Source organism: Brassica rapa, chromosome A10 (genome assembly GCF_000309985.2).
Source record: "Brassica rapa cultivar Chiifu-401-42 chromosome A10, CAAS_Brap_v3.01, whole genome shotgun sequence".
NCBI classification, from domain to species: Eukaryota; Viridiplantae; Streptophyta; class Magnoliopsida; order Brassicales; family Brassicaceae; genus Brassica; species Brassica rapa.
Window position 1 is genome coordinate 5155330 of NC_024804.2, and position 71602 is coordinate 5226931.

General features: G+C 34.8%; 6 protein-coding genes and 1 long non-coding RNA gene across 9 annotated transcripts in view; 4 read left to right on the forward strand and 3 right to left on the reverse strand.

The window, feature by feature from the left end:
* The first annotated feature begins 1713 nt into the window (after positions 1-1713).
* On the forward strand, positions 1714-3147 carry LOC103847743. The gene is made up of 2 exons (XM_009124829.2): positions 1714-1905; positions 2011-3147. Exons 1-2 carry the CDS (start codon positions 1714-1716, stop codon positions 3145-3147), a joined length of 1329 nt encoding a protein of 442 aa, XP_009123077.2.
* A 4395-nt stretch (positions 3148-7542) lies between these two features.
* LOC103847720 (IAA-amino acid hydrolase ILR1-like 6) lies at positions 7543-17710 on the forward strand. Its single transcript, NM_001301924.1, is given in 5 exon segments — positions 7543-8115; positions 15388-15513; positions 15968-16267; positions 16346-16474; positions 17159-17710. Coding segments are annotated over 5 exon segments (1386 nt in total). The 5' UTR covers positions 7543-7653; the 3' UTR covers positions 17528-17710.
* LOC103847719 (probable delta-aminolevulinic acid dehydratase 2, chloroplastic) lies at positions 17555-28383 on the reverse strand. Its single transcript, XM_009124804.3, has 9 exons — positions 20957-28383; positions 20775-20886; positions 20612-20685; positions 20416-20484; positions 20250-20333; positions 20089-20158; positions 19832-20009; positions 19705-19758; positions 17555-19267 (listed from the first exon to the last, which is right to left on the reverse strand). The coding sequence occupies exons 1-9, from the start codon at positions 21191-21193 to the stop codon at positions 18925-18927; spliced, it is 1221 nt and encodes a 406-aa protein (XP_009123052.1). The 5' UTR covers positions 21194-28383; the 3' UTR covers positions 17555-18924.
* Positions 28384-30472: 2089 nt separating this feature from the next.
* Positions 30473-38298, reverse strand: LOC117128962. Its single transcript, XR_004452486.1, has 2 exons — positions 33487-38298; positions 30473-33302 (listed from the first exon to the last, which is right to left on the reverse strand). It is a non-coding gene; the product is annotated as an uncharacterized LOC117128962 (long non-coding RNA).
* A 1311-nt stretch (positions 38299-39609) lies between these two features.
* Positions 39610-49430, forward strand: LOC103847742. 3 transcript variants are annotated; one of them, XR_004452475.1, is made up of 3 exons: positions 39610-45074; positions 45929-48573; positions 49255-49430. XR_004452475.1 is itself a non-coding variant. In XM_033282054.1 (2 exons), exons 1-2 carry the CDS (start codon positions 44300-44302, stop codon positions 46927-46929), a joined length of 1776 nt encoding a protein of 591 aa, XP_033137945.1. In that variant the 5' UTR covers positions 39610-44299; the 3' UTR covers positions 46930-49430. The 3 variants fall into 3 exon arrangements, 1 of the variants encoding a protein (XP_033137945.1); XR_004452476.1 differs by having other exon boundaries at positions 45929-48150; positions 48368-49430; XM_033282054.1 differs by having other exon boundaries at positions 45929-49430.
* A 17877-nt stretch (positions 49431-67307) lies between these two features.
* LOC103847718 (aldehyde dehydrogenase family 3 member H1) lies at positions 67308-68514 on the forward strand. The gene is made up of 4 exons (XM_033282859.1): positions 67308-67433; positions 67505-67609; positions 67681-67853; positions 67928-68514. The coding sequence occupies exons 1-4, from the start codon at positions 67308-67310 to the stop codon at positions 68118-68120; spliced, it is 597 nt and encodes a 198-aa protein (XP_033138750.1). The 3' UTR covers positions 68121-68514.
* Positions 68515-69379: 865 nt separating this feature from the next.
* LOC103847717 (protein psi1) overlaps positions 69380-71602 on the reverse strand; it is a 2302-nt gene continuing 79 nt past the window's right edge. The window contains exons 1-3 of the mRNA XM_009124802.3: positions 70546-71602; positions 70059-70450; positions 69380-69980 (exon numbers count right to left, since the gene is read on the reverse strand). The exon at positions 70546-71602 is cut by the window's right edge and continues 79 nt beyond it. Of these exons, the coding sequence (XP_009123050.1) occupies positions 69530-69980; positions 70059-70450; positions 70546-70752 (1050 nt within the window). The 5' untranslated portion in view covers positions 70753-71602 and the 3' untranslated portion in view covers positions 69380-69529. The remainder of the gene's footprint in view (positions 69981-70058; positions 70451-70545) is intronic.

The window sequence follows — 71602 nt, forward strand, 5'->3', positions numbered from 1 at the left end:
CAAAAGAAGGATATGTGAATGATCTTTTATGCCCGTGTGTTTTCATCAAGAAAAGAACATCCAAATTTGTGATAATCGCGGTGTATGTTGATGATCTTAATATTATTGGAACTCAAAAGTAAATACAAAAGGCATGAGACTATCTCAAAGGAGAATTTGAGATGAAATATCTCGGGCAGACAAAGTACTGTCTTGGCCTACAAATAGAGCATTTTCAAAATGGTATATTTGTGCATCAATCCACATACACTAAAAGAGTATTGAAACAGTTTAACATGAATAAATCTACTCCTTTTAGCACCCCGATGGTCGTTAGATCACTTAATATTGAAAGTGATCCATTTTGACCACCTGAAAAAAATGAAGAGATACTTGGTTCGGAAGTACCTTATCTAAGTGCAATTGGATGACTGATATACCTTTCAACTAGTAAACAACCTAAAATATCATTTGCTTCTAATCTTTTGGCGAGGTTCAGCTCATCTCCCACACTAGAGTGGATTAAAAATATTTTCCGTTATCTTCATGGGACCATTGATTTTGGTTTGTTTTACCCTAAAGATTCAAAAGGTTAAATGGTTGGTTTTGCAGATTTAGGATATCTTTCAGATTCACAAAAAGTCTGATCGCAAACAAGATACGTTTTCACGATCGGAAGCACTGCTATATCTTGGCGTTCTCAGAAACAAACGCTTGTAGCTACTTTTTCAAATCATGCTGAGATTATCGCACTCCATGAAACAAGTAGAGAATGTGTATGGTTAAGATCAATAAATTGACACAACTATTATGTATGAAGATAATGCGGCATGTGTTGCTAAAACAAAGGAAATATATATCAAAGGCTATAGAACGAAGCATATTCATCTGAAATTCTTCTCATATACTCAAGAGCTTGAGAAGAATAAAGAGATTGAAGTAAGATATGTATGATCATGCGACAATGTAGCTGACCTCTTCACAAAAGCACTTTCTACCTCGGTATTCAGAAAACATGTTCATAACATTGGAATGCGTCATCAGAAGGATTTATGACTTCTTATTCAAGGGAAGTTTACGTGGTTGTACTCTTTTTTACCTTACCATGGTTTTTCCATTGGGTTTTTCTGAAAAGATGTTTAACGAAGTAAAATGATAGTGACACTGGTCTCCAAAAGAGAGTATTATATATGTGATGGAAAACAATGTCAAGAATCTACGCACTGAAGTTTAACATTTTCGTGTGAATATTTACTGTGTGGATCCCACTGTCACTATGCACACAAAGTATTTTTTTTCTTTATGAAGATTGTTTCGATCAATTGTATAAACCATTTCTTCTTCCTTCTTCCTCTTATCATATTTTTTTTCGTTCTCGTCTTGTATCACTATTATCACTTTTCTATAGGTATACAATTTCACATTAGTTTAAATTTTTCGTTACTATATATGAAACTATAAGTTATTTTATAGTATACACCGTCCATCATAACAACAAAAAGGATCTGATGAAATAAGATCAATAAGTCCTAAGATCAAAGGATAAACTAACTGACGGAGGGCTTTTCTCTCTCTAGAGATTTTCCTCTCTAGAGCTCTGGACCCTCTTTCTTGATTCCCACAACAAGAAAGAGCTTAATCTTTACGCTCGTTTCCTTTTCTTTAATCATCACTTTCCAAAATCCTTTATTCTCTCAAAACTCTACCTCAGATTCAGTTCATATGTCTTTTGATATGGATAAAGCTCTTATAGCTCTTTCTTTAAAAGATGATGAAGATACACCTTTCAATCTTCCAGACCTTCCTCAGTTTTATGCTTCAGAAAGGAATGCATGCAGCATTATTGGCCGTCTTCTCAACCCTGAATTTCAAAACATGGCCAACCTTATTCTCGATATGCCGAGGAAATGGCAAAAAGTGAATCGGGTGAGAGGAATAGCTCTTACAAAGGAAAGATTCCAGTTCATCTTCTCTCATGACCATGACCTTCAAGACGTTCTGGACAAAGGCATGCAAACCTATAATGATTAGGGTTTGGCTTTAGAAAGATGGGTAGCAAGGCCTCCGAATGGATATCTCCAGTTTGTCTCAATCTGGGTTAGGATCAGCAACATCCCAGTCAATCACTACACGGTTCCTGCAATAACAGAACTCGGAGAGCTGATCGGACATGTGGAGCTTGTAGCTTTCGATCCTGAAAAATCTCAGCGACAGGATTACGTTCGAGTCAAGATACGCATCGATGTCTCCAAATCTCTTAAGAAATCAAGAACTCTGAATCTTCCTGGAGGAGATCAAACGACTATCTTCTACTTTTATGAAAAAGTCCAGAAAAGGTGTACTTATTGTCAGAGACTCACACATGCAAAACCAAGATGTCCTTTTCTCATCAATAATCCAGACATGCAACAGGCTTCAGCAAGTATTCAACATCATCCTCACTCTTCAAAGACTAAGCCTTTCTTATCAGAGGACGATCCTCTGTTTGGAGTTTTAAAGGAGGATCAAGTGGGTTTTAACCCTATCTCTGGGCGTCCTCGCATCGATCCTGAAGTTCTTCAAGAAATGCGTAACTACCTTCTTGCTTCTAGCAAGGAAGATAGACATATCAGAGAGCAAAGGGTTATCTTCTCAGTCAAGGAAGCTGAACAAAATCCTATCTCTCAAAGGACGATGTTACAACTGGTTCCGCCTCCGATCATCACAACAGACATCAACAAAGGCAAAGGAATTGTCTATGATTTTGAAAAAAATCTTTTCAACTCCAAGACCGCAAGCTCTTCTCCTCAGATTCCTAAATTGATGCAATCGGCAATCTCAGCAGGGCAGACTCTGGTTAACTCTACAACTAATGTGTTCTGTCGGCTCTCAATGACAAATACTCTTAGCTCCTCCAATCAGAAACAACTACCCTCGGTTCCTTTTGTTGAATTCTCGAGTTCGACAACAGAAAAGGAAAAAGCCAAGAGGAAGCCGGGAAGGTACAAAAGGATTCCAGCATCGCAAAGGAAAAATTCGAAGTCAGCAACAAAGAATCAACACTCTACGACTGCTGATCATGGTCTTAAGAAGAAACGTAAGGCGGAAGATGATTTGGCCGGTGCATCCAAGATTGCTAAGCGCATTGCATCAGAGACGGTCCCAATGGAGGGACCGTCCAAAGCTTAAATGAGTTTCATCAGTTGGAACTGTCGGGGACTGTGACGGTCTCATGATCTGACAGTTCATAGACTCATGGAATTACGACGTACGTATTTCCCTGAGATCCTTTTTCTGATGGAAACCATGAACTCTAGGAATAAGCTAGTAGATCTTCAATCCTGGCTAGGATATGATAGACTTTACACTGTAGACCCTGTATATATTGGTGGTGGTCTCGCCCTTTTTTGGAAGAACAGTGTTGATGTATCTATCTTGTATGCTGACAAGAATCTTTTGGATGTAAAAGTTATATATGAAGATAAGATGTTTCACTTGTCTTCTGTGTATGGTAATCCTGAAGTTAGCCTTCGTCATATAGTATGGGAACGTCTCTCTTGTTTTGGGGTAAATAGGAAGACCAGTTGGTGTATTTTTGGAGATTTTAACGAGATTTTAAACAATACGGAGAAGATTGGTGGTCCTAGAAGAAGCGACTCCACTTTCAATTCCTTCTCAGACATGCTTGAGGTTTGTGGAATGTCTGAGCTTCCTAGTACTGGAAATAGCTTCACTTGGGGTGGTCGTAGGAACAATCTTTGGATTCAATGTAAATTAGATAGATCGTTCGGCAACACTGATTGGTTTAAACATTTTCCAGCCTCCAATCAAGCTTTTCTAGCAAAGCGTGGCTCTGATCACCGTCCGGTACTAATAAAACTCTTGTCCTCCCAAGACACTTATCGGGGTTCTTTTCGTTTTGACAAGAGGATGTTACACAAACCTTTTGTCAAAGAAGCAATTCTTCATGCTTGGAACCAGCCGGGTCAGCCTGTCAACTCTACTATCTCTTCTCGTATAAGGTTGTGTCGGAAGGCCCTTAGTCGTTGGAAAAAAGAAAATAATTCAAATTCTAATGAAAGAATTCTGTCTCTTCATGAAGATCTGGAACGTGAAGAATCCTCTTCAAACCCCTCCTCCTCCAAGATTTTTTCCCTCAAGAAATCTCTTATCTCTGCTTATAGAGATGAAGAAAATTTTTGGAAACAAAAAAACAAAGATGATTGGATCCTTTACGGAGATGGAAATACCAAAATTTTCCACGCGGCAGTCAAAACTTCCAGAGCAAGAAACGACATTGTCAAACTTATTGACAATCATGGAATCACCAATAGATCGGAAGCTTCAAAGGCTCAGGTAGCTCTTCAATACTTCAAAGACCTTTTCAACTCTTCAAACTCGGAAGATTATTTGTTTTTGCTTAGGGATCTTCCACCTAAAGTCACAGAAAGTATGAACCGTCTCCTAATCAGGGAAGTATCTCCGGAAGACATAAAATAAGCTGTCTTTTCTATTAAACCAAATAGTGCTCCGGGAGCTGATGGTATGTCCGGTCTTTTCTTTCAGTCTTATTGGGATATAGTTGGTGATCAGCTAACCAAAGAAATCCTTAGTTTTTTCGAGACTGGTATAATGCCTTCGGAATGGAACTATACCCAGCTTTGTCTCATCCCCAAAAAGAAAAATGCGACTTTGATGACTGATCTCCGGCCCATCAGCTTATGTTCAGTGATGTATAAAGTCATTTCCAAGATTCTTGCCTCAAGACTTAAATCTATTTTACCAGAAATAGTCTCTCCTTCTCAGTCTGCTTTTGTCTCGGATAGACTAATCTCGGACAATATTATTTTGGCTCATGAGTCAATTCATAGCCTCAGAACCCATGATTTTGTCTCAAGCAATTTTATGGCAGCAAAAACTGATTTGTCAAAAGCTTTTGACAGAGTAGAATGGAATTATCTGAAGGCCATTCTCTTATCTCTCGGCTTTCATCCTAGGTGGGTTGCTTGGATTATGGAATGTGTTTCTACAGTTAAATATTCGGTTCTTCTCAATGGTCAAGCTTATGGCTTCATTTCTCCAAACCGTGGTCTGAGACAAGGCGATCCCATATCTCCTTTCCTCTTTGTTCTCTGTGCGGAAGGACTCTCCCATATGCTCAACCAAGCTTCTGATAATGGTCAGTTAAGTGATATTCAATTCTCTAATGATGGCCCTGCAATTCATCACTTATTTTTCGCAGATGATAGTCTGTTTCTCTTCAAAGCTAACATTGATCAATGTAAAGTTTTTCAAGAGATTTTCAAAAAGTATGAAGAAGCTTCTGGTCAGGTTATCAATTTAGCCAAATCTTCTCTCACCTTTGGCAAGAACGTTGATCCTCACTTAAAAAGCCAAATTCAGACTCAGCTTGGAATTTTTTCAGAAGGTGGAGCTGGTTCCTACCTTGGTCTTCCGGAGTGTTTTAGTGGTTCCAAGGTAGAACTACTTAACTATATTTATGACAAGATGAAAGGAAGAATGTCGAGTTGGTATTCAAAGTTTCTTTCCCAAGCAGGAAAAGAAATAATCATAAAATCTATTGCACTTGCAATGCCTATTCATGCGATGACATGCTTCCGATTACCTAAAACCACTTGTAAAAATCTCACTTCAGCTATGGCCAGTTTCTGGTGGAGATCTTCGGAAGATAAAGCTAAGATACACTGGTTAAGCTGGGACAAGTTATGCATTCCAAAAGATCGTGGTGGAATGGGTTTCAAAGATATTGAAACTTTCAACCAAGCTCTTCTTGCCAAACAAGCTTGGAGGATTTTGTCTTCTCCCTCTTCACTTCTCAGCAGGTTTTTAAAGAGTAGATATTTTCCTAATGGCTCTTTCCTCCCTGCCTCTCTTGGATCTAGACCCTCGTTTGCTTGGAGGAGTATACTTTTTGGCAGAGAACTTCTTTCTAAAGGTCTGAGGCTTATGGTTGGGAACGGTTCATCAATCTCAGTCTGGTCTTCTCCTTGGCTGGTTGATGGTGAGCGTATGCGTATTCCTTTGATGAAGAACATTTTAGTTGATCTTAATCTCAGAGTTAATCATCTCTTGCTGCCTAACTCTCATCATTGGAATCAAAACTTATTGGATGATCTTTTCTTTCCTCAAGACAAGGAAATCATCCAAAAAATCAAACCAGTTTTAACTTCTCCAGATTACTTCATTTGGAATCATACTCGCTCAGGAGAATATTCGGTTAAATCAGGCTACTGGTTTGCAGAAAGAGAAGCCAAGAAAGACGCATTTGTCTCAGGTGGTTTACTTCCTTCCTTAAATGGTATCAAAGATCTTATTTGGTCCACAGACTCTGCTCCAAAAATAAGAATCTTTCTATGGAAAGTCATAAGTGGAGCCATCCCTGTTGCTGATAATCTGATTGAAAGAGGTATGAAGATTGATTCACGTTGTCAGATTTGTGGCCTAGAAGGAGAATCTCTAAATCATGCTCTCTTTGTCTGTACGGTTGCGAAACAAATTTGGGCAGAAAGTAACTTTCCTCACCCTGAACTTGGCTTTCACCCTTCCTCTGTCTACTCCAACATTTTTTATGTTCTAAAGACAAGAAGGAATAATTTAATCCCAGAGAAAATCAGAAGAAGTGGACCTTGGATTATTTGGTATATTTGGAAAAACAGAAACTCCTTCTTGTTTGAAGGAAATCTTTCCTTGGGTCCACCTTTTATCAAAGAAATCTTCGAAGAAGTTGATCATTGGTTTATGATTAAAAACATGGAATTTCAAGAAAAATCCATTGATCTCGCAAGAAAAAAGAAGATCCTCTTTGGCTGGAAACCTCCTCTTATAGGTTGGTTAAAGTGTGACACTGCCTCTTCTTGGGACAAGATCAATAATCAAAGTGGAGCAGCATGGATCCTTCGTAATAGAGAAGGTAAAGTTCTTCTTCATGGAAGGAACTCTTTTGTAGGCATATATAGTAAGACTGATGCCTCTTTTGAAAGCTGGAAATGGGCCATGGATTGCTTGAAAACGCTTCACCTTAACGCCATTGTGTTTGCTAGTGAAGATAATGCTTTGATTGCTGCTATCTCTAAACCTTCAGCATGGCCTTCCTTAAAGTTTTATTCTTCAAAGACCATAGCCTTGCTCCATCAATTTGTGGATTGGAATGTTCAATTTCACACTCCTAAAGACATTAAAGGAGCTAAGCTTATTGCTGATAGTGTGATCAAAGGGAACCGGTTTCACTCATACATTGCTGTTGGATTTCCCTTATGGCTTAGACATTTGTTTAGTTAATGTCTCTAATTTTCACATTTTGTTTTACATTTTGTCAGCCTGTAATCTTTCGGATAATCACATCCTATGTATTATTATGTTTTTCAGTGTGAAAAAAAAAAAAAAAGTCCTAAGATCAAAGAGGCGTGTCAAAACTAAAAAGTCGGTGAAAAAGCCTGAAGAATCCTCCTTGTTGAAGCGTGGGTCCATCCAGCCGTTACGATTCGACGTCTAATAACCCACGTGACTAATTTGCTCTCTTACCTTTCATACTCCCCACATGTCAAAATCTCTCCTCCCTCTTCTCTCAGTTTCTGTTTCCTCTCTCTCTCTTATTCTTTTTTATCCCCACATGCCCAAATCCCAAATCACAAATCTCTGTCTCTTCTTTCTCTCTCTCAAAAAACAGAACAAATTATGGACGGTCTCCAAAAACTCAACCTTCTTTTCATCTCTTTAGCCATAACAATCGTCTCTCTCAACATCGCCACCGATTTACCTTTCATCCAAGTCAAATTTCCAAACAACAATATATTACTACGGACAACGCCGGTTAAAAACCAGTCGTCCAGTATACCAAGTCGGGTCGGATCAGATGAGTGTCGGCTATGGACCCAAGTCTGTTCCGATGAAATTCTCCGGCTAGCTCACGAACCGGAGAACGTGGCGTGGCTCAAACGCGTGAGGAGAACAATTCATGAAAACCCGGAGCTTGCGTTTGAGGAGTATGAGACGAGTAGGCTCGTTCGGACCGAGCTGGATCGTTTGGGTATTCGGTACAAGTATCCGCTAGCTAAAACGGGTATTCGGGCTTGGATCGGATCCGGTGGCCCCCCTTTTGTTGCTGTTCGAGCTGATATGGATGCCCTTCCTATTCAGGTAAACAAAACTTTCCTTTGTAAAGAAAAAACTTTTTTTTTTTTTGATCAACATAAAGAAAAAACTTAAATGTCTTAAATCTGATATTTTAGTCGATTGTGTATAGATATGTGTGTTTATTATACACAGTATTGGTAGATTGTAAATGGGATAATGGCGACAAAAAGGGTAAACAGGGATAATTTGTGGAAAAGACACAGTAATTTCCTTAAATAAATGCGATATTTTTATCGCACGTGAATTTTGACAATAGAAAGTCAAGGATAAATCACCGAAATTTATTCTGTTTTGAATAATTATGCTGGAAATGTCACAAATATTTACGGAAATTTTATCTTGACTCATTTGCAAATAAAAAAACAAAGCATGGTCTAATGGAAATGCTTGTGTGAAACAATATGCCTTAAAAAAAACAACATGCCTTTGATTTGTTGTCACAAGTATCTACAAAATTAGCAAAAAAAATAATTACTCTCATTTTCTAAGACTATATCATTTAAATGAAATTTTCTTTGTTGACAAAAAATGAAATTTTCTTTATTTATTTATTTACTTTAGTTATTCTGTTCAACAATAATTAAAATATATTTTTTTGGTATTTGTGGAGAGAAAGATAATACTGTTTGAACTAGTTAAGTCTCAACACATTCTAAGGGAATTTATATAGAATCTGATTTGACTTTAGTGAGTTTTTAGATGATTTTAGGTGAATACTAGAATTTGGTGTGATTTTTGTCAAAAAAACTATAGAATCTTATCTAAAACCATGAGATTTGAAATTTTATTTTTATAACTAAGAAACCTCTCTCAAACACTTTATAAACATTTAAAACATTCTAAAATCTCCAACTTAATTTTTATCTAATAATAGTAGATTTTAGAGTATTCGTTAAAATGACAAGTTCAATAACACTGGATTTTAAAGTGTTTTTTAAATCCTCGTTTGAGATTTGTCATTCTGATACAAATTATCTGAAACTTTTAGTTAAATATACCTCACTCTTCTGTATGTTTTTCTTGTTAAGACATTAAAATATTTGACTAATATTTTCGTAAAGAAAGTCAAAGGTTGAAAACAAATGCAAAATTTAATTTCGTTTCGATGTTCAATTTCTCAATGTAATCAGAAATGTTTTAAACTATAGTTTTTAGGACATTTCCAACTCCACTCTATTTTTTTTTTAAAAATAGAATTTAAAGTAAAAATACTTCAATGATATTCTATTTTCTACTTTATAATATAATAATGTAAACCTATTTTTTACTCTATATATAGAACAATTTTTTTATTATTTGTTCATCATTCCATTTTTCATTCTAAAATAGAGTATTATTAAAACAACATCCAATTTTATTATAAAGTTATTTGTTTCGCTCTATTATAGAATTACTTTATTATACATATTATTTATTTGTTCCGCTCCACTTGACCATGTGAAACATCTATTTTCGGAAATATTGGCCGTTTTTATATTGTTTCTCGCTGACAAAGAGTCCGCGTCATATGAGAGATTAGGATGGTAGATTGTGCGGTCGATGTGAAATGGTTAATAGATAACGCATATTGCTTAGAAAACATATTAATTGTGGTCATGTAAAATCAAATAAGAAACAGTTGAACTTAAAAAAAGAAGAAGCTAAATTGCATATATATATATATATATATATATTAAAACATAATATATCTTAAAATCACCTAAGTTATTTAATTATGACTTAGGTTCACCAACCAATAGGATTGTTTTATTTTATATTCGATATTTTTTAAAAAAGGAAACAAAATATTGTCAAATTATATTATGTTTTTAAAATTAAAAGGTAAAAAAAATAATAATAATTACAAAAAATATTTTACGTCGTCAGTATAACATTAAACCCTAAACCCTAAATTCTAATCCTTAAACCCTTAATCCTAAACCCTAAACCCTTGGATAAACCCTAAACTCTAGGATAAATCCTAAACTCTAGGATAAATCCTAAACTCTAAATCAAAATCACTATACACTAAAACATTCAAGCGTTTAGGGTTTAGGGTTTTAGTGTTTTTTATTTAGAGTTTAGGATTTATCCAAGGGTTTGGGGTTTACCCAAGGGTTTAGGGTTTACCCAAGGGTTTAGGGTTTATCCAAGGGTTTAGGATTTAGGGTTTAGGAATTAGGATTTATGGTTTAGTGTTTTGTTGAGAACATTAAATATATATATTTTTAATTCTTTTTTCTGTAACTATTTTCTTTTTTTACTTTTTAATTTTAAAAACATAATATAATTTGAGAATATTTTGTTTCCTTTTTTAAAAGATATCGAATTTGAAATAATAAAATCCTATTGGTTGGTGAACCTAGAGGTTCACCCTAGGGGGTGAACCCAAGAATGACTCTTTAATTATATCGAACAAAATTAAGCTGAAAATTAATTACAAGTATTTTAGGATATGTTATCTGGCAAAAAAAAACTAAATCATGACCATTGAAACAACAAGACTTTTCTATATGCGTTCTGGTTAATACTTATAATTTTTTAAGCTAAGGTTTTCGTATGAAATTCAAAGATAAGAGAAATAATGCAACTTACATTACCATGTGCAATATGCCGATTTAGGAAATTTTGTGTTCTTTTTTATGGTTATTCGGTGACAGAGAGACTGTCTCACATGAGATACGATGATGATAGATTGTGTGGTTGATGTGAAATGGTTATAGATAAGAGAAATTGCACCTAAGAAAAACACCAAAATTCACAAACTAACCAAATTCCTATTCTCTCTCCCCCTTTCTCTTCCTATCTCTCTCTACTCTCTTTCTAAAAAATCTAATTTTATTTTCTTGTTTGGTTATTTCACAAATAACCCCTATAGATAACGCACAGTGCTTTGCTACTTTTTTATTTAGGAAAAAAGTTTCCTAGCTACACGAAGTTTACTATAATATGGTGAAAACCATCTTATGTATCCGAATATGTCAATAACTACACGACGTTAATGATAATACATGCCACATATATAACGTTTCATTTAATATGTTAATAACATCACGACGAGGTTTAATTGATTTTAAGAATAGTTAATGGGGTTATTATGTAATTATAAAAATGTAAACCCATAAAACAAAGGAAAACCCGACCCGACCTAACTCTATTAAACCGAGAAGACTATCCCTAAATCGATTTCATTAGAACCCTAAATCGATTTTCAGAAAGAAAGAAAGACAGAGAGATGGAATTGGGTGGACGATGGAGCAATAAGCTAAAGGGAAAGGCAATTGAAGATAATGTGCTTTGCTACTGTGGAATTCCGGCCAAGATATCTCAAGCTTGGACAGAAAAAAATCCAGGTCGAAGGTTCTATGGGTGTGAAAAATACAAGGTATAAGATTATTGTGAACTCTGTATATATTGTCATGGTATGATTATTGGAAAGTTTTAAATTTTGTTTTTGTGTTAGAGTGGAGGTGACTGCAAGTTTTTTAAATGGTTTGATGAGGAAGAAGCTTTTGGATGGCAAAAGAAAGCTTTGATTGAAGCTAGAAACGAAATTCGCGAGAAGCACAAAACTATTATGGAATTGAGGAAGATCATTTCAAAGCTTCAAAGTGAGTTGGTGAAAAAAGAAGAGGCTGAAGAAGACATCATCAACACTTTTCTCAAACTCTGAAGTTGTTATTGTAAGGATTATTATCGGATCCTCAAAATCAAAAACCCTTGTAATGTTATTCCTATATGTTGTTATCGGATCCTCAAAAACCCTTGTAATGGTTTGAACATCATGTGTTTAGTGTAATATATTATCTGTTATGAGCTTCATATTTGACATCTAAAATAACCAAATTTTCATTCAAATAAAACACATTCAAATCTGAGAACCAAATTTGTCATAGACATTACAAAAACACATATCCGAGAGCCAAAAGGCCATATCCGAGGAACCAAGAAGACACATTAAAATGACCAAAACAATACATCTTCCGAGAACCAACCAAGACACTTCAAAGAACAAAAGACATGTCTGAGACACTTCTTAGACACTTCCGAAAACCAACCAAGACACTTCCAAATGACATGTCTGAGACACATCAAGTTTGTGTTGCACGTGGTGCAGTTGAGGAGACATCCTCCGCCTCTTGTTCTTGAGCTTGTTGTTCCGTGTTTGCACGTCTACGCTTAGCTCTGCTTTCTTCAGGCTGCAACAAAAGACAATAAATTAATGACAACAAAAGACAATGAATCAATGACAACAAAGACAATGTACCTCATGAGGACACTTCCTTGAGTTGTGGCGTTCACCACCACATAGACTACAATGACCAATCCTTCCTTTTCGACTAACTTTTGTCGGATTCTTCTTGGGTGATTCAAGTATTCCTTTAATCCTTGCTTTCCCTTTTGGTCTTCCAGGAGGTCTCTTGTAAGGAGGTGCTTCAATACGTTCTGCACCAGATAGCTTCCAGAACTTTGGACCATTTACCGGCCTCAAACCTCTAAAGTACACACCTTGCCACTTTGATGTAAGATAGTAATCCGAAATGTAATCATCAACCTCCATACCATTCTCACGGATAGCTGATACGGCATGACGACATGGAATTCCAGACAAGTCCCATTTCCTACAAGTGCAGCTTCGAGAAGGCAAGTTGACAGTGTAACCATTTGAAAACTCTACAATCTCAAATTCACCACCTGTGCTACAGTAAGAATAGCAATATTGAGCTTCATCACAAGACTTTTCAACCTCCTTTCTAGCCTTCTTTGTGTAGAGACCTGGCGTGTTGTTAGCCGTCTTACTTCTAGTCGCTATCCTCTGCATAGCATCCCTTCTAATCAACTCAAGCATCTGAATAAAAGGCTTCTTTCTAGCTATCTTCAAAGTTCTATTGTAAGACTCAGTGAAGTTGTTGTGTGTATCAGAACAACAAGACCCTATCCGGAAAAAAGCTCTGCACCAAGATGTCGGATCCTTTTTTAAAAGATCATCAGCTGCGAGTGGATCAAGCTGTTTCAAATTCTCTAAATTCTTCTCATAGTCAGCCTCATTGTAGCTACTTGCAACACGCCAGAACAATGGCTTCAACGTATCAGACTTATGAAGCTTCTTCAGATTGGAGTAGATGTGCCTAGCACACGCTCTATGTTCAGCTCTTGGCAACTCGACTGCAACTCCATGGATCAATCCCTTATGTTGATCTGAAATGATTGTGACTTGTTCACCCATGCCTAAACCCAAATCAATCTTCAAACGCTGGATAAACCACTGCCAGTTATCGTTGTTCTCAGAGGTTACGACAGCCCATGCAATTGGATAGATCTGATTATTGGGGTCTCTTCCAACGGCAGTCAGTATCAGTCCTTGCAACGAGCTGTGCTTGAGAAAGGTTCCATCTAATCCAATCACCGGTCTGCAATAAGTCTTCCATGACACACGTAGGTTGTGAAAGCAGATATACATTGAGTTGAACGCTTTGGCTCCATTCGGTTTTGTTGTTGTGGTGATCTCAATTTTGCTGTCAGGGTTTGAACTGCAATTGACAAAATAAAACAGTTACTCATATGACCACAATACATTGAAATCATATTTAAAAGTTAGATAACTAACCGTAATAGCTCCATCTCATAATCTTTTATTCTTGCAAAATGCTCATTGCATTCTGCTTGTAACTTATCAAGCACAATACGCCTAGCTATCTTTGCCTGTTCAGGAGAGATCAAGATGTTGAACTTATCCCTAAACTCCTCTCTGATCATTGGAGCACTCATTTCAGGTTCCTTCCTGATTTTCTCCAACATAACTTCAGCAATTGCAGGGCTTTTGATGAGTTTACACTTGCCTGTGGGATGGCAAGTATGGGTGTTGACATACACTTTCACCATCCATTGCTTGATTGGTGTCTCTACCGAGCAGTATATACGCCACCTACAACCTTTGCCACTGCATTTAGCACCAATCTTTGTCTTCTCCCATCTATCATAGACCACATTTCTTCTCGTCTTCAGTATATATTTGATAACTTGTTTCTTGAAATCTTCACCAGTGTGAAATGTCTGTCTAAGACTGAAAACGCCATCTAATTCACCCCTTTTAGCCATCCTCTCAGCTTGTTCCTCTTCATCATCAGATGAATTCTCAGTGTCCGGATATATCTCATCCTCGTCTAGAATCTCATCCTCATAGTTCTCGTTCCTAAACATCTCAAGACCCTCTTGGAAATTTCTGTCAAAATCATCTTCATTCTCGGATTCATTACTGGCTTGATACTCATCTTCACTCTCTTCTTCTTCAACCTCTTGCTCTGCCGGTGCGTCAAGCTCTTCACCATCAACAGCTTCTTGCTCAGCCTCTGCGTCATTCTCGTCACCAAGAATAACATGTTGCTCAACCTGTGTGTCACCGTCAATCTCATCACCATCAACAACATGTTGCTCAGCCTCTGTCGCAGTAACATCATCAGGTTCAGCTTCCTCTATGAAGACATCAAGCTCTTTGTACCAACGACCATTAGCATTCATCTTCCTTTTGTTTACTTCTCCATTTTCAGACAAATCCTTCTTCTCTGAGATATCCTCATATGGTAACTTGTACCACATTTTCCCCTTACTAACTACCTTAACCATCTTCTTCATTACTTCATCATATACTGCATCACCATCAACTTCAAACTGTTCCAACAGACCATTGACATAATTAAGCTTCCCATCTTCATCATCTTTTTTGAACACACCCCCAAAGAAACAATTTATCTTCACCGAGATTGTATCGCTCATCGTGGTCCTCTTTCGATTCAACACCTTACTTCATCAACCTCTCGATTCGATTTCACCAAACCTGGATTCTGATTTCACCAAACCGTCTTACGAACCCCAAAATCGATTGCCTCTCTCTGTCTCTCTCAATCTCTCTCTCAATCTCTCTACGAAACCTCCAATTTTTGTTTTCCTTTCAAACCCTAGAAATGCGATTTGGGGAAGAAATGGGATTGGGTTTCCTCGGGTCGGGTTTATGAGATGAATCGGGTCGGATATTATTAATCGAAGTTTAACTTTAAATATTACATAATAACCCTATCAACTATTCTTGAAATCAATTAAACCTCGTCGTGATGTTATTAACATATTAAATGAAACGTTATGTATGTGGCATGTATTATCATTAACGTCGTGTAGTTATTGACATATTCGGATACATCAGATGGTTTTCACCATATTATAGTAAACCTCGTGTAGCTAGGAAACTTTTTTCCTTTTATTTATTAGCAGAACTAACGCTGCTGTGGTCATATAAAATAGGAAGCAGTTGAATGGAAACACAAAAGCAAAGTTGCAGGCAAAATGCACGCTTGTGGTCATGATGCACATGTCACTATGCTTCTTGGTGCTGCTCAGATTCTTAAGTGTCGTGAACATCTTCTGAAGGTACTTCATGAGACTCTTTTATCATTAACTAGTTTATTGGATTTTAACAAAACGTAAGAAAAAACATTAGTTGGTAGAAACTTTTTTTTTTTTACAACCGTTAGAAACTTGCATAACTTACATTTTAAACTTTTGTTGTTTAATTGATTATTTAAGAGTGGATTATATCTATTTTGACTCGTGCTTTAACAAAAAAAAAAAAAAAAAATTCTGACTTGTTGCTGGTGGATCAGTGCATGTTTTGCTTTGATGATTTGCTTTTAAAGATAAGGGGAAACTTCCGAATTCAATCAAATACTACACATTTTTAACGGGTCTGCCGTAATAGTGTAAAATTTTAAAACAATTAAATTATACTTGATTACAAACTCATTTTAATTAATAGTTATGCTATGACAATATTTGCTGCATCATCTAACCTATGAAGAACATTGGTTCGTACTGAATTTTAAAGGGAACAGTGATTCTACTATTCCAACCAGCAGAAGAAGCTGGAAACGGTGCCAAGAAGATGATTGAAGACGGAGCCTTGGATGACGTGGAGGCTATCTTTGCAGTCCATGTTTCCCACGAGCATCCAACGGGTGTCATTGGATCTAGGAGTGGTCCTCTGCTCGCGGGATGTGGATTTTTCCGGGCAATCATTACTTCGGAAGAGTCCGGAAGCTCTGCTGATCTTATTATTGCAGCTTCTTCAGCCGTCATAAGCCTTCAAGGCATTGTATCACGTGAAGCTAGTCCTCTTGATGCTCAGGTGCTTCTGAAAAGCCACCGCAAGATATTTGATAATTTCTAAAAGTGAAATTCTGATTCGTATTTTATCGAAATTTAGGTTGTGTCGGTGACTTCGTTTGATGGCGGTCACAGTCTCGATGCAGTGCCGGATACGGTGGTTCTTGGGGGCACTTTCAGAGCTTTTTCCAACTCAAGCTTCTACTACCTTATGAAGCGTATTCGAGAGGTGCGTATCGTATAACCACTTGGATTATAATTATGGTTTCTTTTGCAATTTTATTTTCTTAGTCCTGATCCGGTACAAAACGATAGACTCAAAAGTTCCAACACTACCCTAACAGGGCCCAACGAAATTTAGATCCATTCAAAGTGGCATGCAGTTTGCTTTTGTTGTTCAAACTGAATTGAAACCCAAATATTATATATTAAACTCAATCGGAGAAATATGTGTACCTGATTTGTTAATGTTATACACTAAGAGAAAATTAAAATTGACACTAAAACAAACCATAATTAGTTTAGTATAATCGAACTAAATGCAACTAAATTTTTAAGATCTTTTTTTCTTCACTTTTAAAACTTTAAAATAAGTAATTTCTTATGATATTATATTTAAAGCTCTTGGTTGAAACCTCACAACAAAAGACTAATCCATTGTTTACCAGCTCATATCAGGTCTTTATTTTGGTATCTACTTTTTTTTTTTTTTGAACAGTTGGTATCTACTTGTTTGTAAACAATTATTATAACCCGATAGGAATATAAACCGAGAAGGAGCACATCTTGTAACCAATCTTTGTTTTAAAATGACAATAGTTGAGTAGAAATTGGAGTGGATAATGCAGATATATCATGGATATCTACTAGTCATGCGTTACCGTATTTAAAATATGCATCTTTTGTAACGCAGGTACTAGTGGAACAGGTAGGGGTTTTCGGTTGCAAAGCGACACTGAATTTCTTTGAGGAGCAGAACGCAATCTACCCGCCAACCACAAACGACGACGGAATGTACACACACTTGAAAAAAGTCACCGTTGATTTGTTGGGAGAAAACAACTTCGCGGTGGCTCCACAAGTTATGGGAGCGGAAGATTTTGCATTCTACTCGGAGGTCATCCCGGCCGCATTCTACTTCATTGGCATAAGAAATGAGGAACTTGGATCAGTCCACATTGGTCATTCACCGCATTTTATGATCGATGAAGATAGTTTACCGGTTGGAGCCGCTGTTCACGCCGCTGTGGCTGAGAGATACTTAAATGATATACGTTCATAAGAATAAAGATAACCTTCCCACTTTTTCTGGGTGATTTTGTTTTAGGTGTTTGTTGCATAAAATTATTATCCATCATTGCGTCGACAGTGTTTATGAACTTTTTTTCCTTTTTATTTTAAACGTATAGACCGCATATATTGCATAAGAAGACTCGTCCAAAATGTAGTGTATTGCATAAGAAGACTCGTCCAAAATCTGCCCTTAGTCAAAAAAAAAAAGACTCGTCCAAAATGTAGTGAATTTTATATCTAAATAGTGTTATTTCGGTCAACTTTTTCGGTATTTTATACGGGATTTATTGGAATGTGTATATGCTACGAAGTTGGTAGGTTAAACTCACCACGATTAATTAAGATTTGTGATACTTACAACAGATCATATTTGATTCCTAGCTTGCAAGTGAAACAAAGAACAGTAACGTCAACTGAAGATAACTGCAAGGTTGACAATTCTCAAAACCCAAGAAGAAAAATGCGGAATTCGAAAGCATACACAGACGAGTAAGATTACAAAGTTTTTGGATCAATATTTTTCTTGGCCTGAGTGAGATATTAATTTCTTTTTTTTCCACCACATACATAAGAGTTTGTAGCAGTTTAAGGATTGATCTAAGATTCAATCTTGGTAAATTCCACGCTTCCATATTTAATTCTTAGCTTGCAAGTGAGGTAAACGAATCACAAGTAACGTCAAATGGTGATAATTTCAACGGTTAAATAGTCGATAAATTAAGGGTTTAGGGGGGAAGAAACTGCATTTAAAATATATGAAAAGATGCCAAAATATTTTCTCTGTTTCATAATAAGTGTCATTTTAACATTTTTCTATTGTTACAAAAAATGTCATTTACAATTCTAATGCAAATTATACTTATTTTTAGTTGAAAATTAATTGAAAAATGCATTGATTTTATAAATAATTTATTTATCTCAAATACTATTGGTGAAATATATATAACTAATAACAACTTACATATATTTCTGCCAAGTTATTAATATGAATCAAAAATGTCAAAGTGACTCTTATTTAAAAAATGTCAAAGTGACTCTCAAGCATGCATACGGAGCCGGTAGGCCCGCCTCTGCGTAGCCAGCTTTACGTAACGATGAAAAACATATTGTTCGCTCGAATTGGGATATTGCTGTGTCCTTACGGAATATGTTGTAAAGATACATGAGAATATTAATAATACAAGATAATTTTCCATGAGTGGAAGTAGTAGATATGAAAGAAGTCTAGTCAATTTCAAAAAAAAAAAAAAAAAATTTTCTGAGTTTGCGTATGTGTAAAAAGTACATTTTTATTCTTAAAAAAGTTTTTCAAGTTGTACAATTAATTCTGGTTGTGGATGTATATATATATGTAATAAACACAAAACGAACGGAAATAATCGACGACTAGTTGAAATAATTTCTTTTATTTTCGTGGCATAGTATTGTAGCAGCTTGAAGGGCGAAGTAAGTAAGAATGAGATCGGCACCAGCTCGGCGTAAGCAGATCAATGACTCCATCATAACTTTTTCCTCATCGATCATTTTTAGAAGTCCTGCGGCTTTTATCATTGAGTACTCACCAGAAACCTGGCAAGCTCCAATGGGTAACAGAGTTTGATCCTTCAATAAACGTATGATATCGAGAGAAGGAAGCGCTGGCTTCACCATTAGGATATCTGCTCCTTCAGCTTCATCTTCCCGTGCTTCCACCAATGCCTCTCTTGAATTTGCTGGGTTTATCTGATAACTTTTAGTTCCTCAAATTTAACAACAATTACAAATCAATTAGTAGGGCAAGCAAAGCAAACGAACATAATAAATACACTCACAAGACAAAATCATCCATTTTGGTTGTACTGATTTCAACCGAGTAAACTGATATACATGTAAAAACAATTAGTTAAAACATTTTCAGATTTTTAACACAAATCGTGTTGACAAAAACACAAATCTTGTTATGTTTTAAATTGAAACATATTGGCAAAGAGTAAACGAAAATACTAAATGCAAACAAAGTTTCTGTCGTCTCGTAGCATTTGGTGTGGAGTAGTCTTTGGTGTGTGCGTTTATGAATTATGGTTATTAATATTTTTAAATGATAAATATTTTGGTTTCAATAGGAAATATATACTAATAACCTGTTAAGGCAACATAAATAAACGATGAAGACTACAGTGGTTTTACGTTTTCTTGTCCAATTGCACTTTGCGAAAACGGCCATACAATGAACTTGTATACCTGTTGGTAGAGTCACTACAATTAATTAGATTGGAATTAATTATAGAAAATAAAGTAAGATGTAGTATTTTACTTGACAGAGTAAGACATGATGGAAACATGGTGAAAACCCTTAGCGTCCAGAGCTGCACGAACCGCACCAACACGACCATCTAACATCTCACTGGTACAAACAACATCTGCTCCAGCTCGAGCCTGAGAAACTGCTTGTTTGCGCAGTTGGTGAATCGTTTCATCGTTCAATATCACACCTGTAAGACCGATGAATGTTTCCTAAATTACTACGGAAAAGGTCTTGTTTTATTTAATAATACATAAAACATTTCCTACCATCTTCTCCTATGATCCCACCATGGCCACTAGAAGAGTACTCGTCAAAATTGACATCAGTGTAAATAACCTTTTGAAATTAGAACAAAAGAATAAAATTCATGTTAAGGACCACTTCCTCTTCCTAGTGAGCAAAGAGGACATAACTACATGTATCTTACGAGATCAGGGAATCTAGCTTTAAGAAGACCAACTGCTCGTTGCACTAGACCATTGTCGTTGAAAGCCTCTTCTCCTATTGGAGACTATAATAAAGGTTAATTTTGATTATTAAATGTATGGGAACTTCATGTGGGTTGATTATAAAGAAGAAGAAAGTGAGGAAACCTTTAACGTATCAGGAACTTTTGGATACAACATTATGCTATTCACACCAACATCTCTTGCCTTTGCAACCTATATTCCTCCCAAAATACACACGGAAGGGCAGTTAGCAAAATCGTGATCAAATAAAATAATTTATAAGTAAAATGAGAAGACATCAGTTGCCCAGTCTAAGTTTTTGAAAAGACACAATACTCACTTCTTCAATGAGGCCGTGTCTCCAGCCAAGCATGTAACGTCCGGGCATCGTTTTTATCGGAATGTCTACCTCACCTGCGACAAAAAAAAGAGATGTTAATGCACAAAACTATTAGTGTTTTTTTTTACAACCGTATTAGCTTTCAACGAAAACTCAAGCTCACCTTGATGAATGAAGACCGGGTATATGAAATTATCAGGAGAGATATTAGTTTCTTGAAAGGCAGCTCTCTGAGTAGGGGACTTTCGGTTACGACGTGCACGTCTGCTTAGGTGCTAAATAACAATTAAACCCGCATTAAATTGTGAAGAACAAAATAAATTGAAGAGAAGAATGTTTACGTACAAGAGGCTGATGAATCACAGGCTCGGCTGGTTTACTCTTTACCAGAACCTCCTCGTGAGCAATTACGGGCCATTTCATGGAGGAGTCGATCTCTTGCAGTTGACAAGAAACTTCTGTTCGTCGGAAAGGATTGATTCTCACGTTATACGATGCTGCGTTCAGGCTCAAGTAGCTCTTCTGTTCAAACGCTTTCATTGTCGGAATTTTGCAAGGAGATCTAAACATAGACGACGTCATGTATATATGCTGAAAAATGTGAAAAAATAAACTCTTGTATGAAGCAAGATGTAATACTCGGGGAGTAATACGTCTGATTTATAGTCTTTTTTTGGTTTGCTCTGAAGAGTGAAATCTTTGAGGTTAAAAATTAGTTCAAAAAAGAAAAAAAAAAGAAATCTTTGAGGTTATATTATTTTATTTTAGGCCGCGAATATCAATGATACTAACGTGCAGCTAATATACATGTAACATGACAAAAGTAAAATAATCCTATTCAAAGTTCATTGTGAATTTGACTTAGATATTTAAAAGCCGGTTCTTAACTTTTTTTTAGTTAAAAATTAAGTGACAATTTTTTATATTCAGCTAAAAACCTCACCATAAGAACTTCCACTAATCATGTTCTAAGCATATATCTTATCTTAGGTAATCTACGATATATTTTGGTGTGGACAGATCTTGTAGTTGACAAAAATTTATATGAATTTTGATATTAGTCTTTTTAATCTGGGCTTTATCGACATAAAAAAAATAATATTAAAAACAATAAGTACAATTAATATTAATCGTGTTAACTGAGATTAGTCGTTTTGATCCGAGCTTTATTAGAGAGAGGAGTGATCGTATTTTCCTATGTGATGTACCTATCCACATGTGTTGTACCTATCCATATGTGATGTACCTATCCACATGTGATGTATCTATTCACACATATATATACACGACCCACACTGTTTATTGTTTTATTAATTACTGGATTATATACACGACCTACACGGTTAATTATGAGTTTTTTTTATATATGACCAAAATTTCAAATCAAACACAAAATAATCTATACTTTTTTAAAACCTTTTTTCTTTATTCTCTCTAAAAATTCGAGTTATTTGCGAAAATGTCATTATATTTTCTTTCTTTCTTTTTATGAAGACTTCTACGGAAGTATTTTACGTTAATGTTTAATAAATTTTTATTCTCTCTACAATTAAAATGAATTTTTAGTATTTTCTTATTAATTCATGTGTATTAGTTAATATTTGGGCTCATGGATGAAATTCATAACTTATTTGGTGATAATTATGAGATTTTAAATATTTATGTTTACTAATGTTTCTAGCTAATCCAAAAAGACTTCTTAAGAAGTCTTCTCTAGAAGACTTAGATTTTCAAGAGTGTTAAGTAACTTAAAGGTATGTTTTTAACTTTCAAAAGTGTTAAGTAACTTCAAGAATATCAAGTCATGTGGTTTAATGTATCTTTTTAGATCGTAAGATATCATTTTTAACTTACATGAGATTTAAAATTTCAATTTTCACTTAAAATTCAAGTTTGATCTTTTGTGAATTTGACTAAGTTTTCTTGTGAAGTCTTCTCTCTTAGTTTTAGTAAATTTGACGAAGTTTTTGTGTTGTTGTGTTTTGTTATGAATGAGTGGAATTGTTAAAAAACTTTCTTTGAATGTTGTATCAATAACTTCAATAATGTCAAGTACTTTTAGAAAAAAACATGAGCATATATACCACATTTTTTTTTTGTTTAACATCTCTTCAAGTTTACAAAAAAATTTACAACTAAAATAGTACACATACAAATCATAGAGCAGACCATAAACAAAACTATTACACATGGAGCTAGATATTGTTTCTCAACATAAATAATCTTGGACTTCACTTGACATCATTCCTTTGTTACCACTTTGGGCATAAGACTTCGGAAGACTTCCCAAAGACTTCATGGGAAATATTCTGGCAAAGTCTTCCAAGAGTCTTCCGAGAATCTTTCAAGAGTCTTCTGAAATTTTTCCAAGAGTCTTCTGAGAAGTTTTCCAAAGTCTAACTCAGATCTGAAAAGATCTGCATATACAAAAGCATTCAAATAACTTCAAAACAGAGAAAACTTCAAATATAAATTCTTTATGCTTAACTAATAAACAAAACAATAAAATTAGGTTGAATCTATAACTTTTTAGAATCTAATATATAAAACACACAAAATACATATCTAAAATTTGTACCACTTTGGGCAGAAGACTTCTGAAGACTTCTAGAATACTTTGTGGGAAGTCTTCTATCATAAAATGCATTAGAAGACTTGCATAAAGTCTTTCAAGAAGTCTTCAGTGAGTCTTCTGGGAAGTCTTTCAAATTCTGTCTCACATGTGAAAAACCTGCAAATTCGAAAAACATTCAAAAGGCTTCGAAATAGAGAAAAACTTCAAAAATATAATTTTATGCTCTAATAATAAAAAAAACAGTCACATTAGGTTGAATCTATAGCACTTTAGAATCTAATATATAAAACACACAATAATACATATCCAAAATTTATAGATCTACCTTTGAAGTAGTGAAAAATGAAAACCATGTAATAAAGAACGTACATAAAAGAGATATATTAGTGAGAAGACAAAAGAAAAATAAGAGAAATTGAGTTAAAATTTGGTGTTTTGATGTTCAAAGAGATTAGAAAGAGGTTGGAGAGTTATAGAGTGAGAAACATTACATTTTTGTTGCAGCCAATTGAGAGGAATAAAGAAAATGTATAAATTTTCTTTATATATAAAGACACAAATTCAATTAGGCTAAATATTTTCGATACAGAAGACTTCTAGACCCTAAAATAAAATACATGAGAAGACTTCTAGAAAACTTTGCTTGAGGCGGGAAACCTAAGACTTTGTTTTAGGCGGAAAACCTAAATTTTACTAAAATTTAGACGGGAATATGTCAAAAGAGTTCTTGGAAGTCTTCTAGAAGTTTTCTAAACTATAACCTAATCAAATAACTAACTAAATAGCAAAAAAAAATTAATTAAACTTAAAATCAACTTATAAAATATTTAACATACACAAAACTAAACACATGTAGGTCAATTTTTTTCTTTTAAAGTTAAGATTCTAAAATTTAACCCTAAATACAAACAATACTATAACATATGTTAATAAACCCTAAACCAAAGTCTTATTGGAGTCTTCCAGACCCTATAATCAAATAACTAAGCAAAAACACTTCCTTAAAGTTAAAAGAAACTTATGAAGTGTTTTAATCAAGTAATTAGATAGTCATTAAACACATATATGTCAAACTAAAAAAAAGATAAGATTTCAAAATATAACCCTAAAAATTTAACAATACTATAACATATGTTACCAAACCCTAAACCGAAGGCTATCAAGACTCAATCTATATTCACTCATCTATGTTAAAAATAATTCAATTTTAGTAAACCTAAATTTCCATCATTTAGAAATGTTTATTAATACATGATTTTAATTTTTTTGCTTTCAAAATATTTTTTTATAAAATTTAGTAATTACTTTTAAGATCTGATACATGAGAGGACTTTCCCTAGAAGACTTCTGGAAGACTTCGATTTAGGTGAGAAACCTAAATTCTTCTAAAATTTAGGCGAAACCCTAAATTCTACTAAAATTTAGGTGGAATTTGTCAGAAGATTTTTTGGAAAGTCCCAAGAATTCTTTTGTGAGTTCAAGACCCTATAATCAAATAACTAAAAAAACACTTCCTTAAACTTTTAAGATACTTAGAAAGTGTTTAAATCAAGTTATTCTATAGTCACTAAACACATATATGTCAATCTTTTTTTTAAAAAGTACAAAAGATAAGATTTCAAAATTTTAACCCTTAATATACTAACAATATTATAACATATGTTACCAAACCCTAAACCAAGGACTATCTGAGTTAATCTACTTTCACTCATCTATGTCGAAAATAATTCAATTTTAGTAAAACTAAATTTACATCATTTAGAAATGTTTATTATTACATGATTTCAATTTTTTCCCATCAAATATATTTTATAAAAATTTTAAATTATTTTAAAGATTTACTGAACGAGAAGACTGGCAAAGAAGTCTTCTCTAAGAAGACTTCTTTATAAGTCTTCTCACGCGGAGGGTTATAATGGTAAAACTCAAACATATTTTTTGTTTGGTCATAATGAGGTTGCTGTAATTTTACTAGCCTTTTGGAGTTAATTTTGCATTTGATTGAATTTGTGGTATACTTTTGTATTCAAAATCAATTTTTGAGTCATTTTTGGCAATTTTCTCGTTAATTATTTTGATAATTACTGACTATCTTAATTAAAATATCGTGAAACTGAACCAAAGAGGAAATAAAAATAAGAAATTTTCAAGAATTTGAATATTTTTCTATACAAATTTTAAAAATTGTAATTTAAAATTAATAAGAATACAATATGTTGGGTAAAATAAAATTGTTTTGTGAAGGACAAGAAATATAAAAGAAAACTGTTTTGTGTTTTTTTTTCATCGAACGGCTATTCTATTACTCAAACTTGAGGTGGTCTGGGTAGCCAGACCGGAACAGAACAACCAATAAAATGTAACTTCCTATGGAAGGATCTAGCTGTTTTACCTAAAAAGTGTGAAATTTGATTATGCGCTCGTGGAACATAAGAGATATTGAAATCCGTGAAGCATATATGTAGCATCTATGTCCTCTCCAATTTCGTTGCAAAGCTTGGACATGCATAAGGTTCATTAATCATTGCAATCAGCTCCTTGCAGAGTGTCCCGAAGCTCTGGCATGACGAATGTTGAAGCATATTCTCCATCGCCCATCGCATTGCTTCTATTTCCGAATGCCAAGCTGATTCCCATCGAGGAAAATTCCGTGTCCCCATAAGTTGAATGTTCCCACCACTGTCCATCTAGACCCATCCACATCCACTGAATTGAGCAGATGATGTCCAACATCCATCTAGCAAGCAAATGTTACCCACGCTTCTGGCTTGCGGTTCCTCCCTATTGTTTTCTTGTACGATTGGTGGTACCATCTCATTCGCATTGAATCATGCCTGACATTCACTTTCAGCATACCACACAAGCTCCAAAGGGTCTCTGTATATCCCCCTAAAGAGTTTATCATTTTGAGCCTTTCAAATATACCAGATTATCCAGGGATAAGGGTCCCTGTCTTGTTCTGGTTCGATTAATTTGTTCTTCCTCCATAACAGGTAAAAAATATTTGTGTAGACGCTTGGTACTGAAAAAACATCAGGACTTGTTGGAGTTGATGATAGTGACCAAACTTGTATAGCTGGCGGGTATTCAAAAATGGCATGAGTTACATATTCCTCTTGGTCACCACACCTTGGGCAATAGTCATCACACCTCATATTACACCTTACTAAGTTCCTCGTTACTGCCACATGACCGATTAACAATTGCCATATAAGATGACATATTTTCTTAGGCGCCTTTAACTTCCAAACAAAGGCTTGGAGCTTCGTGATACTTGGCTCCAACACTTCTTTTTCTTCCTCTGTCTTTAATAGATTCTGAGCCACCCAATATCTAGATTTAACCGTGTATTGGCCATTCCTTGTGTAGCTCCAGCAGAATGTGTCTCGTCGATGAGTTGTGCTTATGGCCAAACTCCTTATAAAGGGTATATCAGCAGGATTGACATAATATTCCAGCAACTCAACATCCCATTCCTTCGATTCCTGATTAATGAGATCACTGACACTCATATTTGGATGCATAATTGGTGCTACAGGTGTAGCTGACCTAACAGGTGTCATGGATCCTCTCACACTTTGTTTTCATAACCAGAATTTATCTTCTGTCTTATCCCCAGTAACAAAAGCTTCCTTGCAGCAGAGATGCTAGTCCACACGTAGGATGGACTGCTTACAATGTTTACTCTCAAGGGCGAGCACAATCTATAGTATCTTCCCCTCAAGACTCAGGCAACCAGCGAACCTGGATATTGTACTAGCCTCCAAAATTGTTTTGCCAATAATGCCAGATTGAACTCATAGATCATACGAAATCCAATCTCACCCTCCTCTCTTGGTAAACAAACTTTTTCCCATTTTGCCCAGTGAATTCCTCTTTTTGGTGGATTCGAACTCCACGAAAATTATGCAATGGCGCTGGCAACATTTTCACATATCTCCAATGGGAGCAGAAAAGTGGACATAACATATGTCGGGAGAGCAATTAGAATGGATTTGATCAACATTTCATTTCCTCCTTTCGAGAGCCATCTACCTGTCCATCCATTCACTCTATGCATCAGCTTATCCTTGAGGAAAGGAAACAATTTGCATTTTGAGCCAGTGATATCTTCTGGGATACCCAAATGAGTCCCCATCCAAGTGCATCTTTAATTTCTTGTCTAGTAATTGCATTAATCCGCTTACCAAAGAGTAAGGAGGATTTATCAAAGTTAATGCATTGGCCTGATGCTTTACCATATTCCCTGACTACTTTCATTACTTTTTCACATTCACGGGGCTCCGCCTTACATAAGAAAAGGCTATCATCAGCAAAGAGAAGGTGGGATACCGATGGACACGTTCGTGTGACACGCATCCCCGTTATCTTCCCTTGGTTCTTTGCATGATTGAGAAGACAAACGAACGTTTCCGTGAATAGAATAAAAATGAAAGGAGACAAAGGATCTCCTTAACGTAGACCTTTACCTGGAATAATATTTCCTCTTGGCTGCCCATTCATGAGTACTTTATATTGTACTTACGTGATACATCTCATTATCCAGGTAATCCAGATTTTTGAAAAGCCCATCTTGCGCATGACAGCTTCAATAAACGACCATTCCATCCTATCATATGCTTTGCTCATGTCCGTCTTAATGGCCATTCTTTTACTGCATCCACTTGGCTTGGTTCTAAGAGCATGAAATATTTCTTGAGCAATCATGATATTGTCTGAAATATGTCTTCCAAACAACAAAGGCTGACTGGGTTTTCGATATCAGACCTTGTGACACTTTTTTTAATCTTTGGCATAAGACCTTAGAGATTATCTTGTAACTGACGTTAACACAAACTGATGAGGCTAAACTGCGCCATTTCGTTAGACTTTGTTGTCTTAGAGATGAGGCAAATATTTGTTTCATTCGGTCACTGTTTTGTGTTATTACGAGGACAAGAAATATAAAAGAAATATAACGTATTAGAGTTATGAACCACACTTGTATCCGCATAATTGTATTAAAAGTAGGTCGAATGTCTTAGTCTCAGTCGCCGTACTTCTAAGCATTATAATTTTTTGTGTATATCTCTTAGATATCATAAAAAAATTATTTATCTAGAAAATTTTTCGTTTAAACTTTAGGCAGGAGGTTCCTTCCCAGTAAGCGTTACTGATTCTTCATGGCCTGGAAGCCCACAAACGACGTCCGCTTCTTAACAAGTTCAGGACCGGTTCAATGGTGTCATGGACTCTGGGATAAAAAAAAATTAATTTCCAAATTATTATTTTTTTTAAAGAAAATATGATAGATATATGTTTTTTATAAACACCAGAAGTATTGTAAAAATAAATCTATAGAAATAAAAAATACTTTCATATCAAAGAAATTTGGACGCTTTTTATTATTTTTAATATAAAAATACATGTATTTTTTTAAAAAAATCGGACTTATCTATTAAGAAATAGGTGGATAGCGGATTGGGCCCGGAGCAGTCGCACCGCTCGCCCCCATCTAAGCCGGCCCTGAGTGTGTTGTTCATGAGTTAATTTGTGCCAATTGATCCTTATTTTCCAGTTTCATGTTTGAAGGCATGAACATTTCATGTTGTACATTTTTTTGAGGTTTATTGTACCGCCAAGCTTCTTATTGCTTTGCGAGCAAGAAGTTGCCTTGGTTCGTGAGCAAGATGTCGTAGCTTGAGCCAATAGAGAGACTCATAGGTATGATACTACGGGTAAGGACATTAAGGTTGATTGTTATCATCTGGTTTAGGGGTGCATGGTCTTGACTGAACAATACTTGGGTTCACCCCTATGGTGAATGGTTAAATTCACCTCAGCTTTTATAACTAACCAAATTGCCATGTAAAATTAGTTAAAAAAAACAATAAAATTAAAAAAAAACGGCTGAAAAAAAACACCGACGTTAACGCTGTCTACAAAACCCGAAATTCTAAAAATCTAAAATCTAAACCCTAAACTCTAAATCCTAAATTCTAAACCATAATTTCTAAACCTAAAACCCAAAACTCTAAACCATAAACCCTAAATCCTAAACTCTAAACCTAAAATTCTAAATTCTAAACCCAAAATCCAAGACCATAAACCTAAACCATCAACCCTAAACTCTAAACCTTAAATCATAAACCCTAAACCCAAAACTCTAAACCATAAACCCGAACTCTGATCAAGTAATGAGTTTAGGGATTAATTTAGGGTTGTGTTTTGGAGGTTCAGGATTTAGGATTTAGGATTTAGGGTTAGGTTTTGGGTTTAGGGTTTAGCATTTTGGGCTTAGAGTTTAGGGTTTAGGATTTTGAGTTTAGAGTTTAGGATTTGGGTTTTGGGTTTAAGGTTTAGGATTTGGGGTTTAGGGTTTATGATTTGGGGTTTAAAGTTTAGGGTTAGATTTTTGATTTTTAGAGTTTTGGGTTTTACGGATGGTTTTAGTATCGGTGTTGTTTTTCTGAGTCATTTATTTTTTAATTTTATTACTTTTTTTAATTAATCCTACAAGGTATTTTGGTTGTTTATAAATGGTGAGGTGAATTTAACCATTCACCATAGGGGTGAACCTAAGTATTGTTCATTTTATTAAGATATGTTATCGTCGGAACAATACTTAGGTTCACCCCTATGGTGAATGGTTAAATTCACCTCACCATTTATAACCAACCAAAATACCTTGTAGGATTAATTAAAAAATATAATAAAATTAAAAAATAAATGACTCAGAAAAACAACACCAATATTAAAACAGTCTGTAAAACCCAAAACTCTAAAAATCAAAAATCTAAACCCTAAACTTTAAACCCCAAATCATAAACCCTAAACCCCAAATCCTAAACCTTAAACCCAAAACCCAAATCCTAAACTCTAAACTCAAAATCCTAAACCCTAAACTCTAAACCCAAAATCCTAAACCCTAAACCCAAAACTCTAACCCTAAATTCTAAATCCTAAACCTCCAAAACACAACCCTAAATTAATCCCTAAACTCATTACTTGATCAAAGTTTGGGTTTATGGTTTAGAGTTTTGGGGTTAGGGTTTATGATTTAAGGTTTAGAGTTTAGGGTTGATGGTTTAGGTTTATGGTCTTGGATGTTGGGTTTAGAATTTAGAATTTTAGGTTTAGAGTTTAGGATTTAGGGTTTATGGTTTAGAGTTTTGGGTTTTAGGTTTAGAAATTAGGGTTTAGAATTTAGGATTTAGAGTTTAGGATTTGAGGTTTAGGGTTTAGATTTTAGATTTTTAGAATTTCGGGTTTTGTAGACGGCGTTAACTTCGGTGTTTTTTCTCAGCCGTTTTTTTTTTTAATTTTAATGCTTTTTTTAACTAATCTTATATGGCAATTTGGTTGGTTATAAAAGCTGAGGTGAATTTGACCATTCACCATAGGGGTGAACCCAAGTATTTTTCAAATAAAATCTCAATGATTATCTTGCTCATTTATATACACTACGAGAAAAATATGGGCTTCACGATAAAAATTAATGACGAAATTTAGCTATAGTAAGTTGGAGCTTTTGTTAAAATTTTCTTTCAGAATTAACACTAATACTAGGTAGTAACCCGCGCTTTGCACGGAGTGAGATAGATGGTTAAATTTAATGTTTTATATTATACTAAGGGATTAATGTAGGAATGTTGAATTTGTAATCCGGTCTGGTTTCAGTTTATTCTCTTAAGTGTGGAGTAAAAGAATTAAAATTTCTTCATATTGCTTTGTGTTACCATTCATTCATACCAAAAATATAGTTTTTGAATACATAACATCAGTTGGTTTTGTATGGATGTATGATTATTCGGTATGAATCGCATGAGTGGTTGAGTGAGAAAATGATAAGAATCTTCTAACTTTCCTTGTGAAAGGAATGAATCAAACTGATTCGCCAGATCTTAACATAGCAGATTCGTCATTTAATAAAATAAATAATCAAAAATTTTCTACAATTTTAATAAAATAAACTAATCGCATGAGTGGTTATGTTCTTACAATTTTCTAATTAACTCTATATACTCAATTTGCTTATATGATACCTCACACTCGTCAAAAAATAGATAGTTTAAGATGCAAAAAAATATTTACTTAGTGAATATAATATGATCAAATATTTAAAATATATCATCTAATAAAATAAATAATCAAAAATCAAAAATTCATCTTTGCGCTGGCGCGGATCAGGGTCTAGTCTTATCTTTATTATACGTACATTATTATATATAATAGTTAGAATTATGTTCCGGTTATATGCATGGAAAAAAGTAAAAAGTAACATATAAAACATATACAATATAAAATAACGTAACGGCCTAAAATTATATGATATAACTAATTTTAGCACAATCTTATAACTAACTTATACTATATAGAGTTGATTATTAAGATACCCAAGAAGCCGTGTCATCCACTTCCCTGTCTCCACTGTCCCTGCCAATGCATGCACACGTCGTGTATAAATCACGATCCATCCCTAGAAACTTTGAAGATTGACACAAAAGACAATAGCTAAGCTTCCTCTCACACTCATTACACAAACACATATGCTTACATGACAACAACAAAATACATTCGTCTCTCACTCCATAAAACTGCACATCATCGTCGTCGTTGTACTGTTTCCCCCATTGAACCAAGCGTGTCATCCACTTTCCTGGCTCCACTTCGTTCGATGCTATCTCTTGGTCGAGCGTGAGTTCCCTCCGGATTTTAGTTGAGAGCAGCGATCATGTACTTGCTGCACTTTGCACGTTGTTGCCCTAGCTCAGCTTCCATTGCTATTTGTTCAATACGCACCTCAAGTAAAGCTTCTCTTTTTTTTATATCAACTCGAGTTCCTCGTCTTTCTCAGGGAGTTTCTGAACAACTATTTTCTCTATGAGGGATAATGTCTTCTATTGATTCTATTGACTCATCTGGATCTTCTCGAGCATCGCATGAGTAGCTAGTCTCCATGTTAAAGAGAACCTGTTAAAGAGAAAACAAACCAATAGATCTAAGAAGCTAACACAATAGATGAATCATCCAAGGATAATGTTCAATACGCAAAAATCGTTTTGTTAACCAACTTCAAAACGTGATAACTCACAACAGAACTGAGTTGTAATAACTCGCAAGAGAACCGAGTTGTGATAACTCACAACAGAACCGAGTTGTGATAACTCGCAATAGTACTATAAGATGAAGGTGAAGGTGATAACTCGCAACAGAACCGAGTTGTGTCTCTACACGAAACTGATCGAGGAAGATGGAAGCTCAAGTACTCTTCGAGCAGCAACATTTCTCGTCTCTATATTATATTTAGCATGATGAAGGTGAAAAAGCTATGAGTCCGTAGACATGAAAAAGCCATGAGTCTATAGACATGAAAAAGCCATTTAATATAAACCAAAAAAGAATCAAAAAAGGAAATAAATTATGGTATTAAAGTCAACGCTTTTGTGAGAAGCCCTCACAGCGCGACACGTATGCAAAATTGAGAATAAAGCCTTCTCATGCATCCATGTCAAAATAACCAAGAAAGAATTAAGGAAAGTCTTAAAAAATGCTTCTCCTTTAATATATAGGGGATCTAAATGCTAATGCTTTTTTTACCTTATCCATTAATTATTTTATCTATCTCTTTCATAAAATCAGTTATATTTTTCAGTTTTATAATATTTATTTAACATTTTTACAAGAATATAAGGTTTTAAGTATAAAATATAATAGTACACAACGCAGTAAGTTCGTATATTAATCTATCTATATACAAAGGAGCAACTTCTCTTCACGAGACACGCCACGTCAGCGTTTTCAGATGAAAGAGATTTTGCCACGTCAATATATTCTCTCCTGCCATTAAACATCATTCATGGTATGTATGTTTTGGGCTTTGTCGATTGTGTAGTATATGTGTTTTGGGCTTTGTTGATTTAAGCATGACTTAGGGATATTTTTTTTGGCTTTCTATTAGAATACAATGTAGAGAATCGCCGCTGCATAACAGCTCCTCTTCAGCCAACTGCCTAGGAAGATCCGACGATATCACGGACGAAGATTAAGTCCGAAAAATCTCAGTTTGAAGCTGTCATCTCTTGCTAATCGATTAGAGTTCTTTCCTTATAAATTAGCACCGTTACTAGAAAACGACTGCATTCAAACATTGTCATTAAACCTCAAGTTTACACCAATGCATGTTCTCATTTCTTCCATTGTTTCAAATATTTAACTATAAATATGTGAGTTTTACCCCGTAAAATTCATCAACTCATTGCTCTCAAAACAAAACTCTATAATCATAGAATCACAGATCCGATATGAAAGAATAAAATACCTTGATGTAGAACCTTTCTTAATCTGAGCCTCCGTAGCGGTGGGCTAACGCCGAGCACATCGTAATACTCTGACAGCGATCTCTTTTCCCAACACCCATATCACAATAAAGAAGAAAGCGAAAACACAACACACGCGTTGCGTTGACGAGTACGCGCTGGGCATTTCAACTCAACCACTCATTTGCATCTTTTATTTTCATAATTTAATTGTTTCTCATTTCTTCTTTTCTAAAGTGAAAAGAGACAATGTGTGGAATATCCCCAATTAAGGTTTAAATTTGCTGAATGCCCATAATTATGGATAACCCAAAAAGAAGTAACCTTTTAACACTGTGCGGACGAAAATACCCTTATGCTTTGTCGAAAACAAGTAACTCTAGATCTATCAGCTAAATATTTACATAGCAGGTAACAATCTACATACCAACTAACATATCCGCTAATAATTTCTGTATCATCTAACAATCTATGTATCAAACAAATGTATCGACTAACAAATCATATATCAGTTAATGAAACTATTAATAATTAATTAGTTATCTATTAAATAGCTCCAAATCTATTTGTAACAGCTAACACTTCATGTATCGATTAATAATCCATTAAAATCTAAATAATAGCAGGTAAGTAATAAAATACCTACTAACGTATATATTATCTAAAAGTTGATTGTGATTCAAAATTGAAAACATTGGAATTGGGGTGAGATAATAAGATTAGCATTATGAGTGTCAAAAGAATCGGAATAAAAAAATAAAGATTTGTGTTGAATTAGAAGATGATTTGAAGAATTTGTACGAGAGATAAAGAGCTTAGAACACATAAAAGGGAGAAGAGAGAGAGATATAGATAAGGGTATTATAGTCATTAAAAATATTAAAAAGAAACAAGGTTATATGATAAATTACATGGGTTTCTGGGTGTATCTACGCCAATTACTCTTATTTGAATCGCAGTAGATTAATATATTATTCATGCATATATAAACTTTACTTTTCATACTTTTTAAATCAATGATGCAAAAAGATATTTAAATTAATATATCTTCATATTTTTGATACAAAATTTTTTAAGATACTACCTAAACAATTGGTCTTATAATTATAAAATCACATTAAATAGATATTAATAACTAAGCAAAAAAATTGAATATGATCATTATATATTATTTAGAAAACAATACAAAATGGTGTATCAGCTTCAGCTGAGGAGCTCTGGTGCCGGATTCAGTGTTCATTTGGAAAGAAGCAAGCAAATCAAGTAAGCTGGCTAGAAGTTTCTCCGTCAAGTTTCAAGCTCTCTGTGGATTGGATCGACGCAGGTTAAGATTCAAAATCATATCAATAAAGTAGACAAACATTTTGTTGTAATCAAGCTAATTGTGTTCTTTATATCAATCACTGAGACGGCAAAAGAGTCCAGCACCATATTGTAGTCCTTACACACCAATTGAGACCGTTGGGGTATGGGAAGTGACGATAGAATTAATCATACAGAGATTGGCGCTACTGCACCCAAACACCATCATATCTTGCCATATACCCTGATTCTTGTTACTCATTTATCTTGGACAATTTTACCCCTCACAGCTTCTCACTCCTACGACTAGTAGACCTGGTGTCGCGTGTAGTTGTGTGTCAGGAGGCTCCTTTCACCCATTGGACAATATGGTGGCTTGTACCTTTTCAGATTTCCAAACATAAGAGCGTGAAATGATTCTGAAGAGTCTCATTTATTCTCACTTCATCAACCACTACAAATCCTTTTATATTCCAATTACTCTTTAATTTTAAAATTTAATTTTCCGATCGATTATACCTCTTGTAGGAACCCTAATTCCCCAATCTAACAAAATGTCATTTTGGTTCTATCATTTCTGATGGATGAACTCCAACAACCGCCTCAGATGTTCGACGCCGGTGATGAGCCGTCATTTTGATACTTAGTTTGTTAGCTGACAAATGAGTTGATACATGGTGTGGATTAATAAGTTGCTATCTTATACATTTTTGTTATCTGGTACACGTTTTTTTTAGGTGTTTCATAATTTTCCGGAACCGTAATTGGTGACGTCTGAAAGATTGTGAAAGAAGATTGACAATGACGTCTTTATGTAGAGGAACCAAGTTTTATCGGATTGGTTGTTATTCAGAATTGTTTTTGCAGTTTATGTATTTGTTTAAGCGAAATTTTTATTTATAAAATTTTGCCTCTAACCTTTTTTGTATTTTTTGATAATATAGATAATCGTTAACTATAAAATTTTGTCTCTAATATTTTTTTATCAGTAAATTTGAACAGATGTACTGATTACAATACCATTTACATACTAATGTTATACTCCCTCCGTTCCCGAAAGTAGGATTTTCAAGATTTATTTTTTGTTCCAAAATGATAGATTTTCTAAAATTTGAAGGTACTTTTAGTAGTTAATGTTGAAAAGTCGTATACTTTTAAGAAACATTAATTGAAAATATTTAAATTGGTTAAATACTATTGGTTGATATTTATTGAAAAATTTATAGTAAAATAAATAATAAATTCAATTGTAAACATTTATTATATTCTTAAGATACGTGAATACTCTAGAAAATCCTTCTTTCAAGAACAGATGGAGTAATTAATTAGTAATTTTAGACGTTAATATAATTTATAACTTCTAATATTAACAGTTAGCATTCTACTTTCAACTACGTATGACTCATATGTTTATACTCTATATTTAACGATACTTGTTATTGTTATCATTTACCGAAAAATTTATATGCTAACATTTTATATAACAATTAACATTGTATAGTAACTTTCAATACTCCAACGAAATACACATATATTTAGACATCTAAAAACTGAAGTAGACATAAATATATTTACATCACTTTATGCAAACTATCAAAGTACATGGTGTATTTTTTGTCGTTAGCGTCTAGTACAATTTTTATTTATACATCTTTTGATATGTTATCCCATACATGTTAGATGATATAACCTACTATGCCTTAGAGGTTACGCATTGCACTAATTATAATTTGACCACAAATTAGTTTCAGCTAACATATTGTGTACCCGATAAATTCTATAGTTACACGCTTTGTAAGTTATGTAACGTTTGGCAACAACAAATTTAACCGTTAATAAATATTGGATATGTAACACAACATATTAGCTGCTACTGAATATCTTATCAGTAACGTAATCTCGATTTGATCTTCACTTGTTTTTCCAACAGTCCATCGCCTGCCCCGCCGTCCATCTCTGCAGTCTGACACATGCCTCGTACTACCACCCAATCTGTTCTCGATAAAGTGAGGGTATTTTCATCCGCACAATGTCAAAAAGTTACTTTTTTGGGTTATCTACGACTATAGGCATTTGGCCAATTAAGGTCTTCGTTGGGCATATTACACCCATTGTCCCTTAATCATATACCATTATGCAAAATATCAACACATGTTTACAATGCATATTTCTTTTTATAAATGAAAAGAAAAACGTATCAAATATTTATTAGCAATATATATAATTAGAACTTTAGGTATTTGAATTATATAAATTATTGTAATTTTTGTATTATAATTGTAATTTGAAATATTTGAACGGCAGTAGTTATATATATACTATTTTCTCACTAGAAAATAGTTATCATATAATATTCCTTTTAATATTATGATAAAAATAATAAAATATACACAGTGAAAAGTAAGAACAATTTAAATTAAATTAAGATAAACATTTTAAAATATTCATTAAAATTGATTATATATATTATGTAATATTCTTTTTGGATATTAACTCGGCTGTAGGGCGGGCCAAACCCTAATTGTACTATAAATTAACAAACAGTATTGTTAGTTACATTTTAAATTTTTATCATTATTACATTTTAAACTTTATTATCAGTCCTGTAGTTATTTGAAATCCGAAGAAAAATATATTGCTATTTTGCAATTTTAGAACAAATATTTACATCCCCATAGAGTTTTCTGCCAAAAAAAAACTAGTCATAAACAAGAAATCATGCCCTGTTTTTTGTTTTGTTTTTTTTTTTGACAAAAGGTTTGTTATTAAATACTAGAAAAGTTACAAGATAATGGCTATGCCATAATGTTTTTTTTTGTAAAATTATGCCAGAATGTTCACAACAAGAAGTTAAAAAAATTCCAGAGCAAAGTGCCACATTTATTTAAAAGTAAAACATAAAATAGAAAAAAAAAAATCAGAAGGACTCTTAGAATTTGAAGTCCTAGTGGGATCGACCACCCTGTAAAGCGGTACATCTTCCACACCTTCCATTCCCTCTAATTTGAACCACCACATATCCTTTAGCTTCTGAGATGGTTTTAGGCAACGACCTCTACGCAGGGGCAAAGCTAGGTGGATGAGTAAGAGCAGTGGCGAATCCAAGAATTATTGTATGGGGTGTCAAAATTTTTATTACAAAAAATTAGGTGTCAAGGTGAGATTGAACTCAAATTTATGGGAGGTCAAGATATGGGCTTTACCATAAATGCTAAAGACTTTTTGTAAAATTTACACGTAACAACTTATTTATAGGGATTTAAGGAATGTCATATGACAGCCCATTGTCTATAGTGGATTCGCCACTGACTAAAAGTGCACATGCACCCACTATATTTTAGATATCCAATTTTTTACATTGAACATGTAAGTTGGAAGTAGTTAATTTGATTATGGTGCACCCTTAGTTTCCTAAGAATCAGAGTTCAATGTTCTCCTATGCTATTTTATTCAATATTTCTATTTAACATTTAATCTATACTAGATTTTGACCTTCAAGCGCGGAGTTGTTGGATTATATTATAATACAAAGTTTTATTATATCGAAAATATAATTTTTAACAGTTATATAATCTACAAATTAGTTTATTTGAGATTTTATATGTACACTTTTACGTAAGTTTCTTTTCGACATGAGAATTATATCCGGATCAAAAAAATAAACCGAACCGACCCAAAATTATAGGTTTAGTTCAGGTCCAAAGAAGATAACCTATTGGGTTTTTTTTGACCCGCAGGTCTTTGTTTGAGTATGGGTTCTACCCTAGACCCGATCATAAATATGTGTTTATTAGGTATATTTGGATATTCCAAATATGTTTCCTGTATTATGGATATTGTTTTTGAGTTTTTGGTTTACGATTAGAGTTTTGATTTCAGTTAAATTTTTCAAATTAAAAAAAAGTTGGGTATTTGGATAAAATTTTGGGTATTTTTCAGTTCATCCTGTCAGATTTTGAATAAGATTTTAAATTTTTAGGTATTTGAATTTTTTTGGTATTTGTTTGGAGTTTCAAATACTTTTCGTGTTTCGGATATTTTTCAGATTTTCATAAATTTCAAATTCTTTTAGGATCTTAAATACCCGAACAGATGTGGACACATTACATCAATATCAGGTCCAACAACCTTTTGATATAGATTTTTAACGTTATTGTACAAAAACATGGTTGATAAAATATTTTTCTGAGTAAAGTATCATAAGAAATAATATTAAGATCTGTTAAAAATATTTAAAATATTGTATGTTTAGAATGATTAATGTATTATCAGAAAAATAATAAATAGTTATACATAACTCCAACCATTTTTTATATTAGATTTTTTAAAACTCTTTTCTTTTTAGAAGTATTGATTCATTTTAAGTGAAAAGTATATAAAAGTATAATATCTAAACAAATAATTTTCAAAATCTTGAATAATCAATACTGATATCGTGAAGTCAGGTTAGATTTAATAGAACCAATGAATTTCTTCATTTTTGTGAAGGTAAGATGAATATTCAGAAAAATCATTTTTAAATATGAAAATATTATCAAACTATAGACGGTTGAAAGTTTAGTATATGATATGAGATTTTAGTGGGAAAGTTTATATATGATATGATTACTTTATTATAAACGAAAGAGAAAGTTAGAATGTACACATATATGTCTTGTAGTTTATCTTGCTTTAAATAATATATTATATGATAAAAGTGATAATATAAAACATTAGTTTCAATGCTTTTACGATTAAAAATCAAAATGATAAATATAGTAATAGTAATGATTAGAATTTAGGAGTGAGATTTAAATAAACAAAAGAATTGACTAAATTATTGTTAGAGAAATATATGGTAACATATTGTTAGTATAAATTTAAGGTAAGACCAAAAAATAATGAGTTAAAAGAGAGAATCCAAACAACTTTTATAAGTAGATTTTTTTAGACTTCTTCCCTTTTAATAGTATTGATTATTTGTTTTGCTCCCGGTCAAAAAAATATCTGGCTTCACCCCTGCCTCCACGAGATCTTTGTGCCATATCAAAACTATCAGAGTTTGTAGACACAACGTTGTAACCAATTTCATCAGGTGATGCTTGAGAAACAACTGCAAGAGGGTCTGATAATGAAGATGGAGACAAAGGAATTAAAGACAAAATGAATGTTGTTGACGTTTGGTGGGGGTAGAGACTGCATTGTTATTCTTGAAAAATGCATACATATACTTGGGAATTCACATATCATATAATTTTCATGACCAGATATTTAGCCAAATGTAAAAGCCATTACTATAATTGCCAAAACTTGTTTAAATAGATAATGGTCATGGTGCTTTATAATTTGTAAAGGCCATCTATAAAAAATAGCTCCTCACAAATTAATTCATTTACACTCGAGTAACATTTCACATATCCCTAATCATTCACGAGGAGCTTAATTTTAGTCACGATACTTCTTGTTGCTCTGCCAAGTGTCAGATCTCTCTCTATTTCAACCGTAGCATTATCTGAAAAATCATCGCCTATCCCCTCGCAACTAGTAGCAGCCCAAATCCATCAAAAAGGCTCTGCCTTCGGCGGAAACATCAAAAAGGTTAATCGGGCTCCCTCTTCTGTCTCAAACCCCGAGAGATCCTCATTGACCCCAATATTGTTTATGGGCTTCCTAACATCCCAGGATTACATGGCATCTCAGAAATACCAAACATCCCGAGGATTCCTAACATTCCAAGCCTTCTAAGTATTTCAGATATTCCTAACATTCCGAAGATTCCAAATATTCCAAGGATTCCTAACATTTCGGTCCTTCCAAAGATCCCTAACATTCCTAGGATTCCTAACATTCTGTTCCTTCCATTGATCCCTAATATTCCAAGGATACCTAATATTCCTACAACTCCCGAGGATCCCTAACATCCCTGGCATGTCTCCTCTACTGCCGTTCGAGTCAGTAGTTTTATTCCAATCAGTTGAAATGAAAACGTGTTTTACAATAGATGAATCAAAGACAACACAAAAATGTTTTCAGCAGATATCCACGAGCCAGACAGAGAAGGATTTTGAAGTGGACAAGGAATGTTGTGAGATCGTTATGAAGATGAACAAGAAGTGCAATAACTACGTCTGTTTGTTGTTCAAAAGCCGCTTCTTCGTTCCTCTTCAAAACTCATGTCACATTAAGCCTACCAAAAACTAAGCGAGCCCCTACAATGGATATTTAGTATAATATGGCAGCTATTTCTTGGTTATATCCAATACCCATATTGATGCATCATATATTTATTATTTCAGTGTTTTTAAGATTAATCAGGTTTTTATATTTTATTTGGTTGTCGTTCGCGTGACGAGCGGGTTTTAGTATATAAAATTTAAAATGTCAAATGATAGATTTCCCAGATGCAAGATACTTATCAGATCAACTAAAGGCTCGGTCATAAACATGATATGTTTTCACAATTGGAGGTACCACCATATCTTGGCGTTTTCAGAAGTAGACACTCAATGAAGCCAGCAGAAAATGTTTTATGGTTGAGGTCAATAAATTGACATATCCAATAAAGCAATGAGATTAATGAAGATACATCCCAACAATTTTATATAAAGATAATGTGGCATGCATTGCTCAAACGAAACCAAACATATATTTCGAAAGTTCTTCTCATATATTCAAAATCTCGAGAAGAATAAATCAACTGAAGTAAAGTCTGTTTGATCATGTAATAATGCAGTCGACCTATTCGTAAAATCACTTATACCTTGGAATGTGTCATCAAAATAATCTATGAGATGACATAATGTTCATTCCAGGGGAATGATACATGGTTGTACTCTTTTTACCTACTATGGGTTTTTTCCACTGAGTTTTCTTGGAAATAATGTTTATGAGGCAACAAACGCGTTAAACAAGAAATGATAGTAACACTAGTCTCCGAGGAAGATTGTTATGAAAGTCTATAATATCTGCTCCATCCAAATGTATGTATTAAAATTTAACAAAAATCGTGTGAACGAAAATTATGTTAATCCCACCTTCATTATGCGTGCACAGTAAGTTTCTCTTTTTAACTCCGTATAAATGATCAATTTGATCAATTGTAATATACCATTTCTTCTCATCTAATAATACATTTTATCTCGTGTTTCTTTCATATCAGATATAACCAATTTTATCAACCCACTACTGTCATTACCTAACCCAATCACCGCAGCTGATCGAGCTGGCCGAGATGGTCGTCAAGCTGATCGAGCTGGTCAGCTAGCTGGTACAAGCTGACTACACTACACTGAGTTAAACGGGAACTTTGTTTAGGTCAAAATAAACTACCCAAGCTTGTCATTCGACCTAATGATTACGCCTATGGAGTACCCAGATCAATGGTTCGTCCTGAATCTTGACTATGTTTGTCCATAAGATATCCGTCTGGTCCTATGCATGACCGAGGGCGTTACAATGATCTCAGTGATCGAAGAACCGCAAGCGTGGCCAAGATTCTTGTTTGAGCTGAAGGAGTTTAAAAAGCGACAAAGAAGATTGCAATCATTCAAGATTACTTACATACCTCGGGCGAAAAACACATTTGCTGATTAATTAACTAAATCTGTTCAATCTTCATATGGATCTTTTTATGTTGGTTTCTATTCTGGTGTGACTTTCTAGACCTTATCTTGTTTGACTGACAAAATTGATGTAAAAAAATGTATATCTTTCTTCTTTTATCAAATTTTAAAAAATTATGTATAAATGTTCTTAATATGGCATAAAATAAATACTGAAAGGCATGTTTTATTAAAGAAAAAAAAAAGAGAAACAGTCGGACTTAAAGCAATGTTTTTGAAACCAGACCAGAAACTGAACCGTATAAGTCACGATTCAATATGAATCGACCAGGTCAAACTTTGTTTAGTAACCTGATTCAATATAATTTTAATATAAAAATTAAGTATTAATGTTAATAAATATGGTATATAATTAAAATATAAATAAAATATCAAACATAAAATTATAAATATAAATTAATATATTTGTCAAATGGTAGGTTTATGGAATTTTTGATAGTTTTAATAGTTTTTATCCAAATCAATAACTTTGAAATTTAATTTGGTTATGAGATTGGTTTATGATCAAACTGGTTATTAAATCCAATATGGAATCTAGAATGTGTGGTTCATGGTTGAACCTTGTCCAACTATCGGGTCGGTCCAGTTTTAAGAACACTCACATAAAGACAAAAGTAAGAGACTTGTCTCTTCTTTAACATGAGCAAACGTGAAAAAGGTAGTGGGTTGCCCCTTGATACGCCCTGGATCGAGCACCGTCCTGTTTGGTTCATGGACACGTCCCAAGGTGGCGTTCTTGTTTACCAGCTCGACGAAACCGAGGTTCTCATGTTGGAACATGCCAGTCCTACAGCCCGTGTCATTCCATCTGATCATTCCGTCCATGCTGATCATAATTTCCCTTTGGATTGTGCTGATCAGACTGTCCGTCCTGACCCATCCGATCACCCCGACTGTCCAGAACGTGCCTCGTCCGTCCTGCTCCTTACCGCGAAGGAACCACTTGGTTCAGACGAACCTGGACGTTAGACATTTATGGCCAGATCTGGATCTCAAGATTTTCTACTTTGTCTTTAATTTTCAGATCCAGATCCAGATCTAGATCTAGATCTATCATTAATACTTTTCATGTGTTTTTTCTACAATAAATATGCAAACACTTCTATCAATAAAATCATTCCATTTTCTTTCAACTTTTTGAGTCTTTACTCTTTGTTCTTTGTTTAGAACTTTTCTAGTTTTCTTGGTGTGGTTAGCTCCAAGCAAACGCCCTTGTCCGTTGGTCTTGTGAGTCATATCAAGCAACGGTTCAAGATCGCCTCTTTGTTGGACCGGTGAGTCACATCCGGCAACAATCTGGTTCGGGAATATCAAAGGCCACTCTGCAACCTTTGTGCGACCCCTCATTCCATCATATCTCCTCTTGGAGTTCATATCTTTTCCAAATCCGGTCGAGTGATCCTTTTAAGGCGTATCAAAGTGGTATCAGAGCCACTCTTCCGGTATCTCTTTCCATTTCATCTTTCTCATCTACCATTTTCTTCATAAAAAAAGAAAAAAAAATTCTTCTTCTATCTATCTTGATTCCGGGCCCCTCATTACCATCCATTAAAAAAAAAAAAAGATCTACGATTTAAAGAAAAAAAGAAAAAGAGTTTCAAGTTTGATTTGTGGATTGGTGGTGGAAGAAAAAGCCTGCTGGCTGAGGAGAAATCCAGCCTTTGAGGTTGTTAAAACGGATTCCAAAAGCTAAATCTCTTATCTTTCTCTCTTTACAAAAAAAAAAAAAAAAATTCCCTTGTTTGCTTGAAGTTTGTCCCTTGGAATTCCTTGATTAGATCTCTTAGAACATTGAGAAGAAGCTTGTGTGATTACCATAAAATCTGAGAGAAACACTTGAGTGTGTGAGATTAAACACTTGAGAGTGTGAGGTTTTATTTCCTAACTTTTGTGTTGAGATTTTCAGGTTTTGATGTTTGGTCTTCAAAGGAAAAGTAGCAAGGAGAAATCCCCACGACAAACTGTCTCTCAATCTCCATTTAAATATTCTTTGAACAATTTTGATGAATTTGTTAGTGTGCAGGAACGGCTAGACATAAGGTGCAAGGATCCTATCAAAACGACCAGAGATGTGGCTGATCCAAAAAGGCGATTACTTCAGTTTGATGTCCAAGAAATCTGTGACAACTTTGAGAAGGGAATGATGAAAGCCCTAAAAGACATCAGCAAGAGCCATAAGAAGAGCACATCCACAAGTTCACTTGTAGCTGAGCCATCCTTTTTCATCAGTAAGAAATCCAAAGGTAAACCTGAAACCCATGTTGAGGAGTTGAAAGATTTTTCAGATTCTTTACCTACCTTTGATGAATATGATGAAGAACCAATTGAAAGCTTGATAATTTGTGAGAAAAACTGTGATTTTCCTTCACTTGAATCTGAGTTTATGAATGATAATGAACAGACTATTGTAGAACTAACCGTTTTGCAACCGGAGCATCCGAGTAGTCTTGTTTTGTCTCAACAGGTTTTTGAGGAAGCGCCACTAAACTATCCACATCAAGGACCACGTCTTGACACTAGGAGCCCCATGGACGAGGATTTAGGTCCTATCTTTGATGAGGAGGACGTACCTGGCTCAGTCTTTGATGAAGAAGCAACAAGCATCACCTCCATCGTTAAGGAGAGCCATCTATGTTTTGATCCCGGCACAACTCCTGCCCCTTTGACTCCTGATCTTCAAGAGCACTGTGAGAAACCTAATTTGATTAATTCTCTGCCTAATATGTTTGTAAAGATCGACTCTCATGATTTGATTTGTTTTGGTCTTGACAAGATGAAAGATTTTTGTGTTTCAAAATCTATTTTTGAAAACATGATTAATTCTTTTAAATTGTTTAAATCTGAGAAACTTTTTTATCAAAAATGTTTTCAAAAAGGCAATGGCATCAAGTCTGAATTTATTTTGAGTTTTGATCAATTCTTAAAGCATAGCAAAGGCTTTGATCGTTTTGAAAAATCTCTTGAGCTTGATTTGAAACAAACTGATTTTTGTGCTAGAAAATCTTTTGATTCGTTTGTTTTCAAAGAGAATGACTTTGATCTGAGTTCTTCTATGCATGCAATGATCACTGATAATTTGATTGCATCCTCTTGTGCCTCGGACGATTTCTTGATTAAAAAGATGCTGGAACAGAAATCACTTGAAACTGAAACTGATTTTTGTGATTCTGTTTTGCATCCTGATCTCTTGAGTTCTGAAACTAATAAAACATGGCATTTTCTGAGATCAATCCGTGATAATTGTGTTGTTTTGAGCCTTGATGATATTGTGGTTTACAACACTTTCTTTGAAAAACATCTTGAGTCTTTGATAGTTGATTCTCAATCTGAACTTAAGCTTGTGTGTTCAGATGTTGAGCAAGATATGCACACTTGAAAATGAATACTATTGTTGCATATCTTGATAATATTCTGGTCTGTAATGTCTACTTTGATGTGCATCTTGACAAGCTGAAATGTGTGCTACTTGTTCTTGTAAGAGCTATCTTGATTTTTGATTTGAACAAGTATTTGTCTTGCACATTTGATCCTGGTCTTTTAGTGTTTGTTTTGAGTATCCAGGAAAGACAGGTTCAGCCTCTGAGAAATGAAAGCATTGACTGTGCCCAACAGCCTGAGATTTGGAGAAGCTTTGTTGTCCAAACCGGCTACCTTGGAGATGCCAGCGACAGGGGTTCAGTACAAAACGGATATATCAACATTCAGAAGGTGTTTTGTCATGAATACAATTTACCTGGAAATCCAACTCACAAAGGATTCACTGAGGCTTGGAATCACTTGAAAAGCTTCACGGAAGAAGGAGTTATGAATTTTCCGAACTGGAGGTTCTCCAGCCCATCTATCAGCGAGTACCAGACTTGTAAAGGAGATTCAGGCCTAAGAAAGAAGCGGCCTGAGCCAAAACCGATCCTCAACAAACCAAAGGTGTTTCCTCAGTCAATTTCCTGTCCAAACCAAAAGCACTTTGTTTTGAATGAACAGGATAAGCATGATCATTTCCCAAGGAGAGCAAGAAATGATGGACGCCAAAGGACTTGGAATTATTTGATGAAAACAACTTCAAAACTCCAAGAAAGTTTCTCTCCAAATTTATCCTTTAATGAATTTTACTTGTTTTTAAAATTCTTTGTGTCTGATTCATTTTCTTTTGATTCAGGTAAAATGGATTTGAGGACAAATCCTTTTGAAGAGGGAGAGTATGATACACCCTGGATCGAGCACCGTCCTGTTTGGTTCATGGACACGTCCCAAGGTGGCGTTCTTGTTTACCAGCTCGACGAAACCGAGGTTCTCATGTTGGAACATGCCAGTCCTACAGCCCGTGTCATTCCATCTGATCATTCCGTCCATGCTGATCATAATTTACCTTTGGATTGTGCTGATCAGACCGTCCGTCCTGACCCATCCGATCACCCCGACTGTCCAGAACGCGCTGTCCGTCCTGCTCCTTACCGCGAAGGAACCACTTGGTTCAGACGAACCTGGACGTTAGACATTTATGGCCAGATCTGGATCTCAAGATATTTTCTACTTTGTCTTTAATTTTCAGATCCAGATCCAGATCTAGATCTAGATCTATCATTAATACTTTTCATGTGTTTTTTCTACAATAAATATGCAAACACTTCTATCAATAAAATCATTCCATTTTCTTTCAACTTTTTGAGTCTTTACTCTTTGTTCTTTGTTTAGAACTTTTCTAGTTTTCTTGGTGTGGTTAGCTCCAAGCAAACGCCTTTGTCCGTTGGTCTTGTGAGTCATATCAAGCAACGGTTCAAGATCGCCTCTTTGTTGGACCGGTGAGTCACATCCGGCAACAATCTGGTCAGGAATATCAAAGGCCACTCTGCAACCTTTGTGCGACCCCTCATTCCATCATATCTCCTCTTGGAGTTCATATCTTTTCCAAATCCGGTCGAGTGATCCTTTTAAGGCGTATCACCCCTTTTCCAGGAGAGAGAATGTGAATGTCCCGGTGACCAGTGCGTCAAGTAATCACCACTGGGCCATCCCGCACCGGTTTATTCACATTATCAAAAAAAAAGTAGTAGGTTGCCCCTTTTCCAAGAGAGAAAATGTGAATGTCCCGGTGGTCAGTGCGTCAAGTAATCACCACTGGGTCACCACTGGGCCATCCCGCACCGGTTTATTCACATTATCAAGTCAGCTCTTTTCCGGATCCAAACTCAATATTTGTTCTTCTTCTCTTTCTCTCTCTTTCTCTGTCTCTTTCTCCATCTTGGTGTTTGCTTACGTAAGCGTCTACATCGTTCTGCAATGGTAAAAGTCTTAACGGATGGTAAAAATTTGGTGACAGAGCTTCGTCGAAACTTCGTGTAACGATCCGAATTCTTAAATTCGGGTTTTGGTTTCTTTATGTCCATTAATTAAATTTCTCTAAATCAACTTGATTTATTTTTGGTCTAATTAATTATTTCAACCTTGTGAACCAAACCGTGTATCCATATAATTAAAGCGTATTTCTTCTTCTAAACCTAAAAGTCATGCGCCGTATGTAGAAGCTGGGCGTGCTCTTCGAAGCCATGCCATGACCCATCCGTTCCTTCATCTTCCCCCCATCTTTGTTGCTCATCTCTTGTGCCATTCTCTTCTTCTCCCCCATGTTATTCATGTGTCTGTGTGCTTGATGACCGAGAAGACGTGACGCATCCACCATCGTCACCATCGGAGCCATGTCCTTCACCATCAACCACCGTGAGCCATGCCACTGGAGCCAGCGCCTTCACCGGAGGAGTGGCTCGTGTTACTAGAGATCCGTTGTGACCGTGGAGAAGAGATGTACGAGCTGGAGCTATCGCATCTTGACGCCACCGGCACGCATCAACACCACCAAGCACCACGACCGGAGCCGTTTCAGTCTGACAAGCAGTGATCCTCAACCGTGAGTCACCGGAGAGGGCCATGCACTTTTGGGGCCGAGATCCGCCACTACGATTTCAAGCCGTGAAGGTTAAAAGAGATTATATTAATTTCTTGTACTGCAAGTTTCATAATTAAACCTTAGATCTATTATATGATATTTATGTCTCCTTTCGCGTGTGTTATTTTCCGATCTGGTGTGCCATTGTTGTGAGTTCGAGATCCATGGTGAAATCCTAGCTTCTTTGCTGATCAAGTCATCTTGTTTATTGTTGGATTAGTTTCTGGTTCTCCCTTATTGCTAAGGTGAAGGCTATCCCATTAAATCCCGAGCTAGTTTAGTACTACTATTATGGAAAGTTTAGTTTCGAAACATGATCCGTCTCTGTGAATTGAGTCTGTTTGAGAGTTTTGTTTGTTTATTATTACTATTGATTGTTAAACCGGAAATAGGATAATAGAGGATTCAACGGTTGACTGAACTGAATGAATTAAGAACTGTTATTTATATATGTATACATAAGTCTGTTATGAGATTGCGTGGCACAAAGATGTTGTGCTAACGGCGCATTGTGTGGAGATTGCGGGACATAGAGACGTTTGTGTTAGTGGCGCATTGTATGGAAATTGCCGGACATATAGACGTCTATGCTAGCGGCGCATTGTATGGGGATTGCGGGGTACAAAGACGTTTGTACCAGGGGCGCATAGGTGATTGCGGGATACAAGGATGAACTCTTGTACTAGCGGCACATAGAGTTATATATTTATATTCATATAAGGAGAATGCGGGGCGTGTGATCTAGTTATGCACTATCAGCGCATTTGATGTTTTATGTGGTGTATTAGACACCGGGTTTGTTTCATTCTAGAGCTAGGCTTACATAGTCGTAGTGCTATGTACTGAGTCAGTGGTTTGTGGTTTAGCATTTCATACCTCACGAAGTAACTCCCATGTTACTCACCCCTTTTTCTTTCCCCTTTCAGGTGAGAGTAACGAGCATAAGCGATTGCTATCGGATTGGTGCTTTGGAAGTTTTATTTCTTTCATTTCAGACTTGCGGTTTTTATGATTTTATTGATATTTTCGGGATTTATTATATTATTTGGATTTATGACTTTGGAGTTGACTTTTGAGAAATAATAAATGAAGATTTCAGACTTATTATTTATTTAAATTATTTCGGAAAATACTGGTGTTACACTTTGATGCCGGAGATACTGAGTGGAGAGTCACTCAGCTTAAAAAATTTCTTGTAATTTGCGACAAACACGAGCCTGAGATCGTCTCCGCTGTCCACGACGATCTAGGCAAACCTGAACCCGAGTATTCTGTCTATGAGGTGAAACCCTTTTGTCCCCTTTATGATGTGGTGAAACCCTTTTGTCCCCTTTATAATATCCTCTTTTATGCTCCTACTTAGTTAGTTTTCAAATCGATTATTCAAGTCTTCATCAATCATTTGAATCTAGTTTTTACGAGTCTTCATGGCTCTGTAAGTTCGATAAGCCTAGTCTTCTATTTTTGGGCGGTGTCATTTATGTTTTATCACCTAGTTGTGTGACCATGATGTTCTGGTTCGACACTTGTCCAACCACTGCGTAAGTAGAGACTTTAATGACAACTTTTTCTTCATAGTATCTGACGACCGCAAGTAAACTTTGTGGGAACCAGTCCTAAAAAAATAAATATAAAAAGGGTCCGATTAAACCAATATGCAATTAATTTTGGGAAGTTTACTAAAATATACAATATTTTAGGACAATTGATTAGAACCATACAAATCTTTTTTTATTACTGACATTTTTTAAATACCAAGCGTGTCTTTTTTTACGTTATGAGAAAAAACGTATTTACAAAAATGCCATTACTTTTTTATGCCACGTAATCAAAAATCCGGCGCCACGTAGGAATTCGGTTCCGTGTTTTCATTAAGTCAGCGGTAAAGAGCTATATACGTCGTTACGGCTGAGTTATTGCTACGTTGCGGCTGAATTAAACAATGCGGCTGACTTAAGAGAAAATGGCTGACTTAAGAACATAAATTAGCCATTAGTTACAGCTGATTTACAGAAATCTGGCTGATTTATGGGATAACGACTGACTTACGCATACAAGTTACGGCTGACTTATACATCGACGGTTTGATTTCTGAAAATTTGGCTGAGTTGTAGTTAAGACACGGCTGAGTTATGTTTCTACGGCTGAGTTAATGAACATCGATTGGCTGAGTTATTGAATTTACGGCCGACTTATGAGATTTTGTTACGGCTGAGTTATATTTAATCAGCCGTCATTGGATGGATTAATAGAAAACTCAACTTATTTACGGCTGACTTATTAGCGAAAGATTAATTACTAGAATATCATTTGTTTGACGGCTGATTTATTTGACGATACGACTGACTTAAGATTTTTCATCCTAATTACAGCTGATTTATTAGCAAAAGATTAATTACTGAAATAGTATCCACGTTTCGGCTGACTTACATTATACATGAGGGCTAATTTATTTAGGTTGAGTTATATATTTGTTTGGCGGCTGACTAACCGATTTTCCATGTTATCCGCCATGTCATCAATTCGGATTTGCCATGTCATCACTAATGTTACAACAATAAAATAAGGGTCTATGTTATTTTTCATCTTCTTTATCTATCTTCTTCAACTTATTCTTTATCTTTCTATGAGATCTTATGGTTCCGGTAATTTTTGTTTCCGCAACTGGATCTAAAAACATAAATTTTTTTTTTGATTATATGACGGTCCTATATCCTGCTGCTCCCTCCTCCAGTTTCATATATGACGGTCCTATATCCTTCTGCTCCCTCTCTCATTGGATTCGTCGTCTTGCAGAAGAAAAAGATTCAAAGAGAGAGATGAAGAAGTTAAGTCCCGTAAATTGTAAGAAAAGAGGAGAGTTGAACAAAAAAAATAAGAAAATGAGAGAAGATGAAGAAGATGATGAATTTTGAAAGCTAAGTTTATATGTTTGATGACTCAGATGGTGCGTTATCTGAATATGATAACTTTAGTTCAGACATTAAGTCTCCAATATATACATTAGGGCTGAATTATCCTTACGTTACGGTTCATACATTACAGCTGAGTTTATAATTTTTATAACTTTATAGTTTTAGGGCTTGAAGTTCAAATTTAAGAAAATATTAAAGTTTTAATATTGTTTTCAAATGATTAACTTTATAATTTTTATAACTTTATAATTCTATAGTTTAGGGTTTGAGGTTCAAATTTTAGAAAAGATTAAAGTTTTAATATTGTGTTCAGAGTAGAAGGAATGAGTTTGTTCCCACCCAAAATATTTTGTTCCCGCCCAAAATACGAAACGTCGCGAAACAATTACACTTGACGGCTGAGTTTTAGGAATGTTACAGCTGTCTTTTACCATTCAGATACCTTACAGCTGAGTTATGCATACTTTACAGCTGAGTTATGCATACGTTACGGCTAAGTTATAATCAAATTACGGCTGAGTTATGCATACGTTACGACTGAGTTTATAATTTTTATAACTTTATAGTTCTATAGTTTTGGGTTTGAGGTTCAAATTTAAGAAAAGATTAAAGTTTTAATATTGTGTTCAAAAGATAATTTTTATAATTTTTATAACTTTATAGTTCTATAGTTTAGGGTTTGAGGTTCAAACTTAAGAAAATATTAAAGTTTAAATATTGCGTTCAGAGTTGAAGGAATGATTTTTTCCCGCCCAAAATATTTTTTTCCCGCCCAAAATACGAAACGTCGCGAAACATATTACTCTTAACAGTTGAGTTATAGGAACGTTACGGCTGACTTATACCATTGAGATACGTTACGGCTGACTTATACCATTCAGATACGTTATGGCTGAGTTATGCATACTTTACAGCAGAGTTATGCGGTTACGGCTGAGTATATAATTTTTATAACTTTATAGTTCTATAGTTTTGGGTATGAGGTTCAAATTTAAGAAAAGATTAAAATTTTAATATTGTGTTAAAAAGAAAAACTTTATAATTTTTATAACTTTATAGTTCTATAGTTTAGGGTTTGAGGTTCAAATTTAAGAAAATATTAAAGTTTAAATATTGTGTTCAGAGTTGAAGGAATGAGTTTGTTCCCGCCCAAAATATTTTGTTCCCGCCCAAAATAAGAAACGTCTCGAAACAAATTACACTTGACGGCTGAGTTTTAGGGATGTTACAGCTGGCTTTTACCATTCAGATATGTTACGGCTGAGTTATGCATACTTTACAGCTGAGTTATGCATACGTTATGGCTAAGTTATAATCAAATTACGCCTGAGTTATGCATACGTTAGGACTAAGTTTATAATTTTTATAACTTTATAGTTCTATAGTTTTGGGTTTGAGGTTCAAATTTAAGAAAAGATTAAAGTTTTAATATTGTGTTCAAAAGATAAATTTTATAATCTTATAACTTTATAGTTCTATAGTTTAGGGTTTGAGGTTCAAACTTAAAAAAATATTAAAGTTTAAATATTGTGTTCAGAGTTGAAGGAATGATTTTTTCCCGCCCAAAATACTTTTTTCTTGCCCAAAATATGAAACGTCGCGAAACATATTACTCTTAACAGCTGACTTATACTATTCAGATACGTTACGACTGACTTATACCATTCAGATATTTTACGGCTGAGTTATGCATACTTTACAGCTGAGTTATGCATAGGTTACGACTGAGTTTATAATTCTTATAACTTCATAGTTCTATAGTTTTGGGTTTGAGGTTCAAATTTAAGAAAAGATTAAAATTTTAATATTGTGTTCAAAAGATAAACTTTATAATTTTTATAACTTTATAGTTCTATAGTTTAGGGTTTGAGGTTCAAATTTAAGAAAATATTAAAGTTTAAATATTATGTTCAGAGTTGAAGGTTTGAGGTTCAAATTTAAGAAAGTATTGCCAAAAATACGAAACGTCGTGAAACATATTTCACTTAACTGCTGAGTTATAGGAACGTTACGACTGGCTTATACCATTCAGATACGTTACGGCTGAATTATGTACACTTACAGCTGAGTTATGCATACGTTACGGCTGAGTTTAATTATAAACCAACCCTAATCTAAAACCTAAAAACAAAAAAGCTTGCAGCCGTGTCGACAAAATCTAAACCTAACTAAACCGCCATGTGTTTCTTCCATATCACGAGAGCCGGGAGGTCATTATTGTCTTCTTCCTTCGCCACCGCAGTCCCGTTACCATGAGAGCTCCGACGTCTTCAAGCCACACAACAGTTTTGTTATCTCCTCCACCATCAAGCTCCTCTACCTTATCTACCTTCTAGTAACAAGAACAAATTCAAAACACAGAGAAAGAGCGAGAGAGATTGAAAGAGAGAGAGAGGTGACCAGTGTGGTGAGAAGGGGTGGTAGTGGCCACTACGGTGAAGATGGAGACCGGCAAAAATGGATCTGAGAAACTGAAACAAGGACGACGTCGGCAAGTATAGATGGAGACAAGCTCAATATCCGTGATGATGGTGAAGACCAGTCTTCTTCGACACTTTCTCTTCTTTGCCGACAATCTTCTTTTCTTCTTTGACGTTTCTTCTTTTCTCACTTCTAAGATTTACAAACCAAATATACTAAGGCATAAGAAATGAATGATAATGTATGAATCTCTCTTGTTTAGAAGACAGAAAGTGAGTGAGATGAAGAAGATCTGGCACTGTAAAGAACTCCCGAAAGAAATAGAAGAGGAGAAGGAGACGTCAAATAGAAGAGAGAGAGTGATGAAAAAATGTATTTTAAACCATTAGATCAAAACTAATCAATGGTCAAGAATTGTAATCTTTGTACTAAAAAATCTAACCAATGAGAAAGAAGTTAGAAGATAACCACTAGATGGATTTGTAGCCCTTAGATTAAAACAATCAATGGTTAATGTTTTAATTTTGATGGTTAAAATTATATTTTATATTAAAGTGTATTTTTTATAAAGCTTTAAATTTTAAAACTTGGATTTTATGATTATATGTTGATTTTTTTTATGTGTGGTTTAAATATGAAGTTTAAAGTTTAGGTATATAATCGAGTGAGTTTAGGGTTTGGTATATAGTGTTTTGGGTTCGATTTAAGATTTAAGATTATATTTTTAAATAACAAAAATATTAGAGTTTTAACATTTGTAGTTAGAATTTATGGTAGATGATTAATTAATTTTTTAAAAAAGTTTGAAGTTTAATGTTGGGGTTTTTGCCAAAACTAACCCACAACTTGATTTTAACCCCAAACTTATACCCAAACTTGAATCAAATGCAAAACTAACTCAAAAGCCTAGTGAAATTACAGCTCAGCACCTTGTGACCAAACAAAAAAACAGAAGCCATTTTTACGAATATAGCCCCAGTAAATCGTCTGAGTCGTCTGAGATGTTGGAAGTCGTCTGGACGACTGAAGTGTAAGTCGTCTGGTACCAGTTTATTTTAAAAATAATTTATAAATCTTGTAAAAAAATATTTTGATGCGTGAAAAATAAAAATCAAGTAATTATAAACAGTTTTAAGTGATATAAATTAAGATATGATAAAATTGATTTGTTTTGAAGATAGATGAGTGAAAGTAGTGAATCATGATATTCTTTGGTTTAGGAATTTGGCAAACATATGTTGTAGTATTGTATGTATTGTTAGGGTTAGATTTTGGAAAATTAAAATGTTTTTTTCAAAAATTAGTTTTCACCTATATGTGTTTATTTCTGTGTATAGTAAACACTTTTCAAGTTTGATTTGATTTTATGAAGTGTTTAATTAGATAATTAAGTTTAGGGGTTATGTTTAGGGTGTGGATGACTTATATTTCAGTCGTCTGTTGAATAATTTACTCGGACGACGTATATTTCAGTCGTCCACATCGTACCGAACCTTTTATTTTACCAATGTACGTTTTAACCTAACCAGATCATTTACCGGACATATAAAAGCTAGTTTAGGGGTTATGTTTAGGGTCTAGACGACTTACATTTCAGTCGTCTGGTGAAGAAATTAAAACAGACGACTTACATGTAAGTCGTCCAAATATTCCCGCCTAAATTTTTTTTTAAAAATTATTTTCCCGCTTAAATAATTTAAACCAGACGACTTACTTGTAAGTCGTCTGGAAAGTCTTCTATTTTAGTTTTCCGCGAAAAATATTTAATTTCCCGCTAAAAATATTAAACTCTTCTGGACGACTTACATGTAAGTCGTCTGTTTTAATTTCTTCACCAGACGACTGAAATGTAAGTCGTCCAGGAAGTCGTCTGAGTCAAAAATATTTAACCTAATTGGATTTTTTGTCTCCCTATATAAAGAAAAAAATTACACATTCTCTCTCCTCCTCTCAAATGGCTGCAACAAAAAGGTAATGTTCATTATTCTAAAACTCTCCAACCTCCCTCTAATCTCTTTGATTTGAAAACACCAAACTTTATATGATTTTTTCAGTTTTATCTCATGTATTTCTTACTAATCTATCTCTTTTGCAGGTTTTTAATCAAATGGTACTCATCTTCCACTAATTTAAAGATAGATCTATTAATTTTAGATATGTATTTTTGTGTGTTCTATAAATGTAGATTTATCTAATCTTCTACTCATTTTTTCTATTTTTAAGTCATTTGAACGTTTTTGGATATGCAGGTTTTTCAGATCTGGATTTGATATGCATGTTTTTCAGATCTGGAAGACTTCTGAGACGACTTACCTGTTAGTCGTCTGGAAGTCGTCTGGACTTCTTGGAAGTCTTCTGACAAAGTCGTCTGGACTTCCAGGAAGTCGTCTGGACTTCCAAGAAGTCGTCTGGACTTCCAGGAAGTCGTCTGGACTTCCAGGAAGTCGTCTGGACTTCCGGGAAGTCGTCTGGACTTCCAGGAAGTCATCTGGACTTCATGGAAGTCTTCTGACGAAGTCTCCCTTTCATAATAGATCTGAGCGTTTTGGTAAGTTCTTATGTCTGATTTTTCTTCATTTGGTAACTTCTTATTGTATAAAGGTCTTACTTTTTTCCCAAACTAAAACCCTCCAAACCCACTTTAATCTCTTTGACTTGAAAACACCAAATTTTATATGAATTTTTCAGTTTTGTCTCATGTCTTTCTTACTAATCTATCTTTTTTGCAGGTTTTTAATTAGATGGTACTCATCTTCCACTAATTTAAAGGTAGATCTATTATTTTTAGATATGTATTTTTGTGTGTTCTATAAAGGTAGATTTATCTAATCTTCCACTCATTTTTTCTGTTTTTAAGCCATTTGAACGTTTTTGGATATGCAGGTTTTCAGATCTGGATTTAATATGCAGGTTTTTCAGATCTGGAAGACTTCTGGGACGACTTACCTGTTAGTCGTCTGGAAGTCGTCTGGAAGTCATCTGGACTTCTTGGAAGTCTTCTGACAAAGTCGTCTGGACTTCCTGGAAGTCGTCTGGACTTCCTAAAAGTCGTCTGGACTTCCTGTAAAGTCGTCTGGAAGTCGTCTGAACTTCCTAAAAGTCTTCTGACAAAGTCGTCTGAACTTCCTGGAAGTCGTCTGGACTTCTTAAAAGTCGTCTGGACTTCCTGGAAGTCTTCTGACAAAGTTTTCTTCCATATCAAGTGGAGTCCAAGCTTGTCTTTGTAGAGGAATGATCTATAATAGTTTTGTTTGTAGTCTGTTTTGTGAATTGCATGTCTACTCTTTTAGTTGTGGTTTTTTTGTAAAATCAGTAATAATGTTTTCCAAGATGTATTAAATATGCTAACAATGTGTTTATACATTTACAAATCAATGAAATAATAGACTTCAGTAGCCTTTTTCTTATCTTTGGATCTCTCATATGCAATAATAAACTCCAATGGCCTTTTTCTCATCTTAATAAACAAGAATGTTGGTAGCTTCATATTGATACAACATTTTAAGAAGCATTTTAACCCTTCTTCCAACTCATAACAATAGTCATCATTATTGTCTATAACAATAATACTTAAGAGATGGAAACAAACAATAGTAACTAGTCAAAGCATATCATATTTTTTATAAGTTTGCGTTGAAAAACTTAGTCAAATTTAGTAAAACTAAGGGAGAGAACATATTTTGTAAATATGAGTTTTACATATCTTGAAGTTACTTATCACTCTTAAAAATACAAGTTATTCAAAAACTAACGTAGAAGACTTAAAAACTAGCGGAGAAGACGGACGACTTCAATCTAAGTTGTCCAGACGACTAAACTATACGTCGTCTGGTCAACGCAGAGGTTATTTTTGCAATTGACTTTGAAATCTGTTATTTCGGACGACTGAAAAATAAGTCGTCTACTATTGTTTGGTTAAAAAAAAACTCCAAAAAAGCTAGACGACTTACATTTCAGTCGTCATAGGTTAGTTTTGCATTTGACTGGATTATTTCAGAAGTTTGACTTTTCTGGACGACTTACATTTCAGTCGTCTAGTGAAAATTAAAATAATAATATTTTTAAAAAAGTAGACGACTTACAGTTAAGTCGTCATAGGTTAGTTTTGCAATTGAAAAAAAAACTTCAAGATTTAATTATATACAGACGACTTATAATTCAGTCGTCCACGAGACGACTGAAATGTAAGTCGTCCAGGATTTACGAGGTTTGACCAGAATCTCGGAAAAAAATCCTGGACGACTTACAAGTAAGTCGTCTCGTGGACGACTGAATTATAAGTCGTCTGTGTATAATTAAATCTTGAAGTTTTTTTTTCAATTGCAAAACTAACATATGACTACTTAATTGTAAGTCGTTTACTTTAAAAAAAATATATTATTTTAATTTTCGCCAGACGACTGGAATGTAAGTCGTCTGGGGAAGTCAAACTTCTGAAATTATCCAGTCAAATGCAAAACTAACCTATGACGACTGAAATGTAAGTCGTCTAGGTTCTTTGGAAATTTTTTTGAAACCAAACAAAAACAGACGACTTAACTTTCAGTCGTCTCAGGTTACAGATTTCAAAGTCAATTGCAAAAATAACCTCTGCGTTGACCAGACGCAGACGACTTCCAGATAAGTCGTCTACAGCCAGACGACTTCCCAAGTAAGGCTTCGAATGGTAAAAACAGTTCAAGCAGTCAGATCAAGCGGATCATGCAGATCAAGCAGAACAAGTGCAGATCAAGCGGATCATGCAGGAGAGATGCAGATCATGCAGGAGAGATTTATATTAAGCGAATGATGCGTGAGAGATACATGTCAAAGTAGATCAAGTAAATATCAAAGCATATGAAGTAATTTATTATAGTTATGAATGACAAAACAATTCAAAAATATATAATATATATTTAAATAATAAAATTACACTAAAATACATAATGTATAAACAAATATAAACAATATCGGAAAATATTGTGTGTTTGTCGGTTATTAGACATAATATCTATAAATTAAAAACGACACAAATAATATTAGTGTGAGATAACCATTAACAAATTAGAGAAAATTATATTATTAAGTATGTTATAACAGTTTTATCATATTATGTATTTACAATTTTTAATGTCAAACTTTGTGAACTATATTTATATGAATAAAGTGAAAGAAACAAAATCTATATATGTATAGTTTATGAATATATTTATTAGAATAATTATTATATATAAGGTAAAACTACATCTATAAAAATTAGATTTATTACTTTAGTTGACTAATACAAAATCATATTTAATTTTTAATTAATGAAATATATTTTATTAATATTTATTGTATATTTTTTCTTAAATAAGTATTCTCATATATATATATACTTTTTATTCTAATTTAATACATACATATATTAAATACGAACATATAAAGATGACAAATGGATCCCTTTAAAAAAAAGATCCCTTTTATCATTTTGATTGACACATATTATAAGAGAGGGTGTGACAAACAGCTTCAACGTGGAGTGTGCGAGAGTGAATATATTTTTAATAGTTGGTGTTATTTAATTAAAGAGTTTCAATTAAGTTAATTTAGAAAAAATCACGTAATGGTAAGAAAAATAAAAATAGTTGAACAGCTACAAAAGTGGAGTAAACTGCAGGACAACTGTTTTTTAGCAGCAAAAGACAAAAAAAAATTGGATATGTGTAGTTCTCCTGTCCTGCTATTTAAATTGTTATAAAAAAGGTGATTGGCAATAAATTACAGAGAAAAGGCAAATGCATATGATCTGCTTTTATCCTGCCTTCCCATTCACACACTAAGTCGTCTGACGAACAGATCTGGAAAAAAACTCGATGTCATAACTTAAATTGGTGAGATAAGTTCCTTTGCATACATAAGACTTCTCCAAGCACACAGAATCACAAACGAAAGTAACCTACCCATAATCGTTAGCTTCTATGACTCTATGAACCATAAAAATTTTAGAATCAAAATCTTGGGTTTTTTTGCTCATTGTGGTTGAAAGGGAGAGATATGTTGTGTTTAGTTCACAAGAATGGAAAAAGAAGAAGGGTAAATCGATTTTGTGAGCATTAAGAGCTTCAAATTGGTTGTTCATAGTTGTTGTGGTATTGATGACAATGGTAATCTTGTAATTACTTGAAGATGATGAGGGTGAGAGAGTAAAAATGTCATTTTCGAAAAGAAAAAAAAATTGATGGCATTTTCGTAAATTATATGAACTTGTGGGGTGAATAGGGCAAAACCAATTTTAAAAAAAAAAGGAATGTTAGTTTTGTGTTTGACTTTAAGTTGTAGGTCAATTCTGCAAAAAGCCCTTTAATGTTTTATGGTACATGTCAAAGTATGTGGTTCAGGGTTTAGGGTTAAAGGTTCGAAATAGATATGGTTTGAGATCATGTTTTGAAATATTTAACTTTATAATTTTATATTTAATATTTGTAGTTTAAATTTTAAAACGTTATAAAATATTATAATTTTATATCGAAAATATTGAACCCTTAGACTAAAATCAATCAATGGTCATGAAAAAAGCAATATAATTTGTAATTTTAGTTCTTTTCAATTTTTTTTTTAAAATTGGTTAAATTTATAAAATGTTATTACGGGTTTAAATCAAAATTTAAAATGGAACTTTAAATTAAAGATTATTTTTTTAAATGATTAAAATTTGAGTTTAACTTTAAGCTATAAACCTAAACTTAAAACCTAAATATTAAACTTTAAATAATAATAAAAATATTGGATTTAATGTTCAAAGATAAACTTTAAATTTTTATAACTTTATAATTCTATAGTTTATGGTTTGAGGTTTATATTTAAGAAAAGATTAAAGTTAGAGTCTTGTAAGTAAGAATTGTATAAGTGATTGTAAGAGAACATATATCTCAAGATTAAGTTAAAGTCTCAACTTGAAATTCAAGAAACTATACACATTCAGTTGATTTATATTCACTTGATATTGATAAGATGATCTTCAATATAACTTCTTAAAGTACTTGAATTCAGTTTTCCGATTCTAGGGTATGTTTGAGGTATTGCTGATTTATATAAACGATACGGCTGAGTTATCTAAACATTTTCTGATTTTAAGGTATGTTTGAGGTATGGCTGAGTTATGTAAATGATACGGCTGTGATATATAAACGACACGGCTGAATAGTGTAAACATAGCATAAATCAAACACACAATATGGGTGAGTTATGTTTTTTACATAGAAAACCAAAAATACATGTTTTCTGCACCATTCTGGTATTCATCCATGTATCCAAGCTTCAATGAACTCCTATGTGTCGTCTCTGCTGAATCTGTCACTTTTTTTTGTCTCCTTTATTTTCTTTTTGTTCAAATTTCTCTTTCACTCAGATCTGAAAAAAAAAAATAGATTATCCATATATGGGTATGAAATCACAAACAAACTTAATTAAATACATCCCACAATTGCTGATCTGGGTGTTTTTGGAATGTATTTGTCTTTTCTCCTCGGAATGCACACTTCTTATAACAAGGTTTTCGGAAATTGGCGAGAAGTAACTCAGCCACAACTGCATATATAAACCAGCCCTAAAAGAAAAGTAACTCAGCCACAACATAAATTAAAACTCAGCCACAAACTCGAAAAACGCAGAAGAGAAGAGGATTTCGGATGATTGCAGCAAAAAATATTTCGTAAAAACGATTGGACACAACGATTTCAGGGAAGACGATATCGGAGAAGACAAGACAGAGAGTTAGTTCGAGGAAGAGGTAGTAAACACAATGTCGATGACGATTTCAGGGAAGATGTGGTTATTAGTTCTTCGACGAAGTTGTGATGTGTTATTGTGTTTTTTTTTCAACGTTATGTAATTAAAGAGATGGTTGATTGTTCTCTATTGATTATGTGGATACTTAATTAGTAATGTGGATTTAATGTTTAAAAATAATTTCAATTAAAAAAAACTAACCAAAGGCCCTTATTGTCATTTACTAGGGGTAACAAAACACTCTAATAATTTTTAAAAGATATATAACATTCTAGTAATTTTCAAAAGATATATAACATTCTAGTAATAAACTAACTTTTCTATAACATTCTAGCAATTTTCTCATTAACTTTTGTAATTTTTATGTTCAATGAACCGTAGACATTTAATTTGCCAACCAACCTGTATTTTATTGGGATTCCACGTATCTTTGGACGTTTGTTCCGTGTGCCCTCGTTACATCCCAATGAACAACAAAACTGAGCTTTCGAAATTGGACCTTTCACATTTAGTGTTACCAACATAAGTTGCCACTTAGTTTGGTAGCTTTTTTATTCGTTTATTTCTTAGGCATTGTGTTTAAGGTTTGGTATGAACAATATGTAATCTGGTCATTAAGCTCTTTTGGTGTACAAGCTGTGAGTTTGATTATATTCTGATTACTAATAATGAGTACAAAAACCATTCAACCCAGTAGTTATTTGATTATGATGGTTACGTAATTATGCAGGTAGCTCTATTGAGATACTCGATCAAGTTAGCTCTTAAGCAGCTAAAAGTCTGGATGGCACCAGATAAGGTGTGCTTTTAGATACAACCTAATGCAGAGTTTGTTGTCAAATTTAGTAACCATTATTCTGTTTTTATTTAAATCTCAGGCAAAGACGTCTCTAACTGTAGAATCTGAACGTATAGAACTCAAACAATCTTAATAAGAATTTGCTCTCTTATTAATCTCTCAATGCTTTAGAAAATCACTCAAAACTAAAGCTCTCACACAATCACCAAAACTCATAAGTTATGCAACATACTTGCATCTCCTTATATATAACTCAAAGTTTCCTAAACTCATTAGGTTTAACATATTTGAATATTTCCTAATCCTTTAAACCATAACTCGGTAGGATTAGGTCTCTAACTTGTAATTCAAGTTTCCTTTTCTTTGAAGCTTATTCCAACATTCTCCCCCTTAAGCTTGAAGTCGGGTTTCAACACATCTTTCACTCCTATGAGATCTCTCATTTCCTTAAACTTTGTTCTTCCCAGAGGTTTGGTTAGTATATCAGCTCTTTGCAAGACTCCGGCTACATGATGCACTTCAATCATCCCTTTGTCAACACATTCTCGAATAAAGTGATAACGACGATGAATGTGTTTGCTGCGGCCGTGAAATACATGATTCTTTGTCAAGGCTATGGCTGATTTATTGTCAATCATGATTGACACCTTCTTGCTCTCGGTCCCTGTGATCTCCTCCAAAAGGTCTTGAAGCCAAATAGCTTGCTTAGCTGCATCAGTCGCTGCCGTGAACTTGGCCTCGCAAGAGGATAGCGCCACTGTCTCTTGTTTATGTGAACTCCAAGTGATTGGACTGTTTGCAAAGTAGAAAACGTTCCCTGATGTGCTTCTACCATCATCCTCATCCACATTATGAGAACTGTCGCTGTATCCTTCCACTTTCGCATTACTTGCTCGACTGAAACTAAGACCATATGATAACGTTCCCTGCAAGTACCGCAACACAACCTTCAACGCTGCTTCATGAGATACCTTCGGAGATTGCATGTATCTGCTGAGGACGCCTACCACAAAAGAAAGGTCAGGTCGAGTGTGCAACAAGTATCTGAGACAACCTATGTTCCTTTTCATTCACACTTGCTTCTTCCTGCGCCTTAGATAACTTCAATCTCTGGTCCATTGGGATATGAACTGCATTGCAATCCTTCAGCCCCGATTCAGATAAGATTCTCATAGCATATCTCTCTTGTCTCAGTGTGATTCCTCCTTGATGTTGAACCACTTCAATCCCAAGATAATAAGTAAGCTTTCCTAAGTCACTCATCTCAAAGTTCTCTGCCATTCCTTTCTTAAACTTAGTTATAAGCTCAAGACTTGAGCCTGTGACTAACAGGTCGTCCACATACACAGCCACTAAGAGATCATCCTCTTTCTCTGTCTTGCGATACACGGCTGGCTCCTTTGAGCATTTAACAAAACCCAAGCTTCCAAGTACCTTATTAAGTTTTTCATTCCAAGCCCGTGGAGCCTGTCGTAGACCATACAGAGCTTTCTTTAGTTTGTATACTTTATTTTCTTGCCCTTTGATCACATACCATTCTGGTTGGCAAACGAACACTTCCTCTTTCAAATCTCCATGTAAGAAGGCTGTTTTTACATCTAGATGGTGTATTTGTCATCCCTTTGAGGCTGCTAACGCAACAAGGAACCTTACTGTCTCAATATCGAGCTACCGGAGCAAAGACCTCATCGAAATCAATCCCATGCCTCTGTATATAACCTTTTGCCACCAGCTTAGCTTTGAACTTATTTATGCTCCCATCAGAGTTCCTTTTGACCTTAAAGACCCACTTTAAACCAATGGCTTTTGCTCCTATAGGAAGATCAACCAGCTCCCACGTTTTGTTCTTGATTATCGAAGCGATTTCATCATCACAAGCATCACACCATACCTCTTGATCCTTTGCTTCTTCATAATCCCAAGGTTCATCATTCAAGCTTAGAAGAAGACGCTCACCATCAAGTTCAGCCAAGAGAATGTAATCATCTAAGTAAGCCGGTTTCTTTCTCTCCCGTGTGGATCTTCGTAGCGTGTCTTCCTCGTTATCTTCTTCAACTTCATCATGTTCTTCTTCACTGTCTCGAGTCTCTGCAGTATCATCATGTGTAACTATTGCTTTGTTGCTTCCTCCGCTTGTTTCTGATCTTCTGACATCATCATCATTGATTCCTCTGTTTCCAAACGTTCCATAGGCGACATTGAATGTTCCTCCACTATCTTTAGAGGTATTTCTCCAGTTCCACATTTTGTTCTCATTAAAAATAACATCCCTGCTTACAACAATCTTGCGAGTTGTTGGATCATACAGCCTGTAGGCCTTTGATCCTCGTTCTGTGCCGAGGTGCACAAGCATACGAGATCGATTATCAAGTTTCTTGAGATTTGGTGTGACTACCTTCGCATAACTGATGCAGCCAAATACTCGAATGTGCTCAACGGAGGGTTTTTTTTCTTTTAGTGCCTCATACGGAGTTTTGTTTTCAAGGACTCGTGTTGCAACTCGATTGATCAAATATGTGGAGTGTCGCACAGCTTCTCCCCATAAATAGTTTGGACACTCCATACCTCTTAATATGCTCCTTGTCATTCCCATTAGAGTTTTGTTGCGTCTCTCCACCACTCCATTTTGCTGCGGGGGGTAGGGAGCCGTTAAGTGCCTGGCAATACCAGATGCTTCACAAAATGCTAGAAACTCACTTGGGGTAAAATCTCCACCACGATCTGTCATGAACGTCTTGATAGAAGCTCCGGTTTCCTTCTCCACCACGGCTTTAAATGTTTTGAACTTCTCAAACGCTTCTCCTTTTTCTCTGAGAAATATTGACCACATATAGCGAGAGCAATCATCTATGAGCACGAAGATATATCTCTTAGAGGATGGAGTTTGGGGCGTGATGGGACCGCATAAGTCGCCGTGTATTAACTCAAGTATCTTCTCTGCTCTATAAGTGGTCGCTTGTGTGAATGATTGTCTTGCTTGCTTTCCAAGCATACATGAGGAGCATGTGTCTTTATCTACTTCTATGTCTGGTATCCCAATTACTAGCTCATTCTTGATCATCTTCTTCATGGAATCTCTTCCTATGTGTCCAAGACGCGAATGCCACTTAGCCGAATCACTTAAAGTTGCAGCTTGCAGGCAAACTGGATCAATGATGTCTATAAGAACTTTGTATAACTGATTTCTTGACCTTTTAGCTTTGGCAAGTAGCTTCCCATCTTTGTCTTTGAGCGTAAGATAGTCATCTCTCATTCTAACATCACAACCAGCTTCTGTAGCCTGCCCAAGGCTGATGACATTTGACTTTAAGTCTGGTATATAGTAAACATCAGCTAGAATTTTCTTCGATCCATCTCTGCTACAGAACAAGATCGAGCCTTTTCCCTTTATGTCGATACACGAGTCATCTCCAAACCGTACCCTTCCTGTGATTGACTCGTTTAGGGTCTTGAAAAAGCTTCGACTCCCAATCATGTGATTACTTGCGCCATTATCTAAGTACCAAACGTTTTCATTGTTTTTCTCAAAATTTCGGGGTCTGACATTCTTCTCATTTAATTACACAACCTCATGCATCATGAGCTCTTCTGCCTCTGTTGTGTTGGCCTCTTTCTCCTTAGCCTCTATGGTCTCTTGTAGCTTAAGTAAACGATCTGGACAGGTGGATGCGTAATGACCATTTTTGTCGCAGCGGAAACAAGTGATTTTTGACAGATCAATTTCACTATAGTATCGATCATTGTAACGTCCTCTCCCTCTGCCTCTGTTATAATAGCTTCCTCCATGTCCCCTACCACGAAAGTTTCCATTGGAGTCGTGATTTGAAGAGGCAGATTGAGAATCCGAGTTTGCATACATAAGCTTCTGAGTATCTTTTGTTTCTTCTTCTTCATCCAAAGTAACACGTTCTTCATATGCCTTCAGACGTCCAATAATATCCTCGAAGGTCGTAGTCTTTAGATCAAGAACTTGCTCCAACGAGGCCACAATATGTATATATTTTCTTCGAGGGAGACTTGAGAGAAACTTCTTGACCAACTTTTTTTCTTCAATGGTTTCCCCTAGAGCGGCTGACTTCGAAGAAATTGCAATCGCGACATTGTTCTTCTCTCCATCAGTGGATTCTTCTTCGACAACCTCCCATACTTTATGCACCTTAAGTATGATCTTTATCCTTATTGCCCACACAGTATAGTTGGTTGAGTTTAGCATAGGACAGCTGATTGAAGATGATTTCGCCTCCTTGGCTTTTAACGAATACGGTATTATATCTCCCATTGTTTCCTTGCCTTGCTTCAAACGGATCGAATCCTAGAAGCTCTGATACCACGTGTAGAATCTGAACGTATAGAACTCAAACAATCTTAATAAGAATTTGCTCTCTTATTAATCTCTCAATGCTTTAGAAAATCACTCAAAACTAAAGCTCTCACACAATCACCAAAACTCATAAGTTATGCAACATACTTGCATCTCCTTATATATAACTCAAAGTTTACTAAACTCATTAGGTTTAACATATTTGAATATTTCCTAATCTTTTAAACCATAACTCGGTAGGATTAGGTCTCTAACTTGTAACTCAAGTTTCCTTTTCTTTCAAACTTATTCCAACACTAACAACGTTTCCTGCATCAGCCAAAATTGTGTCAGAACCTCTCGGACTGGTCCTTGTAATCTCGGCTTGAAATTATCCTTTTAGTATGTTTAAGCAACCCCTGACTGATTTAAGTTTTCCCTATAGCTTTGTATGCCTTCAAACGACATTTGACTACTTCTTGTTTCTTGCAAGTGTTGTCTATTGATGCTGTTATTGGTGCGATTTCTGCTGGGAATACTGTTGTATTAAAGGCATCAGAACTGGCTCCAGCTTCTTCTTCTCTGCTCGCAAAGTTACTGGAACAGTATCTAGACCCTTGTGCAGTGAGAGTTGTAGAAGGGGCTGTTACTGAAACAACTCTGCTGCTTGAGCAGAAGTGGAACAAAATATTCTACACATGTTCATATTAACAAACACATTTCTAGGAATGTATTCAAAACACTAAAGGTTCCACTCTTGCTTGGTTAGGTAGTTCGAGAATTGGGCGTATAATAATGAAGGCAGCTGTGAAGCATCTCACCCCGGTTTCTCTGGAGCTTGGGGGAAAATCTCTTATTGTCATAGACTCAGATACCAATTTGGATGTCAAGAAATACTCTCCTTTTCCTAGTGGCATTACAGTGCGCAATTAGTTTTATTTGTTTCGAGGATGTAACTTCCCAAATACATATTGTTCTTTTTATCTATAAAGATTACTGTCAGGCGTATAATATCAGGCAAATGGGGCTGCAACAATGGACAGGTGTGCATTTCTCCAGACTATATCCTGACGACAAAAGAATATGCTCCAAAAGTGGTAAGCTTAAGAACTTAAGATACATCCTTGATGCACCTCTGTGTTTAGACTCTCTCTTTTCTCTTCTCAAGATTGATGCCCTGAAGCAAGAATTGGAGGCATTTTATGGGAACAAATCTAGGGAGTCCAAAGATATGTCACGTATTGTAAATTTGAATCAGTTTGATCGCCTGTCTAAGATGTTAGAGGAGAAGGAAGTTTCTGATAAAATCATCTATGGAGGTCAAAAGAACAGAGATAACCTGTGAGTTCCTCTCTCTTATTCTCATCATTCAGATCATCTCTCCCTTATGCTAATCTTTTTGTCTCATCAATCAGGAATATTTCTCCAACAATCTTGCTTGACGTGCCATTAGATTCTTTGATCATGAGTGAAGAAATATTTGGCCCTCTCCTGCCAATCCTCATGGTAGGAACCACTTGCCATTCAATACAGACTGATTCATCAATTTGGATTTCATGTGTGACATATGAAGATGTATGGTCAAGACGGAGCTTTAGTAGTTCATAAAGTGCGACATGAACTACGACATCAGACGAGGATACAAGGACTGCACGAGTCGGTGAAAGAGCATTAAAGGAAGATTTACTAAGAAGTCAGTAAAAAGGAAGTATTGAAGAAGAAACAATCCATCTTAGAGATTAGGAAGGATGGCTTAATATGGAAAGTTTCCATTGGGTAGATCATTAGGTCTAGGGTTTTCCTCTAAAAGTATAAAGAGGTGTCTTGGCACTGTGTTGCCGGTTTAACACACAAAGAGAGCTTTTAGCAATAGTAAGATTTGCAAGTCTGAATAAAGAGAAGCAAAGCGTCTAGGGGCTAAGAGCTTGAGAGGTTCATAGACTGCTACAAGTTTGTGAATGAGTGAGACTAGTCAACAAGTCAATGTTTATCTTAAGTTTGCTTGAAAAATTGCTTTTAAAAAAAACTTGTATGAGCTTTTAAAAAGATTATTCTAATCGTATTTTTTGGAAAGAATTATCTATGTGTTACTGTGTGTTCTAGTTGGTGTAACTCATTACATTAACAACATACCTTGGCAGATTATGCTTTGAAAGGCATATCTAATGATCACATTTATTCTGCTCAGCTCAACAACCTGGAAGAGTGTTTTCACGTGATTCATTCTCGACCCAAGCCACTTGCTGCGTATTTGTTTACCAAAAAACCACAGCCTGAAAGAGAGTTTTACCAAGACAGTTTCTGCTGGAAGCATAGTAGTCAACGACACAGCTGTTCATGTAAGATACACTAGTCATATATATATATATATATATATATATATATATATATCTCACTTATAAGCAGTTTTATCATTACTATTTAAAGCTTTATCATCATCTGAATATATTTGATATGTCCAGTTTACACTTCCCACATTGCCATTCGGAGGAGTCGGTGAAAGTGGAATTGGTTCTTACTCATTTGATGCATTCAGTCACAAGAAATCTGTTCTCTTCAAAAGCTTTTTAGGTGATTCAGCCATCAGGTATCCACCATACTCTAGAAAAATGCTTAGACTGTTAAAGGCACTTGTCAATAGCAATCTAGTGGACACATTCAAAGTCCTTTTAGGTTTATCTTAAAAGGATGACGACAATGAGTTATATAGATATATGTATTTGGTTGTTAAAGATATATGTATGTTGATGAATAAACCATTTGAGATATATACTCTAGAGGAAAGCTTACTTTCTTCGTACCCGAACTTAGGTTGTTAAAGATATATATATATATGTATGCTGATGAATAAGAGATTTGAGAATTGATTATGGAAATCCGGTTTTTCTTCATTTCAACTTTGTTTTTACAAAAGAAAATAAATGAAGGGTCTTTGGATTCTTAATCTATAATTAACCATGTCCTAAAAGGTCCCTTAGAAAAGAAAGAAAAAATAAATAAGATAGAAAGAAACAGGATCAAGAATCATTCTGAAGAATGCTCTGAATCTCTGCTCTTTGAGCATCTGTAAGCTGTTCCGGGAACTTAGCCCGAAACAGAACTCTCAAATCTCCTCTCGTCTTCCCCTTATCTTTTGGTTTTGGCATCCCTTTGCCATGAATGACTGTAACATATCCGGGGTGAATAACATCTTCAATCTTCAAACTCATGTTGTCGCCATCAGGTAAAGCGACACAGAGTTCAAACCCCGTCAAAGCTTCGAGAAGAGAGACTTCCACCACCATTTCTAGGTCGTCACCTTTTCTTTTAAACACCTCGTGCTCTTCCTCGACTATCACGAATGTCAAATCCGCCGGTACACAACTCCCCATTGCTTCGTTTCCTTTTCCTTCGAATGTCACTTTGGTTCCTCCTTTCCATCCTGGTTTCACCTTTATTTCCACCGTCTCTTCCTCCTCGCTCAGTTGCCTTCACAACAAAATTAAAGCTTAGTTACTCTTCTTGTTCCAGACGTTGAGTTTTTGGTAAAAAAAAAGAGAAACAAACCCTGAGGTTGTAGTCAAATCTCTCTTGATCTTGATCTTCTTAGTGCATCCGTTGCATAGCTCCTCGAGCGTGCAGCTTAGTGTCTTCTCTGTTGGTTGAGGTTTAGCCACTTTTTCGGATGAGGTCGAGTACAATATTGGGTTTGCAAAGCTCCTAGGCGATGTGGTCGTGGATCTCCTAAGTGAAGACATAAAACCAGCTGAATCCGTTCTGTTGCTGCTGCTTTTGCTCATCCCTATACATGATGAACTCTTCCTGACCGCGGCTGTGGCCGTGTTGTGGCTATAACTTCTTGATAAAGATAATGGCTTCTTGTGTCCCACGCTGTCGAGTCTATTATAGCTAGGAACCTTGCAAAGACTCGCACCTTCCACCTTAGTAGCCTTGGCTTCCTGAGAAAATATTTACCATATGTTAATAATAGTAATTTCCTCGAACCATTGAACTCCATAAACTTCGAACAAGTTTTGTCTTGTAATATCATTACCTGGAAATTGAAGGCGTTTGGCTGGTTAGTGACGTTGGATTTGTGATCTTCGTGGCGTTTGGATTCGGTGTGGAGCTTTCGTTCGTGTTTATGATTAGGCTTCTCACGAGGCAAAACGCTTGAGATTGATCGGCAAATTTTGAAGATATCACGAAGGAGGAAGCTTCGTTTCTTGGTCGAAGGCTGACCGACCCCTTGTGTTGCCATTCACAGCGAAAGAGAGGAGAGAGAAATAGACGTTTTGTTTTATTTGTTGGCGATAGACAGTGTGTAAATATTCTTTGTGTAACTGTCTTTTTCCAGAATTTCCTTTCTAAAACAAAAAAAAATTATTTTGACTTCGACGGAAACAGGTACGAAAAACAGAGATAAGAAACGCGTATCTGATTAGCTAAATTACTAATAATTAACTAAATTACTATAGAAACGCGTATCTGATTAGAAGATGATTCGTTCTTTCTTTTTCATTATGACTCGTTGATGTCGTTATAATTATCCTAATACCGACTATCCAAGATATAACAACAAGTTAACTTTTAATAAACGTACTAGCCTTTACACGGTTTTCACTTCAGTTTGATTCTTTGGGTGATTTAGATATAAGAATTATTTGGTTATTTATGAAATTCAGTTCGGTTCTAATTCATTATTTTGGTTTTTGATTCGGTTCTGATAATAATGTTAAGAACTAGCTAATATCTCGTAAAATTTCAGTTCCAATTTAGTTCTAACTCAGTTTAAGTTTTTTCGGTTAATTTTGAATAGTTTAAATAAAAACAATCAGTTTTTTTTCCAGTTTTTAGATTAAATTTTAATTATGATAAGTTTAAATATTTTGAATAAAAACCATTTGAGTTATTTGGTTATTTCAGGTAGTTCAAATAATTTTAAATAATTTGGATAAAAATATTAGTGTATTTGGGGGGGGGTGTGGTTTGGGTGTTTCAGTTTATAAGTAGTACTAGGTTAAGATCCGTGCCTTGCGCGGAATAAATATTATATATAAAATATAGTTTATGTATTAAATATATTTACATATTATGAAATAATAAATATA

Excerpts from the sequence above, each read along its gene's own strand:
- LOC103847743 (XM_009124829.2), top strand. The coding sequence starts at position 1,714 with ATGGATAAAGCTCTTATAGCTCTTTCTTTAAAAGATGATGAAGATACA. Across the intron at positions 1,906-2,010 it reads AATGGCAAAAAGTGAATCGG|GGTTTGGCTTTAGAAAGATG; the intron begins GTGAGAGGAATA and ends TATAATGATTAG.
- LOC103847719 (XM_009124804.3), bottom strand. The coding sequence starts at position 21,193 with ATGACGTCGTCTATGTTTAGATCTCCTTGCAAAATTCCGACAATGAAA. Across the intron at positions 20,887-20,956 it reads CTGTGATTCATCAGCCTCTT|CACCTAAGCAGACGTGCACG; the intron begins GTACGTAAACAT and ends ATTGTTATTTAG. Across the intron at positions 20,010-20,088 it reads TGGGATCATAGGAGAAGATG|GTGTGATATTGAACGATGAA; the intron begins GTAGGAAATGTT and ends TCGGTCTTACAG.
- LOC103847742 (XM_033282054.1), top strand. The coding sequence starts at position 44,300 with ATGTTTGGTCTTCAAAGGAAAAGTAGCAAGGAGAAATCCCCACGACAA. Across the intron at positions 45,075-45,928 it reads TCCTGATCTTCAAGAGCACT|TGTTTGTTTTGAGTATCCAG; the intron begins GTGAGAAACCTA and ends CTGGTCTTTTAG.
- LOC103847718 (XM_033282859.1), top strand. The coding sequence starts at position 67,308 with ATGAAGGCAGCTGTGAAGCATCTCACCCCGGTTTCTCTGGAGCTTGGG. Across the intron at positions 67,434-67,504 it reads CTTTTCCTAGTGGCATTACA|ATTACTGTCAGGCGTATAAT; the intron begins GTGCGCAATTAG and ends TTATCTATAAAG. Across the intron at positions 67,854-67,927 it reads CAAAAGAACAGAGATAACCT|GAATATTTCTCCAACAATCT; the intron begins GTGAGTTCCTCT and ends CTCATCAATCAG.